Source organism: Phyllostomus hastatus, unplaced genomic scaffold (assembly GCF_019186645.2).
Source record: "Phyllostomus hastatus isolate PE091 unplaced genomic scaffold, TTU_PhHast_1.1 phas_contig_17, whole genome shotgun sequence".
NCBI lineage: Eukaryota > Metazoa > Chordata > Mammalia > Chiroptera > Phyllostomidae > Phyllostomus > Phyllostomus hastatus.
The window spans coordinates 7,506,300-7,575,573 of record NW_025333664.1 but is presented as its reverse complement, the minus strand read 5'-3'; the positions used below and the strand labels follow the sequence as shown (position 1 = coordinate 7,575,573).

At 56.5% G+C, this 69,274-nt stretch overlaps 2 protein-coding genes across 2 annotated transcripts in view; both read left to right on the top strand.

Moving 5' to 3' along the window:
* The window catches only part of PARD6B (par-6 family cell polarity regulator beta), a 15,940-nt gene extending 8,488 nt beyond the window's left edge, over window positions 1-7,452 (top strand). Inside the window, exon 3 of the mRNA XM_045833042.1 lies at window positions 4,409-7,452. Coding sequence (XP_045688998.1) covers window positions 4,409-5,238 — 830 coding nt within the window. The 3' untranslated portion in view covers window positions 5,239-7,452. The remainder of the gene's footprint in view (window positions 1-4,408) is intronic.
* Window positions 7,453-20,734: 13,282 nt separating this feature from the next.
* On the top strand, window positions 20,735-67,882 carry BCAS4 (breast carcinoma amplified sequence 4). Its single transcript, XM_045833223.1, has 5 exons — window positions 20,735-20,978; window positions 34,048-34,119; window positions 41,792-41,893; window positions 45,519-45,659; window positions 67,408-67,882. The coding sequence occupies exons 1-5, from the start codon at window positions 20,799-20,801 to the stop codon at window positions 67,528-67,530; spliced, it is 618 nt and encodes a 205-aa protein (XP_045689179.1). The 5' UTR covers window positions 20,735-20,798; the 3' UTR covers window positions 67,531-67,882.
* Window positions 67,883-69,274: the final 1,392 nt, after the last annotated feature.

Genomic DNA, 69,274 nt, shown 5'->3' with positions numbered 1-69,274 from the left:
AGTTGTGGAGTCACATCTCAGAAGGTGACGCAGGTCCTCAGGATAGAAACCGGGAGCTGCTTTGACACGTCCCTGTTGTTGGGTCACCAGGGCTGCTCGGATCGTTTTCAGGTGTATTTCCCTATCTCTGCTGGCTCTGCTCCAGGCCAGGTCCCACCCTAAATCTCCGCAGCAGCCTCCTGTCTTCCCTCGGTCCCTTCCTTCTCCGCCTTGCAGCCAGAGGGAGCTTTAGAGAAAAAACTGAAACCCTTGGAATTTTTCCTCATTGCTCTCAGGCTGAAGTCCATAATCCCTAGCACTTCCTGGGAGGCCCCACTTTGGGGGGGGGGGGGCCGGGAGCGGGCCTGGCCGCCTCCCACTTGGCTCAGGACTCCTCCCTCCCCCTCCCGCCTGCCCTTTAACCTCTCCACAGTCACAGGCCGCATAATGAGGTTTCTGTCAACAAACCCACCTGCATATATGGTGATCCCTATTAGCATAATGGAGCTGAAAAATTCCTGCCGCCCAGTGAGGTAGCTGCATGAGGTCGCAGTGCATTGCTTCCTCACGTGCTGGTGGTGCTGGTGCTGGTGCTGGTGTGAGCACGCTGGGCCGCCAGCCCTGGAAAGGCCCGGCACGTGCAGCCGTGTGCTTGCGCCCTGATTACGGGGATGGATGACTGTGTTCCCTCCCGGTTTGCGTGTGTGTTGGGCTGCGCTGTACTTTGCATCCTCATTTCATAGATTATTTCCTGTTCATTAAGAAGAAGTTTGCTGTGAACACTATGCCCTGTTAACGCCGGCAGTATCCTCATCCTGTGCCTCTTGATTGCTCTTTCCTCTGGCGCTCGATTTAATCTCGTGAAGTTTCGTGCAGTGGCCTGCTGTACGGGCAGCCGGGGAGCAGTCGGTCAGGCCGAGCAGCCCAGGTGGGCAGCAGGTCACACCACCTAGGCTCGCGCAGGTCACTCTGCGAGGCTCCCCCCACGAGGAAGTCACCTAAGGATGGGTGCGTTTCGTAGAGCGCATCCCTGCTGTTAAACTGTGCATGACTGCTCATTGGACCTTTGTCTACCCCTCCTGTTCTCCTCTTTATTCTCTGTCTTCCGTGCCTGCAGCACTCTTCCCGCCCTTCTACCTGATTCGCTGCCCTTCTGTCCAGTGTCAGCGTGGTGCTCGCTGACCCGGAGAAGCCTTGCCTTACTCCGAGACCCAGGCTAGGTGCCCATTTACACACTTGCACCACGCAGTGGAGGTCACGGCTCTTGGTGCCTTTGCGATGCTTCAGTCATTTGGAGTCGTTAGTTGCCATTTAGACTGTAAGCACCAGGGAAGCAGGCACCTTGTCTGTTTCGTTCATTGGAGCTGCAGCACAGAGCACAGTGCTTGGCCATGTACACGGTGCTTCTTAAACATTTGGTAGTGGATTTCTTCTTAGGAAGCAAACCTTGAATATTGCTTTATTTTTAGTTCTCACCCGAAGACATGTTTTCATTACTTTTAGTGAGAGAGAGAGAGAGAAGCATCAATGTGACAGAGAGACATCAATTGGTTGCCTTCTCATATGCGCCGTAACTAGGGATTGAACCGCAGCCTGGATATGTGCCCTGATGGGGAATCGAACCCACGACCTTTTGGTCTAAGGGATGATGCTCCAACCAGCTGAGCCGCACCAGCCAGGGCTGAATACTGCTTTAAGTGGTGTTTAATCCTTGTGAAATTCCCAGATCTATTTCATTTAGGATTAGAACATTTTGGATTAGAACAAGGGTTGGCAAACCAAGGGTTGGCAAACCAAGGCTTGCTGGCTGTTTTGTAAATAAAGTTTTCTTGGAACACGTCCATGTTCCTTCCTTAATGGACTGCCTGTGGCTGCTTTTGCAACAGAAACTGTGTGGCCTGCGATACCTAAAATATTTACTGTATAAACTCTTCAACCCCTGGATCAGGACAGTTTCAGAAACTGTTTTATTTTACCCTGCCTTCCTACTAAACTTCAGACGGGTCGTCATCTTGAACTTTCTTGATGGCCGTGCCATGAACTGTTCCGGTTTTGTTACTATGTGGGGATGCTGATGGGTTTGCGTAGAGCTTTTTTTACTTTCCCAGGCTTGCTTTTCGTCTGCTGTGGGCTTTTATTTCTTGTATCCATGTCCACCACTCACGGGTGGAGCCTTGCCCCTCACTCTGAACTTGTAACTTCGGCGTTTCTGTGGGCTGAGGAGTGAGAGCACCGGGCTTTCCAGAAGCAACGTTTAAAGAGGAAGGGGCGCACAAGGAGGGCCTGTAAGTCAAGCACAGGAGCTTCTCGTGTGGGAAGAAGTGAGACACCGGCTTTGGCAGGCCAGGGGCCTCGCAGGCGCGCCCTGGTCGGATCCCTCCGCGGAGAGTGTCGGCGGGGCGGCAGGCTCGAGATAAGTGGGGTGTTGCTGCCGCAGCCCGCAGCCTGCACTGTTGCATAAGCCTTGTTCGCGCAAGTGGTAGGTTGCTATGCACCGGGTTGCCAAACTTCCTGTCACGTGTTGAGCTCGGGACTCTGGTAGACATGCTCAGGTAGAAAGTGAACTCCTGTTCCATGTGGACATTCACCTTTACACTTTAAACTAGCACCCTGCACCCTGGCTTCCTGCCCAAATATTTTTTCCCAGTGCCTGGAAACTGATTAGCTAGGTGGGAGAACAAAGGTGTCTTTGTACGGGGGCATATTGCTTTTGAGACTTCAGCAGGGAGCATTCTAACAGAGACTGGGTGCGATGCCAAATTATGCAGATTTGGGTCTTTTTTGGTCAGGTTTCCCATGAATAGGTATGTGGGCAGCCTAATTTTGTTTTCAGTTTGTATGGTCTGGAGTGTTCCTTATATTTATTATGTGGGCTTTTTAGCTTGATTGTTTTATAATGAAAATACATAATTTTGAAAGAGAACATTTAGAAGATAATTGTTGTTAGAGTCTTGGCCAACTTTTGCTAAAAAGATTCTTGTGGCAATGGATTTATTTCCAAAGCCAAATTATAAATAAATTTCTGCCTCTGTAAGAACACAATGTAAATACTTTATCTACACATGAGACAAAATTACCCCCAGGAGGGACAAATGCAAAAAAAAAAAAACCAAACAAACCATCAAGTATCCCTAGTTTTGTACATTTCTCTGAAACTAACTTTTTAAAAAAGATTTCATTTATTTATTTTCAGACAGAGGGGAAGGGAGGGAGAAAGAGAGGGAGAGAAGCATCAGTGTGTGGTTGCCTCTCGTGTGCCCCCCACTGGGGACCTGGCCCACAACCCAGGCATGTGCCCTGACTGACTGGGAATCAAACCGGCGACCCTCCGGTTCACAGGCTGGCACTCGGTCCACGGAGCCACACCAGCCAGGGCTGACACTGACTTCTGAAGAAGCTTCAAGTAGCATGAGGAAAAGAACACCGCAGCTCCCCGTGCTCTGACACAGTCGGCACTGAGCACTCACTCTGCGAATGTGTTTGGTGTCGCGGCCTCGAAAGAAAGCCTGTCCAGCCTTTTCTCTGTCACTGACCCTGTCCCCTCCACGTCTGTGTTTATGAAGACGGTGGCAGTTACCAGGGAGGGGGGTGAGCGGCACGGGGAGAACGCGGGCCGGAGCCCCGGACGGTGGCAATGCTCCTCTCCCCGTGGCAGTGGCTGCACACCCGGACTTTGAACTGGTTCGGGGTCGTGGTGAGGGGGCTTGTCTTTCCTTCATTGTATCCTCTTTCTAGTCGTTTTTGAAATGAGATTTCACCTTTTGTGCCTGCTGTGAATTCCCTTTCCTTTTCCACCTCTCCTTCTCTGGTGAGGCAGATGGTCTCCCCTCAGCGGTGCGGTTTGGGGGTGTCTGGTGTTCGGTGCCCCGTGTTCCCTCAGTTTACGTCAGAGATTATAAACTGTTGGCTTGAAGAGTGAATTCAACCCCCAGAGGTTACTTAGTTCAGATAGGTTTTTTGTTGTTGTTTAACTGGTGTCACCCTTTAAAAAGGGGGAGATTTTTACCTAAAAAACGTGAGTCTGGCAAATTCCTCCAGTACAGGAAGAAAAACTGCCTGGAGTGAAGAGCAGCTGTGTCATTAAATGGGGCAAAATCTATTTTAAGTACCTTGTTGAAGAATGTTACCAGTGCTTCCCAGAATTTCATTTGCCTTACTTAATGTTGTTTAATTGTTATTGAGCTTGATCAAATATAGCTTGCACATCCAGTAATTTTATGACATGTGCTCAAGAGGGCCATCTAGTGGTTTTTTTCTGATACAGCATATCATTTGCACTACATTTTGATCTGCTTCAAATAAGCTAATATTTAACTAGTGTGTTTATGTACCGAATACATTTAAGTCATTCTCTCTGTGCAGATTCAACTGTAAACAAATGGGTGTGTTCACAGCACTTCTATAATTATTTTATTTTATTTTTAAACAGAAGAAGCAGACTACAGTGCCTTTGGTACAGACACATTAACAAAGAAGAAGAATGTTTTAACCAATGTATTGCGTCCCGACAACCACAGAAAAAAGCCGCATATAGTGATTAGCATGCCCCAAGACTTCAGGCCCGTGTCTTCTATCATAGACGTGGATATCCTCCCAGAAACGCATCGCAGGGTCCGCCTTTACAAGTACGGCACGGAGAAGCCGCTCGGGTTCTACATCCGGGACGGCTCCAGCGTCAGGGTCACCCCGCACGGCTTAGAGAAGGTCCCGGGGATCTTCATCTCCAGGCTGGTCCCGGGGGGTCTGGCCCAGAGCACGGGACTGCTGGCTGTCAACGACGAAGTGCTGGAAGTGAACGGCATAGAGGTTTCAGGGAAGAGTCTGGACCAGGTGACAGACATGATGATCGCCAACAGCCGCAACCTCATCATAACGGTGCGGCCGGCGAACCAGAGGAACAATGTGGTCAGGAACAGTCGGACCTCGGGCAGCTCCGGCCAGTCTACGGATAACAGCCTCCCCGGCTACCCACCGCAGGCCGAGCCGAGCTTCGAGCCGGAGGACGAAGACAGCGACGAAGACGACCTCGTCATCGAGGACGACGGGGCGCCGCAGCAGATCCCCAAAGCCGTTCCCAACGCGGAGAGCCTGGAGTCGCTGGCGCAGGTGGAGCTCAGTTTGGAGTCTGCGCAGAACGGCTTTGTGCCTTCGGGCGAAGTGAGCCTGGCGCCCGTGGCCAGCGGCACCAACACCGAGTTTGAGGCGCGCGTTCCAGATCGGAAGCTCTTGGAAGAGGACGGGACCATCATAACGCTATGAAAGCACCGACCGAATGTTTTCTGGTGAGGACGCCGTTGGGGCGTGTAGGTTTGGCTCGTGTGACGCATACATACCTCTGAACCAGTGACCCGGAGCAGGCCTGAGAAACAAGAAGATTGCAAGCTTCGAATGTTATTAAAATAGTAGGTTGATAATTGCTAATATAAACTTGGGAGGGTCAGAGGTGAATTTAAGTCTGAATCAAAGGGGCCTTTGCTGATGCAATTATGTGCTTTTGCTGTTCTGTCTGCGGAGAAGTGGATGTGTGGGCACATTCTCAGCGCGTGTGAGAGGACTCGGTCATTTCTGTGGGGAGTGGTTGCGTATTTAACCTGCTGTGCAGAGCCCGGTTAATTTTTCCTTTATATATATATATATTTTAATTCTAATGTGAAAAAAGGTCTGATTCTATCTTTTGGTACCTTGGGGACCTCAGCTCCTATGTTCTCTATATTGTATTTTGATATTTTAATGTTGTTCCTCTGTTGCGAATTGTAACAAGTAATTTTTTAAGTGCTTTTTTTCCCCCCAATTTCTAATCAAATCAAAACAGTCGATTGTTTTTAGGAGTTGCTTCCTATGTTATAAATCATCGAAACGGTGTTCCTGAATGAAGAAACTGGTAACCGTTGTTCGGGTCCACGCTTGTCCATCCTGTAGTGTAGCGCTCACACTCACAAACTCACTCCAGATGGGTGTAACTCTGAGTCGGGAACGGCGGTTCCATCGGCGCTGGGCGTGTGGGAGACTGTCCCTTGACCCCAGCCTCCTCTTGACCTCTTCTCCGCCGCATTCCCGGTCTCCCTGGAAACCATCCCTTCGGTGGTTTGTGTGTGTGTCGTTCATGTGCTTTCTGTACTCTTCAGTGTATACGAGTAGTGCGGATCGTTTTGAATTAAAAAAAAAAAATGCACCCGGAATGAAGAGATTTTTATACACAGGACAGACTCATGCACTTTTTATATGAACAGTTGGGGTTTTCCTTCATGGGATTTCTGGGGACACTGCCTACACTTTATGAAAATTATATAGTATTCCCCTTTGACAGGTAGAGTTTATCACTGTTAATTTTATGAGGGTATTTATTACTTTCCAATGCATCCACTTAGAACAAGTTAAGAGTAAGGCTGCTAACTTTGGTTCCTTGCCTGGTTCTGCTGTGTGGCGTGCGCAGACACCGCAGTATGCTTGTACATAGAAACTAAGAATAGCGTGGAGCGCGTAAGTCCCCTTGCGTGCTTACAGATAGGACTCTCAGTTATTTATTGATTAATTTTATGGTAGGGCTCGTATGGATACCTTATAACACTTGCGTGCTATTAAAACAATGAAGAATCCAAGGACTCCGTTTTGAAGGTTATTTTCTCTCTCTGGTCAAAATGTATGAAGAAGTAAAGTCACGATTCAATGAAGATCACGAGACTCAGAATACGTAGACGTATTTTGTTCACATTACCACTGAACACATTGTCACTGAACCACTAACTACTATTCAACAATGTGTACCGCAATGTACTTTTTCTTGAATTCACCCACGTTCTTCCACTACGTACCACTGCTGTTTTTGAGTGGCATTCTAGCTTTAGCATTCTGTTTTGTAAGTTCGACTCTTGAATGGCAAAGCAATGATAATAATGTGTAAGGTTAAATTCATGGATAAGCAGTGCCAGGGGGTCAGCATTTTAAGTAAAAACACTTTTCACACACTACCTCTCTCTCTCTCTCTCTCTTTTTTTTTTCCAACAAAGTTGTAACATCAGAACTTCTCTTGTGGGGGAAAACACTTCAGGGCTTAACTTTTTGTACACATTTTAACTGTAAAATACAGACTCATCCTGTGTGCGGTGTTCATGACAGTGGGGGGTCGAAAGCTGCTAGTATGTTTTGTTTTAATCGTCAGTGGTGTTTTCAACTAGATCTCATGTATTGGTACAATAATTGATTCCTAGACGTATTGTAAAACCAATGGATCTTGGTTATACAATAAAATGTCGTTTCATTGGTAGTCTGAACCAATTATTTCCAGTGTATCATCATTAACAAAAATACCAGTGGACTCAGCACAAAATTTTCTAGGACTGAATGTCAAGCTTAACTGTGAATTTTGTTCTGTACCTTTAAGTAAATTTATGATAATGTTCTCATGTGCTCTCAACAAAATGTATGTACTTTTTGTGAACTATGAATTTTCTAATTAAATTTTACATACGACAACATGATTTTTACATGGATGATACTTTGTTTAAACTATCAAATGTCAGTATTTTACTACAATTTTATTATAAAATGTACATTATCATTAACTGAACTTTGATTTTAAAAATCAAATTAGCTTTAGTTGTATATTATTTTTTACAAATAAAGATAGACTTGTATAAAGGCTACTTTCTCGTTTGCAAATATATGAGGAGTCACCCAATGATTGTTTACCGAGCACCCATCATAGAAGTTATAGCAAGGTCCTGACGCCCTTAACTTTCAATTTTTAAATGATAAACACCAAATTGTATGTGCATCCACTATGATTATGTATGCATGTGTAGACTGGAAGACAGCATTGAAAATGCAGTTAATCCTGATAAAGTGAAAAACTGTGCATGCTCATCCATCCAGAGTTATCATTTAGGTTACGATTCTTCTAAACAAGAAAAGAAGTGTTTGTAATGTGACAGTGTGTCTTCCAAAACTCAAATTCACTTAGTTTTACTTTTTGTTGCCACCCTGTATGGATTGAATTCATTTTATACTGAAAAATGCAAAAGGCCTGAGATGAAACAGACCATTTCTAATCCCAAATTGGTCCCCTGTCATTGGCTTAGTCGATCTCTGCACGGACCCCTCCGCTGACTGGTGTGAAGGACAGCAGTCCTGATCCCTTCCCCCAATTAAAAACGGATTGGAAGTCCTCTGAGTAAAAACTCAACCTCCTGTTTACAGACCTCTCCACGTCACGGACTGGTACCTGTTGTGCTGCATCTCACACTCGGTGTTCCTCTGGGTTTCAGGTGGTCCCTGGTGTTGTACTAAAACATTCATTTCTTTTTTTTAATCTTTTTTTTATTTTATTTTAATCATTGTTCAAATACAGTTTTGTCCTTTTTACTCCCAATCCAGCCCCCTCCCACCCTCCCCACTTCCCTCCCATTACCACCCTCCCCTTAGTTTTTGACCTTGTGTCCTTTAAGTTTGTTCCCGTGAACCCTTCCCAATGTCCCTAAAACATCCATTTCACCCTCAAGTGTGACCCTGAGGCTGCATCTTAAATCCCTGCTGCGTTCCAAGCTTCCAATCCGGGCAGAAGTAAAATTTGACTTTGAAGTCACAGAAATTTACGAGGAAAGGAAGGCCAGCCCCTCTGGTTGTGTACCCACCTTAAGGTGCTAGAATGCCTGGTTAGCAACAGGCGACTGTCGGCTCTGCCTTTCCTGTCTTTAGATGGGTGGGGAGGGATGGTTTAATTGTGGGTAGGGAACCTTGGCAGGTGAGTTCTCCTAAACAGGTTTGGGAGGGCCTGCCTTACGAGACGCTGAAAGTTTTGACTTTCGATAGCATGTCCCTTTGGTGGCTGTACTGGGTAAGCCCCAAGTTGTGCCTCCTAGCTGTAGCAAGGTCACGGATACCATGTGGCGTGGAGGTCTGGCTGCTGGGAGGTAAATAGAACGGAAATTAATCTGTTGGGTTTCCTCGTTTAAAATCCTCCTTACGTGGTAGTCTAGCAAGTCCTTCTCCCAAAACAAGACTTGGATAATATTTTTAAAGCTAGTATGTTTATCCCAGTTACTTTGCAACATTTAATGTGTATTTTGTCAATTAATACTAAAATTCGCTGGAGCTCATGTTTTCTTTACAAGCTGTGTTTAGGCGTTTTCTCATTTTAAATAACTCTTTTTGGGAAATGGTATTTATCCCAAAACCATTGCTCTCCACATCATACAAAACCACTGTTTTCTCGTCTATTACAATTACCTTCATTCTAATCCCAAGGGGCGACTAACAGAATTACTTAATACATTTAGTATTTAGTATTAGTAAAGAAAACTCAAAAAATTTTAATCATGCAAATATGTAAATTCATCCTTTTAAAAAAAGGCTAAAGTCCTTTTTTGACCACTAATGCATACTGTACTTTGTCATAAAAAGGAATTAAATTGGCTTGAACTAAGAGTGACTATAATTTAGCATCGAAGTGGGCGCACTTTTGAGAGAGTGGGCGGGGCCGGCCGGCAGGCAAGCGCCACCCCACTAAGCGGCCATGGGGACCGCCCTGCGGAAGAGGCTGCAGTGCAACGGCTTTCAAACGTTGTTTCTGAAACCGACCCTCAGTGAGAAACTCACTGACCCCTGCGACCTCGCACACAGGTACGTGTATGTGTGGGCACACACACACGTAGAACTGAAAGTTTCACAAGGCAAATATTACAGGGAAAATGCTCTGATGTCCTAGTCCATTTTAAAAAAATGTTTAAAAGGAAACATCCAAACCCTGTTCAGATGCACTATTCGAAGAGCACAGTTGAAGCACTTTGCTTTCCACTTCATAGATTTGCCATGGAAAAATACTAGTGTGTTTTTTTTTTCTCCTGAGGTGGGGAAAACTGTTGCTTGCTTGCTTTTTTTTAAATTTTATTTTGAAATAAACCTAGAAAAGAGCTTCATGAAAAGTACCGTTTGCACCCTTCACCCAGGTCATACCCCCGTTTGCTTTATCCAGTTTTCCCCTGAACCCCAACAGGCCAGCATATGCTTGCGTTTCCTAAGGACAAGGACATCCTCTTCATCCATTTTCTTATGGAACCACAGTTCTGCTGTCAAATTTAAAAAATTAATACATATAAACTATACTAGACTCTCACCCCTTGTCCCATGATGTCCTCTAGAGAAACGTTTCCCTTGATCCAGGATCCAGTCCAGAGTCACGTGTCACACTTGGGTGTCACATCTCTTGGGTCTCCTTTAATCTGGAATAATTCTTAATTGTTTCCTTTTTAAAATTTTTTTTAAGATTTTTAAAATTGATTTTAAGGGGCGAAGGGGGAAAGAGAGGGACAGAAACTTAGGTGCGTGAGAGAAACGTCGACTGGTTGCCTCTTGCACACCCCCAACTGGGGACCTGCCTGCAACCCAGGCATGTGCCCCGACTGGGAATTGAACCAGCGACCTTTTGGTTCATAGGTCGATGCTCAACCCACTGAGCCACACCAGCCAGGGCCTCAGTTTTTCTTCGTCTTTCATAATATTAACCTTTTTAAAATTTTTATTTATTTATTTATTTTTAGAGAGGGGAGGGAGGGAGAGAGAGAGAGAGAAACATCAATGTGCAGTTGCTGGGGGTCATGGTCTGCAACCCAGACATGTACCCTGACTGAGAATCGAACCTGCGACACTTTGGTTTGCAGCCCTCGCTCAACCCACTGAGCTATGCCAGCCAGGGCTAATATTGACATTTTTTAAAAGTAAAGACAAATTGTTTTGTAAGCTAAGCTGCCCATGAATTTGGGTTTGTTTCCTCATCATTAGATCCGAGTTATGTTTCAGGCCTGAACGGTATGTATACGATGTTATATCCTCATCATGACTTTATTTCTGTACGGTTGAATAAGGGAAATCATACAGTATTTGTCTTTTTCTTGCTTCACTTACCGTAATGTTCTCTGGGTCTATCCATGGGGTTGCAAATAGTAAGATTTCATTCTTTTTTTATGGCTGAATTATAGTCCGTTGTATATATGTACCGCATCTTTATCCATCATCTATCGATCGACACCTAGGTTGCTTGCAGATCTTGGCTGTCGTAAATAATGCTGCAATGAGCCTCAGGGTGCTTATATCTTTCACATTATTTTTATTTTCTTTGGATATATACCCAGGAGTGGAATTGCTAGGTCATATGGCAGTTCTATTTTTAATTTTTGGAGGAATTGCCATACTGCTTTCCACACTGGCTGCACTAATTTACAATCCCAACAGTGCACGGGGGTCCCCCTTTCTCCACATTCTCCACAACCCCTGTTTGTGACTTTTCGTTTATAGCCATTCTAATAGGTGAAGTGATTTCTCACTCTGGTTTTGATTTGCATCTCCCTGATGATTAGTGATCTTAAACATCTTTTCATATGTCTGTTGGCCGTCTGTGTGTTTTCTTTGGGAGCATGTCTGTTGAGGTCCTCTGTCCATTTTTTTTTAAGATTTTATTTATTTATTTTTAGAGAGGGAAGGGAGGGAGAGAGAGAGAGAGAAACATCAATGTGCGGTTGCTGGGGGCTGTGACCTACAACCCAGGCATGTGCCCTGACTGGGAATCGAACCTGCGATGCTTTGGTTCGCAGCCCGTGCTCAATCCACTGAGCTATGCCAGCCAGGGCTCTTTGTCCATTTTTTAATTGGATTCTTTGTTTTTTTGATGTTGAGTTTTATGAGTTATTTGTATATGTTATATATTAAACCCTGTTGCGTGTGTCATTTACAAATATTTTTCCCCATTCAGTTGCCTTTTTGTCTTGACAGTTTCCTCTGCTGCGCAAAAGCTTTTCAGTTTGATATAATCTCATTTGTTTATTCTTGCTTTTGTTGCCCTTGCCCAAGGAGCTAGAGCCAAAAAAAAAACATTGCTAAGACCAATGTCAAAAAGTGTACTGCCTATGTTTTCTTTCAGGAGTTTTATGATTTCAGGTCTCACACTTATGTCTTTAATTCATTTTGAGTTTCCTTTTGTACATGGTGTAAGCAAGTGGCCCTGTTTCATTTTTTGCGTGTGTCTGTCCAGTTTTTCCAACACCATTTATTGAATGTCTTTTCCTCCTTGTATAGTCTTACCCTAGATTAATTAACCATATAGGCCTGGGTGAACCATCCTGATTTTTAAAGGTTTCATTTATTTATTTTTAAAGATTGCATTCATTTATTTCTAGAGAAAGGAGAAGGGAGGGAGAAAAAAAAGGGAGAGAAACATCAATGTGTGGTTGCCTCTCACATGCCCCCTACTGGGGACCTGGCCACAACCCAGGCATGTGCCCTAACTGGGAATTGAACTGGTGACCCTTTGGTTCACAGTCTGGTGCTCAGTCCACTGAGCCACACCAGCCAGGGCCCATCCTGATTTTAAAAACAACTCATGAGACAGACCAAACAGACCCGCTGGCCGCAGCTGGCCTGCAGGCTGCCAGTTTGCCACCCGAGGTCTCAGAAGCGTGGGGACCACAGACTGTCAGTGGCTTGAATTCCCCCGCTGTGAAACCGGCCCCTCAAAGGTGGCTGTGAAGGTCGCACAGGTAATATGTACAAAGGGGTGGGGACAGAGCCCGAGGGCTAATAAGTGCTCAGTGAATGTGAGCTGTTCTGTCCATTTTCCCGGGAGACGACCAAGACCCAAAGGGACTGCCCAAGGCAGTCTCCTAACCCCGCGTGACTCCGAAGTGTTGTCCCCAGATCGTAGCGCCTGGGTGCCTGTCGGAGATGCAGACGCTCAGGCCCCGCCTCCATCCCACTGCACGGAATCGCGGCTGACGGGGTCCGGCGCGGCGCATTTCAACAAGATTCCACACGCCCGCGGAAGTTTGGGAGGTGTCAAACCCAGCTCGTGGTTCTGTGTCCCTCCTTCACTCTCAGCAGAACTGCTTCAATAAGCATGGCTTATCCTTTCTTCCAGAATTCGTGAAGACGTATAAAGGCCTTCACGTCATCACCTGGCGTATTGTTAGCTCTCTCGGCCACAGTGAGCTTCATTCTGCAGCCCCCTGCGCAGAGGGTCCCACTTCCTAAATCAGTGGACTCTGACGTCACAGCTGCACTTCGGTTGCAATACCAGCCCCCGCCCCCGCCCCCACCCCCACCCCGCCAAATCACTGTAGGTGTGCAGACAGCAAGGCTCTAAAAATTCCAGGCTGGGTTTTTGTGCCAGCTTATCTGCAAAAAAAAAAAAAAAAAAAAGAAAGAGGAGAAAGGCTCGAGTTGGACTAATAGTACAACCCACAGATGGTATCAGGGTAGCATTCCTGCTCCATTCCGTCTCCTAGCAATGCATCAGAGGACAAGGAAGTCGCATTCGCAGCATTGTTTCTGACCAAGACCTGGAGCGGGCTGCGCTCAGATGAAGCCGGCGCTGTGCTGATGGGACGGAGCAGCGCTCTGTTCCCAGGCTTTCTGCGCTGACCGCGCGAGCCAGCCCTGACTCTATGGTAGGTGGCAAGTTGCATAGCAGGTTTTTTCTAACGTTCCCTGACCGCCTCAGCTGCTGTCTCAGGTATGTGCCCAGGTGACTCAGGCAAAACTCTGCAGGCTTAGTGGCTCAGAAACTAAATCATTAACCTGGTAAATTCCTGCGGAGCGTGAGTGAAAGGAAGCCCAAAGGAGAGGGCGTTGGTTGGAATGTGGGCCTCCAATAATGTCAGTGACCGTGACCGCACGAGCACAGCAGTCCTGAGCCGTGTGGCTTCTCAGGTGGACTGGTGACTAACCCCGGAATCGGAGACACTCTCCAAGGAGTCACTCTCAGGAGCAACGACCCACGTGCATTAACTTACAAAGAATGTAGGTTTCATTTCATTGACTCTCTAACTGGCAAAGGAGAAGAATGTGGGAAAGGCTTCTTGACTTAAAAACACACATGCTTTTAAAATATTTTATTTATTTGTTTTTAGAGAGAGGGGAAGGGAGGGAGAAAGAGGGAGTGAAACATCAATGTGTGGCTGCGTCTTGCACACCAGCTGGGACAGCCTGCAACCCAGGCATGTGTCCTGACTGGGAATCGAACCGGTGACCCTTCGCCACACAGGATGATGCTCAACCAACTGAGCCACACCGGTCAAGGCACCTAGACACAACTTTTCACTAATTGATTGTACGTAGTGTATTTGCATTCACACACAGAGACAAATCTGGTCTGCCTGAATGTGAAGTTAATGCCAGACAACATTTGAAAACTGATTCCAAGCAAATCTCCCCGAAAACAAAAACAAACAACAAAAAACGGCCCTTGTGATAATTTTTCATCCCCCGTGGAAGGCACCAGTAAGGCCTTTGCAATGCAACCCTGGCCATCAGCTGTGACACTCGAGGGCTCTTCTACTGAGCTGCCCTTCCCCCACCCCCAGGGCGCCCTGGCAGGGGTTCGCCGGTCCCGTGCCCGCTGGGGCTGGCAGGTGCCTCCACCAGCCCAGCAGACCGGGCCAGGAGAGCGTGAGGAAATAAACGGCGAAGGGAGGAGAGCCAGGAGAGGAGGTGGAGTGGCTGGGAAGGCGGCCAAACGGCGCCAGGCCGAATGGGCCGCGTGGGCTCCCGGCAGCTCCTCCAGTACCCTCACCGCCCCTTCCCCTCGCTGCGCGGATGGACACCAGGGGGGCACGGGAGCCGTTGGCTGGGATGGCACCGAGAATCCTTAGATGTTTGCTTTTAAAACAGTGTGCGAGGTAGAGCGACATGTTCGTGATTTTGAGGGATGACCGATTTGATGCAGCAGGCGAGGTCACCCTGCCGTCCCTCAGCCAAGGTGTGAAGTTGAAGTTCAGCTTCTTGAGTCGACCCTTTATTTTAATGATGGTTGGTTTTTCCTCTTTAGAAGCATTCATATGTGAGTGCTTGTGCCCTTCCAGGGTGACAGAACGATGACAAGACTGAGGATGCCTACACTGTGGGCATGTTCCTTCCTTCCTCTTTTAGCTACATGAAGACAAACACTGGTTAAGGGTGGATGAAATATTTAACAGTGGCCATACATAATTTATTCCTAAGCTGATGCCCACTTCCAGCCCAAGGGTTCGCTAGCAATTAGAGCTTCTCAGAACATCGAACCGCCGTGTCTCCCTGGCAAAGTGACATTGTGCTTATTTTTACTCTCTTCTTCCTAAGGCTAATTGTTTCTACATTTTCCTGTGGAAGCGCTCCTCCCTCGATGTTGTTTTCATCAACAGGCAACAAGAGTAAAAATTGTAGCCCTGGCTGGTGTGGCTCTGTGGGTTGAGTGTTGGCCTGTGAACAAAGAGGTCGCTGGTTCGATTCCCAGTCAGGGCACATGCCTGGGTTAAAGGCTGGTCCCGGGTGGGGGGGTTGCGTGAGAGGCAATCACACATTGATGTTTCTCTCCCTTTTTCTCTCTTCCTTCCCCTCTGTCTAGAAATAAAATCTTTTTTAAGTAAAATTTGTAGGCATGTATATATACATACATAAACACACACACACACATGACCTGGGCCTTCGAGTTTACTCTGAGCTTCAGAGACATCCTTGGGAAGGAGAAAAATATTGGTGTATATAAATGTTGCTTATGAAAAGTAGACTGCTTAAGAAGCTATGTGTCCACTGAGGTATGATTTCAGGAGACACTTTAGAAAAATAGTACGCAAAAGTAAAAAGCCACGCCCTCGCTGGTGTGGCTCAAAGCCACCCCCGCCCTGAACAGCGTGCCTCAGTCGGTTGAGTGTCATCCTGTTAAACGGAAAGGTCGCCGGTTCAATTCCTGGCCAGGGCGCATCCCTGGGTTGCAGGTTGGGTCCCTGGTTGGGGCGCAGGCAAGAGGCAACCGATGCATGTTCCTCTCCCTCCCCCGCTCTACAAATGAAATCTTTAAAAAAAGCCCCCCCCCGCCCCCCAAATCACTATTCAAAGATAACCACCCTTAGGTTTGTGGCCCACGCGCATGTTGATGTATATCACCTAATGTGTATTTGGGTGAAGACAGGATCAAAGCATCCATATAAATTATTCTGAAGTTTGCTTTCTTTGGAGGACAAAGCCTTGCGAATGGCTTCGCTCTGCATCGTGGTGGTTCTGCGGCATCACTGCGCAGGCGTCACTGCGCCCCGGGACCAGCACTTTTGGACACCCATTCCCCACCGGTGGCTCTTGCCGTCTTCTTCTTCCCGATCACACACACGGGGCCGAGGCGGGCGGCTTTGTAAATACATCCTTTTATCCTTTGCCCAATTATTTCCTTCGGATGCATTCCCAGAAGAGGAATCATCAGGTTGCGGCACATCCCTTTTTTTAGAGTCCCATTTCCTTCTGGAAAGGTTCTAATTTACAGCCTTACCAGGGGTGTGTGTGAGTCATTTCCCCTCCAAACCAGCAAACTTTTTACTTTCCGACTCTGCCTGTTTAACAGCGGCGCGGTGGGAGGTGGGGGAGGGGAGGGAAGAAGGCATGTCATTATCCTACTTTGCATCTCTTTATTAGTTTGAAAGTGGTTTTTTATTGTTTATCGTATTTCTTCTTTCATTAGCTTCTCTATTTCAGTCCTTTGCACAACATTTAAGAAATTGAGATATTGGTTTTAATACATAGAAGTGTTGTATATATTAAGGAAATCAACCTATGGCTATCACTTTTCCTAATTATAGTTACTGCTTCTTACTGTGTGTATCATTGGTGTCTCTATTTATTGTGTAGGAATTTATTTTCTTTAGCGAAATCCTTTACTCTTTTCTCTAATTGTTTCCCTTTCAAATTCTATATCTTTTCCCAGATTTTATCTTGAGTACTATACTTTTATGATTTCTTTACACTTAAATATTTAATCCATCTGAAAATTATTTGGCCTTCAAGAACCAAAGCATCACAGGTTCGATTCCCAGTCAGGGCACATGCCTGGGTTGCAGGCCATGACCCCCAGCAACCGCACATTGATGTTTCTCTCTCTCTCTCTTTCTCCCTCCCTTCCCTCTCTAAATAAATAAATAAATAAATGAAATTCTCCATTAATTGTTCTAGCGTGATATGTTGAATAAGACTCTACTTTCTCACTGAATTGAAGTTTCACCTTTGTCATTTACTAACTTCTCAGATGGGCTTGGGTTTGTTTTGGCCCAGTCATTCCGATTTGTTGATCTATTTGCCCACTTTGGAACCATCTCATACTGAAGCTTTAAACTACATGTTAGTGTCTAGAGAGCACATCCTCTCCTTGCCCTCCACTTGTCCTGTGTATTTTACAAAAGTAGTTATTCCAATGGTAAATTCCCGTGGCTCAGGCAGGCCCCGTGGCAGGGCCCCGGGACTCAGGACAGGCAAGCAGGAGCCCAGGGCCCTTAAATGCAGGGAGACCCCCAGTCCCGGGCACCCACCGCGGAGCGAGGGCCCTCGCAGTTGGTACGTCAGTGCCTCTCTCACTGGTCTCCCATTTGCAATTTAGGGTTCAAAGGGGAAAGCAGTGCGAACACATTGGCAAGGTAGGGTCAGGTCTCTGAACTCCACTCCGTGGGCACCGGGGAGCCACTGAAGAACTATGAGCAAGAAGGAAGACGACCAGAATGTGCTTTGGGAGGGCAGGGAAAAGAGTGGGCTGCTTAGGGCTTTTCCAATAGGCCAGGCTGGGGCTAGGGAGGCAGTCGCAGGAACCCAAAGCGGGTTATCTTGGTGTGGGTAGCAGCTAAGGACTTGGGTTCTGGCATCAGCCCATCCGAGTTCAAATCCCGACTTTTCCACTTGCTGGTTATGATCCTGGATCGAGCCTCACCATGTCTGTTTCTTCATCTGTAAAATGGGGGTCACAGCAGGGCCCACCTACCTCACGGGGTGTGTGGAGTCTCAACGGGGCCGTCATAAAGGGGAGCTGAGAACAGTGCCTGGCACACAGTGGGCTCTCGGGACACATTAGCGATGAGGACCGATGCAGAGGCTAAGGGACCGCAGGGTCCTGGCGCCTCCAGAATTATGCAAGCACGGGAACGGTGCGCAGGTTAGAAGCGCCTGCAGGATCTCAAAGCTCCCCAAAGCAAAGCCACACCCCAGACCGAATAAATCAGTCTCCGAAGTGGGGTCTGGCCATCACTGTTTTCTGCAAGTTTCCCAGGAGTTTCCAATATGCAGCTGAGCTCAGGAACCGTTGCTAATCTAGGCCCTTGTGCGCCTGAAGCCTGAGCCGGAACTGACCTTGACAGGACACAGGCAGGCCACCATTTTGCAGCAGGAGGTGAAGCCAGATGGCGTGGAGGTGGGAGGGGGTGTGACCTCGGGGCCCAGCGGGGGATTGCTAGGGCTCCTGGGGGCCTTGGGGGCCTGGCGGTCACTGGCGCCCCCACCCCAGGCTGGGATGGAGGCCGCCGCCCCGCAGTCATCATCACTCTGGGGCGACTCCGGAGCAGGAGGCCGTTGCAGCAGCTCTGAGCTGGGCTTGGGCGCCAGGGGGAGCTCGCGGGGACCGCCACGGCTCCATCCCCGCAGCTGGTTCAAACTGGTTTGGGCAGGGTGCGGCCTAGGCAGGCTGCATTCCGGGCCTCGGGCTTGCATTCTGCCCCACAGTCTCCCCAGGATATGGGCACCCAAGGCAGGGCGCTGGGGCATGGGCCAACATGCTGAGGGACCGGGAGATTAAAAAAAAATTCGCCCCTGTGTTTAAAATCATTCATTTCTCCTCCCACGGGGGGTCCTTGGCTAATGGCGGCAGCAGGAGGGAGCCCCCAGGTGGGGGTCCCTCTTGACCTTGGTGGGCATGGGACTCAGCTACGGACCTTTAAAAACGCGAGTGCCCAGCTCCCCAAAGCTGCTGGTGCAGAAAAGGTTGGGGCAGGGCTCTGGGCATCTGTATTCTTAGCAAACTGTTCCTTAGGCATTTGCGGGGTGAGGGGAGCGGGGAGGAAGACTAGAAAGAAAATGACTGTTCGCTGGCCAACTTGGCCCAGTGAGGGCATCACTGAGATGCTTGGGAAGAGCCCAGATCCGTTGCCCAGACGCCCCTTCTCCGGGGCCAGGGGGTCTGGGCAGTCTGCGCCTTCAGCTCACATCCCAGGCTTTTTGTCTTATTTTTAATGAGTCGTTTTGGGCATTTAAAAAGTTTCAATAGTATAACCAGTATCAGCAGAAGAAATAAAACACTGCAATTACAACTGAGCCCCCCTCTCCTACCCTTCCCCAACCCCCGCTCCCACCACCAGTACCCGCTTTCCTAACTGTGGCGCAGCTTCACGCTCACTCCATATGTCTGTGTCCATAAACAATGTACAGTGTGCTTTCGCATGTTTTTCAAACTTTATGTTAATGGCAGCGCGCCCTACGGAGCCTTCTGTAACTTCGCCTCGTTTTTGAGCTTCATCCATGGGGGGACGTTTGCTGTGCTCAAGGCTGATCTGAGGCCACCGCTGGGCTCTTCCGAGGGAGGGCCCCCGCCAGCCTGCAGGGCTGAGCTCCACCCCCGGGCGTGTGTGATGATGCGTGGAAGGGCTTCGCACCGGGAAGGTCAGGACGGTAATGAACGGCCAAGTGCAGGTTCAGTGAGTTCCTATCAAATCCTTTGCCCGAGCACCTGAGGCCCAAGTCTTTGCCAAGAATTTTCTGGAAAATGACTCTGGCCTGGATCTTCAGGCGGAGAAGTGGAGAAACGAGCAGTGGGCAGCTGTGCAAGTGGGAATTGTGCAGTGAGGGATGACCCAGAAGGCAGACCAAGCTTGGGCTGACGCCCCCTCCCTAGGGTCATGAGATAAAATATAAATTCAGATTTAACTCGAGGGGAATACGCGACGTCCCATATTTAAAAAAAAAAAATTATTTGCAACCGCTAAGCCCAGCCCAATTTTTAAAAACGAATTTAATATTTTAAAAGAAAAGTCATCATAGAAAAAACGAGAACTCTAGACTCCCCACCTTTTTACCTTATTCAGTATGCTTCATTAGCATTGCTTTGGGGGGGTGCACCCCACTCTGCAGCCTCTAAAGGGTTGGGACAAGCCTCCTATGGGAGGTTAAGGGGTCCAATTTAGTGTGCTTAAGAATTCTCTGCGGAGCTTATTTTGAAAGCTGCCCCAGCGAGAGGAGGACCGCCACACCCGCATTCCCGAATTTCCAGGACTCCCCGCCTGGCGCCAACCAGAGGCTGGAGGGAGGAGGGCCTGGGGCGGGGACTTCGGTCCTTAAACGAAAGGATCCTTTAGGAGAGCGGCTCTCTATCCTGAGCACTCGCTGGATCACGCGGGGAGCTTTGAAAACAACCCGTGCCCAAGCCCCACCCCCAGGGGTCCTCGCTGCAGAGGTCTGGGAACCGGCCTGGCCTCCTGGCTTCTAAGAGCTCCCCAGGACGTTGGAGTGTTGCGGGGGCTGGGAACCATTGCTCCGCTGGATTCCAGCAAAAAGGGGCTGTTTACAGGCATCAAATTCAGATGTACAGGGTCTGGCAGAAGTAAGACCTGCTTGAGTGTGGTTGGTAGGGCAATAATATGGGGGTAATAATTTATAGTTTTAGTTCGAACATTTCGCCTAAAACGTCACAGGGCATGCTTGAGTGTGATGTGATGTTCCAGATTGCATGCTTATGATTTTGTAATAAAAAAAAAGAGGCGTTATTTGTGCCAGACCCTGTATGTTGAAATCACCTGGCGAACTTCAAAAATACCTACGCCCAGGTTTCCACCCGAGACTGTGTGTGGCCCGAATTTTTGGAAATTTTATAAGAGCCCCAGGAGGTTGCGATCCGCGGGCGAGTTTGAGGATCTCTTGTTTACCAGGTGGTGCGAGGGCCGGGCGCAGTGAGCAACGCACGCCACTGGGTGGCGCTGCCCACTCGGCCGGCGCTTGGGAAGGCGTGGGCCTCAACGTCCGCAGGCGCACCTGACCTGCCTCCGCCAGGCGGGCCGCGGGGCATGCAGTCGGCCGGGGGCGGGGCTCCGAGGCCGGGGTACGCTAACAGGCTCCCCGACAGCCTCCGCCAGCTTGACCCCACCGCGCTCCTGATGCTGCTTTTGGACGGCGACCGGCCGGAGCCCGTGCGCAGCGGGGCGCACGAGCTCGCGCTCTTCCTGACCCCCGAGCCTGGGGCCGAGGTAGAGGACAGGGGCCGGGAAGGGCGGGAGGCGTGTCTCGGGGTTGAGGGGTTCGGGGCCCGCGCATCCCGGGCGAGAAGTGGATGGGTGCAGCCCCCCAGCGCGCTGGTACCCCGACCCAAACCCTCAGCTTCCCGGTAGCATCCTCTCGCACCCCGCCGGAAGCGCTCCGGGCCGGGAGTAGGGGCGCGAGGGTCCCCCTTTTCGAGGATCAGTGACTCCTTGGCGCTACCCAAATATGCGCGTCAGGTCGCGCCGGCTTCCCCTTCCAGCTGACACCGCCCCCGGGGACCCGGACTGGGCTCCCATCCCCACCCGAGGCCCGCCAGCTTCGTCCCGGAGCTGCTGCCCTTTGCACGGCTGGGCCCTGGGGCAGGCCGACCCCTGCCGGGTGCACCGAGCAACTGGGCTCGGAGCTGTTGGTCGGGCGCCGGCGAGGCGGCGGACCGGCTGTGTCTGTGCGGGGACCCACCCGGCCTCGGTCCCGTCTGTTGCTAGGAGGGAAAATACCTCGTCTCTGCCTGTACTATTTTAAACGCACAGAATAAAAAGTAGATCTAAAACTAGACCCTTCTTCCAGCGGAAGCCAATCTGTTGACAGTGCCGTGAAAAAGTTACCCAAGTCCACAAGGAGTTATTTAGGTAGAACTAGAAATTCAGCTCATTCTCTTTTTAAGTCTCAAAAGCAGTGCAGAAGTATAGAAAATAAAGGATGAGTGCCCACTCCCTTTTGACTCTGGCTTGGACCCTAGTTCCCTGAGATAACCATCAGGAAAAGTTTGCAAACATTTTTTTAAAAAAGTGCATTTACAAACGTAGGCATGCATATTAATAATAGTAAATGGTTATTTTTATAAAACCCCACCTGATACTGTAATACCGCTCTACAACTTGCTTTTCTTTACTCAAAACAGCGTGGACAAATGGAGGGTGACTGCTAATGATAAGGAACAGAAAGCTTCTTTGCAGGGTGATGAAAATATCCTGGAATTAGGGGTGATGGTTACACAACTTTGCAAATGTACCGAAAACCACTGAATTGCACATTCTTAAAAAGGTGAATTTTATGGTATCTGAATGCTATCTCAGTTTTTTAGAATAGCACGTCCAGCCCTGGTTGGCTTAGCTCAGTGGATTGAGTAAGGGCTGCAAACCAAAGTGTCGAAGGTTCGATTCCCAATCAGGGCACATGCCTGGGTTGCAGGCCACGACCCCCAGCAACCGCACATTGATGTTTCTCTCTCTCTCTTTCTCCCTCCCTTCTCTAAAAATAAATAAATAAAATCTTTAAAAAAATCCTTTTAGAATAGCATGTCCAATGGAAGTCTAGTCTGAGCCACAAATATGAACCATCCACGTAATTTTCAATGTTCTAAGAGCCACATAACAAAGGAAAAAGAAACAGGTGCAATTACTTTTAATCATGTAAAATAACAGTATCATGCATCCAGTATATCATTTCAGCATGCCATCGATGTAAAAAACATTGAATGGGATTGTTACATTCATTGTACTAAGTTTTTGAAATCAGGCTTTTAGTATAGAACTTACGACACATCTCAGTTGGGCCCGGCCACATTGTAAGTGGTTCGTAGTCATCTGCGTCTGGTGGCGTCCCCAGGAGCGTGTGCGTCTGCATCATTCTTCGGCTTCCTGGTATCCCGTGGTTAAATAACAGTCACTCCTGTTCCATGGGCACACGCCATGCAGTGCTGTGCCGAACTCTGTTCGTGGCCCGTGCGCTGCATGCTGGGCGGGACCCAGTGGCTAGCAGCTGGTTATGGTGACCACAGAATAAGGGACATCCTGTGGGTGTACTGTGACTGATGATGACCCATGCCCCCAGGGATGGGCATTCAAGGTGCCTACAGATTTTTACTGGTTTAAGTAACCTGAGTGTCTTTTCTGTCCCTTTTCTCCCTTGCTCTCAGCAGCAAGGGGTGCCCAGTGGCCAAACCTGAGCTCCATTTAGTTTCTAGTAGGGACAGCCTTCCAGAGGAACTGTAAGTACTAACTGCATTTTCTCGCGCAGGGCTCTCTCTGATGCCGACGCGGGCTGGCTCGCGCTCACTGGTGAGGGCCGTGACGGAGAGCCCAGCTCCCCGTAGCTCCGTGCGGCAGTAAACCCGCTTGGAGCGCCTGCTGAAGTTTATGTACCCAAGGCAGCAGACACTGTCGGAGGCATCGTGTGCAGCCTCTACTTAAAGCTGAATTCACGGGTAGGGCGCTGAGCTGAGGCCGTGTGCAGATGGGCAAATGGGTGGGGCGAGGAGGGTCTGGTTCGGGAACAGGCCTGGGCAGCGGGTCCTCCCCGCCGCCTCCCCGCCGGCCCTTCTCCCGAGACTGCTCCCGGCTGTGCATGGAGCTGCAGCAGCCTCGGAGCAGCCCGCGCCAGGCCTCGGGGTGTCCTGCGGTCCCTGGCGGTTCCTGGTGAACACCTTGAACCCCTCCCATGTGGCAGGCGCTGGGGGTAGCACAGCAGTGAAACACACGAGGGCCCTGCCCTTGTGGGACAGTGGAAACCTCTACATGTGACGGATGCCGTGGAGCATGTGACATGGGTGATGCGGTAGTGGGTATCCGTGTTTCTGGGAGACGGGGGTGGGGACGGCCTCTCCGAGAAGGCCAGGACCTAGTGGTGACCGTGGAGGAAGGTGCAGGCAAGAGGAAGACCAGGGCTCCAGGACCCAGGAGAGGGAGGAGCAGAGGGACCCCGACGTTGACTGGGTGAGGTCAGGGAGGGCTTCCCTGAGGAAGCGTCATTTTAGGCTGAGCCCTGAAGCATGAATAGGAGTTGGCGGCGAGGGAGAAGCAAAATGTTCCAGGCGGGGGACTAGAACTTGCAGAGGCCCTGGGTGGGACAGAGCAGGTGTCCGCTGGGACAGAAGGGCAGCAGCTGGAAGGGAGCAGAGGGAGGTGTGGCTACGCAGAGGGAGGACGGCAGGAGCCGGGCCTGGGACTCTGTCCTGTCTCACGGGACAGGACGCAGGGGCTCAGGGGGGACGGCGGGCTGAGACTGGTCGGCAGGGGAGCACTTTACTATTTCTGGGGTCCTGGGGCTTTTCTGTCCAACCAGCTCTTTTGTGTTGGACTTTCTCTCTCTTTCTGGTTCGAACTTCCTCTTTTGTGGGGAGTTTTGGGGGGTAGTGTCTTCGGAAAGCTGCTTCAAGGTGGCCGGGAGGGATGTTCACCTCTTGGATGCCCTGTGACTGACAACAACGGATGGGGAGCTCAGGGCCCCCCACCCGCAAATGGCCGAGCATGGACGCCCCACCCACGGGTGCATTTCTGAGCAGGCTCTTGCAGAATTCTGTTTGGCCCTCTGCTGGGACACAGGGCAGGCGTGGCCCCCAGATGCGGTGAACGGCCCAGATGGAAGGCGGCGGAGGAAGCCAGTGCTCCCCCCCATGGGGGGCTTTCCTTGGGTGAGCAGAGGATGAGGGCAGAGAGGCACCTGGGACCTTGAACCACATGGGGATTAGGTCAGGGACTGCGACTGGGGGCCCGGAGGCTGGGGCTCCAGCACCTGCGTGTGATTGGTTCAGCCCAGAGAGGGTGTTTTCAACGGGGAATTTTCATTCAAACTCAGAAGAAAAAATCAGAGTTTCAGGTTTATTTAACATAATGAACACTCTGGTAATCCCAGGTCCATGTGTCCTCGTTGCAGCCCCCTGTGTGTTTGCCACAGTCCCCACTTTTCCCTATTGTCTCCCCCGTGCACCGAAGCTGGTATCACTCACCATTTGTCCCTATGCTTGAACTTTTGAATTTTTCTTTTTGTTGTCATAAGAAGAAAGGGAACTGTTTTACCAAAACATGTGTCTGGACTAAAGTAGGAAGACATAAATTAGCCAAAGATGCCCTTGAGTTTTAAGAAAAGTGTAGAAGAAGCTGCTTCTCTGTGGAAGCAAAGAATATTCTATTGAGTCCAACCTGCAAACGCCCATGGGACCCCCCACACACACACACACACACGTGTCCTGTCCTTGTGACTTGCTGGTCCTCTCCCGGCACTCACGCTTCACATGGTCAGATGAGAAGCCTGCGGGTAGAGCCGGACACAGCCACCTCCGTCTCGAGCTGTGGTTCTGTGCTAACGTGTTCCTCGGACCTTGATGGCAGAGGTGCTGTGTGCCGGGCGCACTCTGGGCACCCGGAGAGGCTGGTGAGACAGGTGCGGCGCCTGCTGGCAAATGGGCGGACTCGTGATGATCGGAGCGACTACATGGTGGTAAATGCCACGGAGGAGACAGGTGAGGGCTGGGATGGAGATGCAGGGGGGACCGGAAGGAACTCCAGGGCAAAGGTCCGGCGGCATGTGCATGACCCTCGGGGGTGGGGGGGAGAAATGAGGAGGTGCTGAGCGGGGCACCTCCGTGCTCCAGGGGGAGAGGGGGCAGGGCCGAGCCAGGGGCCACAGGTGTGGAGACTGGACCCGATTCTGGAGTCAAGGGCAGAGGCCCTGGTCGGGTGGGGCAGGGTGGCAGGAGGACGGGAGGCTGGGTGCAGATCTGGGCCCTGCAGTCAGTGCGTCTGGGGGCCTTGTCCCGTCTGGTGCGGCCGTGGTCGGGCTGGGTGAGAGAATCCACGGGGAACCCTCGGCACACGGTCTGGCCCTCAGTGAGCATCTGGGAGCACGGGCCTCGGCTGTCCATGTGTTCACCCTGCAGATGTGTGTCGAGCAGGTGCTACAGACACGGTGCCAGGTGTGCGTGGGGGGCCCTTTCGTCCTTGGGGCTCTTGGGCGGAGCAGGTGGGAGGGTGCGGGCGCCTGGTGCACGCTGACGGCTCCGTGCGGTGTTTGGCGGCAGGCGATGTCAGCCCCTCCCCGGTGCCCAGTGCCACACATTTGCACCCACGAGCACGCGCCCCGCAGGCCTGGACGTCCAGCGGCGACTTTCTGACCCACGCATCCGGGGCCAACCGCAGATCCCAGTGTTCGGTTCGCAGCTGCCAGACACATGGTCCACGTAGTCTTCAGCGGCCCTGGGGTCTGCAGGTGGGGCAGAGCTTTGGCCTGAGGGCTTCTAAACAAACACATAAATGGGAGTTGTTTTGCTTTTGAAATAAGTTTTGTTTCGCAAAGAAAAAATGTGTGCAGATGCCACAAAATCCCAAGGCCCCAGCAGCCAGAGGGTGATGAGTGAGCCCCCCCAGCCGGGGTCCGCAGCCCCCTGCTGCTCTCTGCAGGGGCCACGCTGGTGTTCGGGTCTGGGTCCCCTTCCACGGGGGCACAGCAGGCTCTCCCCTCCCCACTTCCCTGCCCCCTGCCACCCCACTGCACAGTGCTTTCTCACTCAGTATGTCACGGACACCTTCCCAGGTGAGCACACAGAGAGCGGCTGATCATTTCGGCTGCTACACAGGGTGTCATGATCTGTCCAAATTACGATTTCGGTAACCGTTCCCCTACTAACGGGCATTTAGGTGACGTGGCGTCTTTTGCTGTCACGAAGTCCGTTGCAGTGAATATCTCCACATACGTCTCTTGCATTTCTGCAAGTAAGTCTGTAGGATGCACGCCAACGGGGGGAGTGATGGGTCCCAGGACACGTGCATTTCAAATTTTGGCCACTGTTGCCAAAGTAACCTTCTTAAGAAGTCGGGGTCAGAGCAAGTGTCTGGTAGAGCACTCAGCCCTCAAGGTCAAGGGCTCTTCTGGGGCCAGGGTGGGAACTCTAGGTCGCCCTGCTTTGGGGGCCAGAGAGGAGGGAGTGCCATGTCCCCCGGTGCTAACCCACCGGGGGCCCTGCGGGGAATCCCTTCATTCTGGCTCACCCCAGCCCAGCCCCGCGGGTCTTTCTGCCGCCACTTGAGCCCTTCCATCCCGTGCGCAGAGATGAGGCTGCTCTTCCTGCCGCCCGTCAGGCCGGCGCAGGGCGGGCACTGACCTCTGACGAACGACCTTTACTTTTGCTGTCATCGGAAGGGGCCACCATGTGCGCTTTGGGGGAAGCAGGGGTGACATGCCTAATTACGTGCCCTGGGTGTGAGCAGGTGCCTCGGCCACTGGGCTTGGTTCGTCTTCACCCCCGTCGTGAACTCCTGGCCCGGCCTGGCTGGAGGAAGCCCGGGGTGGCCACAGAGCTCGGTGCCAAGCAAAAGCCAAAACCCCACCTGGAACTCCACGTGGCTGCAAGTGGGAGCCCTTGGGGGCCGGCACAGTGATGTGATTTTAAAAACTCTAAATAGATGCCAATTTCCCAAAAGTGGGAGTTTCATATAAAAATCCAAGTGTCTGGCCTCCCCCAAACTGTTGCAGCAGAAGGTGCGGGACTCTGCTTGCGTGGCGGCCCTGTGCCCGGCCGGGCTGAGTGGACCTGGTGGTTTCCAGGAGGGGCCTCGAGTGTGTGTGTGTGTGTGAGTGTGTGAGTGTTTACAGCATTCCTGTTGTATAATTCACATACCATACAGTCCACACGCTGGAGGTGTACAATTCAGCAGCTTTGCGTGTATTCCAAGAGTTGCACATCCATCAACCACAATCGACCTTAGAACATTGTCATTACCCCCCAGAGAAACCCTCTTTCCCCCCAGCTCTCCCTCCCCCCAGCTCCCAGCAATCCACTCTCTGTCTCTACAGATTCATCTTTTCTGGACGTTTCTTACATGACTGTGTTTTACAGACACCAGTAGACCAGGGGTTGGAAGGCCTCATGTAGCCTGTAGACGGGTTGGTTTGGCCGTCGGTGTTTTCAGACGTTTAGGTTGGTTTTGAACATTGTTGAGGTGGGAGGGTTTGCGTGAACGTCCCGGGCCACCGTTGGTCTCGGACAGAACAGGTTCGGCACCTCCCCCGCTGGAGCAGCAGTCTGCTGGGGCCAAGGAGCGGCCACCCACTTTAGATGCCACCATCCCCACCCCTCCCCAGTGTCCCCCTGCCTGGAGTGTCACCTGCCCCTTGTGTCGCTCGTGCTGCGGGGTTTCGTAGAGAAAAGTGAAACGTCCCTATACAAAGCAGGACACGGGAATCAAGCGGTGTGCTGACAGTGATCCTCCAGCGCAGCTCGCTTCCCTTGCCTTCTCTCCTGCCCGGTTTCCGGGAACCTCTGAGGTGGGGCACCCTCGTCGCGTCCCCGCGCCCGTCATCTCTTCCATGGGGAGAGCGTCGCGCTGAGAGTGACCCGGAGAAAGGTCTCCGTTGACCCTCTTCAGCTTCCATGTCGAGACAATAGAGCCTGAGGGAGGTTTTCCTGCCGTTTCCAGATGGGGAAACTGGGGCACGGAGGCCGTCAGAGATGCTAAGACCAGGTAGCAGTCTCGGCTGCTGTCCTCGGGCGGGGACCCGCCAGCAGAATGTGCTCCTTCCCCTCCCCCCCCCGCCCCCCTTGCTCCTTTTTCCTTCCTCCTCCCTTTCCTCCTGGCAGCGCCTACTCGTGGAGCCCTGTACGGGCGGCCAGTGCCAGGTAGTGGTTCAGAAGAACCACCCGGGCGGTTCTGCTCCCGCGGCGTTGGCTGAGCCTGCTCATGGGGCCGCACCCAGCTGGTGGCTGGGCCACACACCAGGAGGGCCAGCGGGGCCTCACTTCCATGTGAGCACGGGTGGTCTCAGCTGGGACATCCCCGTTCCCACCCTGCCCCCCGCCCCATGTAGCCTCCCCAGCCGAGTGCCTGGGCTTCCTCACAGGCACTTTGTCTTCCAAGAGGGAGACTCAGATGCTGCACAGTCCCCTGAGGCCTAGACCCAGAAGTCACAGAGCATCGCTTCTACCACCTCCCACCAGTCCAAGCAAGCTACGGGCCGGGCCAGCTGCAGGGCTGGGCAGGAGTGGATCCCGCCTCTTCCTGGGCGAAGTCGTCCTGCACGAAGGCACGTAGGGTGGGGGGCAGGTGGGGGGCCAGCTTTAGAAACGCAAGCACCTACTGTGTGCCAGGCGTTGATCTAAGCTCTGGGAATACACAGGGGAGTGAAAGAGACCAGCACCACTGCCCACCAGGACCTTTCACTCCAGGGAGGGGAAATGACGAGAAACCAGTGAAATCTACAGCGCGGTGGTGGTAACACTCACTCGGAGTCGGCTGGGGCAGGACAGGAAGTGGTCGGGAGCGGCAAGGTCAGAGGAGGCCTCACCGAGGGGCGACGTCTGAGCAGAGGAAGCACGGAACGAGCTTTGCCAGTAAAGGGAACAGCAGGTGCAGAGGCCCTGGGGTGAGGACGTGGCCGGTGGGGTGGGCTTGGGGGAAAGGGGGCTGCTATATTTGGCATGACTGAGTGAGGTGGAGAACAGGAGAGAATTTTTAAAAGTCAAAATATAATTCACATAACCTAAAATTGACCCTTGTAAAGTATATAATTCAGTGTTTTTTAGTATTTTCACTATGTTGTACAAACACCACCGTGACCTGATCCCAGAACATTTCCGTCCCCCAGAAAAAAAGCCCCAGAACCACCAGCAGCCCTTCCCTGCACCCCAGTCCTCTCGTTTCCCCGGGGGGCGGCCAGCGCTGCTGTCCTCTCTGTCTCTGTGGGTCTCCCGCTGCTGGGCACTCCCGTCACAGGGGTCACGTGCCACGTGACTTCGGGGTCTGGCTGCTTCCACTCGGCGGGTCTCCAGGGGCCGCCCCCGATGTGGTGTGTGTCGGAACATCACTCCTCTCTGTGGCTGAAGGGTGTTCCCCCTGGGCAGACGGACCACATTCTGTCCATTCCAGCACGGACAGGAGTCACTTCTGTCTCTTGGCCACGATGAACCGTGGACAGGTCTTTGTCACGACGTATGTCTTGGATGTGTGTGCATATCCTTCCGCGCGTGTTGCTGGGTACTCTACGTGTGACCCGTTGGAAGAGCTGCCAGGCCGGTTTCCAAAGCCGCTGCACAGTTTCACGTCCCCACCGGCCGTGGGTGACAGTTTCAGTTGCCCCACATCCTCACCAGCACTGTCACTTTCCATTTTCGTGGGTGTGGCCGTGCTGGTGGCTGCGAAGCAGCACAGGGGGAGATCTGGAGCCGTGGAGGGCGTCGGCTTGAACAGGGTCTCGCGGGGGAGAGGACTGGGAGGGAGCAGAGGAGAAGGCCGGGGGGGAGGGGTGTCGGTGAGCAGGGCCCCGCACTCCTCCCAGCGAGAGAGGACAGTACCAGGTGCCGGGGCGGTGGCGCGGGAGCGGGGAGAAGTGGGCGCATCTGGGGTGCATTTTTCAGGCAGAACCGAGAGGATGTGCGTGCAGGTTGGATGGGACGAGGGGTGAGAAGGGAAGAGGAGTCCGAGATGCCCCAGGTGTCCGGCTGGAGCGACTGGACGGTGGCTCGGCCACGTGTTGGGTTGGAGAAGGCAGTGCGTTGGGGGTCTCTCCATGTTTTCTCATGCTGGTCCCTTGGTGGGCAGGGGCAAACCCCCTTTCTTCCTTCTCTTTCTTCTTCTTCTTTTTTTTTTACCAGCTAGGAAGTTTTGATTGACACTTTGGTAGCGGAGAGGGATGTGGAAGAAGAAAGCAAATGCCATAATTCACACGTGTTAAAAAAAAAGTGTCCCTGGCTGTGCCCTGAGTGTTACTGGAAGCGAGCCATTTGCGCTCATCCCCTCGGAGCGGGGGACAGCTCGTGCCCAGGGAGTTGCAGAGGACAGCGGGGCGTTCCTTCTGGTTACGGGTGGGTTGGAAGGGTGTGTGGTCTGCGGCCTGCAGGGCTCTGGTGTCTGAGGCGACCGAGGGGATTGTCTGGAGAGAAAATTGTCCCATGAATGATTTGTGGGCATGGCGGGGTGGCCACGCCTGAGCCCCTTCTCGTGGGCTGGGGATGTCTTGGGGCTTGTCCCTCCCTCGGATCCCACCCGACGGTGCTCACTCCCGCCACAGGCACGGCCCTGAGACCCCAGCTGAGGGGGAGCAATGGAGGGTCACGCTTTCCCCTGCCCCGGGAGCGCTTGGGTGGTTACAGACTTCAGCTCCGCTGTCAGAGTGCTCAGGGTCAAATCTGGCTGCCGTACGTAGGAGCTGTGTGACCTTGAGCTTTCGGGTCCGTGGTTTCTCAGGTTGTAGGGGCGTTTCCAGCACCTGCTGCAGAGAGTCCTCCTGAGGCTCAGGTGCGGCCATCCGTATGGCCGCTGGCCCTTGTGTTTCTGAGAGCTGCAGAAGGCAGCTGCTGCCTGGCCGCACTCCCGTTAGAGGGTCTAGCCGCCTTTATTCTTGCAGGTGAACCTCCCAACAGCCGTGCCTGGTGGCAGTTCCTGTCCCTGGGGGAGCCACCAAAATGCAGACATTGTGCCCGTGGGGTAGGGTCACATGTCTGGCAACAGAGGAGACAGGATTTGAACCCAGGACCGACTCACTTCCTTTCTGCCCATGCGGGGATAGGTTGCAACGTGCTTCCTGTGAGCAAAGAGCCGCAGGCCGCTAGTCCAGCTGGGGCGGGTCCACACCCTTGCTCCGAGGGGGGGGTCTCCCGCCCGGCCCCCCACCTCATCCCCATCTCGCTTGCCTCCCTCCCCATCAGAAGGAACTGTCAAACCCTCTCCCATCTGCTTTCTCCCTCCATGCCTTAAAGCTTTATTTTTTTTTAACCATGATTTTGGGGGAGAACTTCCTGTGTGTTTCCCCCCTCCGCCGAGGTTGCCTCCCCCTGTCAAGCCTCCTCCCCCGTTCAGGCGCAGAAATAGTCCCAGCTGTGAGATGAAGGTTCCAGAGCTTAAAATTGCAACTGGGGGCTATTTATACTGCAGCCGGAAAGATGCCTCTTCGCACAGCCGTTTTACTTTGTTGTGGTGGCGACAGCCCGCGCTGCAAGCCGCCAGCTCTGGCACTGTGTAAACAGTTCTCGGGGGACAAGTGGGCGGTGAGGGAGCCTTCAGGTATGGGGGGGCGGGGGACAGAGCCATGCCTGGGGTCGCCTCCCGGGGGCAGAATGATGTGACCTGGGAAGCCAGAGAAAGAGGTTCGAGATCTAGGTGAAGGTTCTTTCTAGATGCCTGGTGATTAAAACAACGAACAAAGAAAAAAAACCCAGGTATTTTATAAGTCATGAAGGTTGTACGTACCGAGGGGGGGAAGGTTCAAACCGATCCTTACACAGGTGATGAAAGCAGGGGTTACGAACAAGCAGACCCTTTCCCCACTCGTGTTTGGGTTGGCACACGGAGTGTTAAAAAATTATTTATTTTGAATTTGTGCCACTGTTTAAAAATTGGGACATGTACCATGCAATGAGAATGGCTGGTCTCTTGGAAACTGGGAGGCTCTGGCACCCCTGGGCCTGTTTCCTGATGGCGGCTGGTGACCGGGGGCTCGGGCACCTTGGAGTCACCACGACACCCAGCGGCCGCTCCTCGCTCTCGCGTCCTGATGGCTCGAGTCCGGGACCCTTCAAAAACCATGAAGCCTTCACGTCGCCCTGGCTGACCCTCCAGTCCCCACTCTGCAGGGACAAGGGAACACGATGAACAGGGTTTCCAAAGAAACGACAGGATTCCCAGTGAAACTTGGTTTTCTGATGAACAACAAGTAACACTTTAGTGCACGTGTATCCCCTGACTAGTCGCGGGTCAGTGTGCACGGGTCAGTACGGACCGCAGGCCTCCATCTGCCGGCCGCACGCGAGTCTCGGTGCTCATACAGGGTTGGGCTTGCGTCCTGCGTCTTCTGCAACTCCTGTTTCCTTTCTGGGGTGTATCTTTCTTGCCTTCTTTTTAAAATTTTATTTATTTTTAAAGATTTTATTTATTTATTTATTTTAGAGAGGGGAAGGGAGGGAGAAAGAGAGGGAGAGAAACATCAATGTGTGCTTGCCTCTCCTGCACCTCCCACCAGGGACCTGGCCCACAACCCAGGCATGTGCCCTGACTGGGAATTGAACCGGTGACCCTTTGGTTCACAGGCCCATGCTCAATCCACTGAGCCGCACTAGCCAGGGCTCAAGTTTTACTCATTGATTTGAGAGAGAGAGAGAGAGAGAGAGAGAGGAAGGGAGAGAATGACAGAGACATATCAATTTGTTGTTCCACTTATTTATGCACTCATTGGTTACTTATTTATGCACTCATTGGTTGCTTCTTGTATGCACCCTGACTGGGGACTGAACCCGCAACCTTGGTGAATCAGAATGATGCTCTGATCGAACCAACTGAGCTACCTGGCCAGGGCTCTCCGGGGTGTTTCTCAGAGGACCTTTCTCGGGGTTTGTAAGAGCAGACTTTGAGGCTGTGGACTCAAACATCCGTGGGAATCCCGGCCCCACCACAGGCTAGCTGGGCAACCTCCAGCAGGCTGCCTCGCCTGTCTGAGCCTCAGTCTGCCCATCTGAACAATGGGGATGATAAGGGTAGTGTTGTTATTTCCTGTTGGTGTTTCCTTCCTCCCTCCCTCCCTCCCTTCCTTCCTTCCTCCCTCCCTCCCTTCCTTTTTTTTTCTTTGCCACTATACCCCATCATTAAAGTGTCTATAATGAAAAAGAAGGAAAATACCAAGTGTTGCAAAGTCTCATCATTGCTCACAAGGGTCTAAACTGGCACAGTCTCTTTGGAAAACTGATGGTACTAGTATGATCCAGCAATTCAGTCTCCAGGTATGTACGTCAAAATGCGTGTGCATTCACCAAAAGACATGCTTGAGAATATTTATAGTAATCCTTATTCGTACTGACCCTAAAGAGGAAAAAGATCCAAATGTATCAGAAGTGGAACAGATAAAAAATGTGGGATATTCATGACACGTGTGACTGTATTACAGTGACCATGAATAAGCAACTATGTACAACACGGTGGGCGAATCTCACAAATCCGATTTTGAGCAGAACACATGAGGTGTCACTGTGATCTTACATAACGTGGAGTTCAAAAACAAGCAACAGTGACTTCTGGGATAGAACTGGTGGTCACCTGTTGGTGTTCCTGTCATGTCTTTGGAAAGCCACATAGAGGGCCTGGTTGCGGGCTTGAACCGGTCCCCGGGTGTCAAGGTCGCTGCCCGCTTGTCCCCGTTTCAGAGTGAGGCTACGGGAGGCTTTGGAAAGGGAAGGGAGGTCTGGAGGGAACTGGGCAGATATTCTAAGATTTAGTTGCTTTTTTTATTTTTTTAATTGAAGGGCGTTTGTCTCCCTGGAAACCACTTGCTAATCTCCAGGCTATGGTCTCCTTGCAGGCGAAGGAGGTGGAGGAGTCCATCGAGGGGCTGCTCCTGAGGCTGGAGGAGTTCTGCGCTCTGACTGACATGGTGAGCTTTCCCCCGGAGGCGTGGGTTGAGACCCAGGCCCCACGCCCGCCCTTCCTGGGGCGGGGGGGAGGTGATCCGGGGAACCCTCTCTGGGTGGGGATCTAGCCACCTGAAGGAGAGGGACGGCGGCGGGAGCCGAGCCACCCGCACACTGCGCCTGCCACTGTCTCCCACTCCCAACCCCAAGGCGTCCTCAGGCAGCCATCTTGGCCACAGCCTTCCCCCCAGATGGCTCTCGTTCCAGGGAGGAGCCAGGCGCGGGCCACCAGGTGGCACTCTCGGACGCCGCTGCGGGGAGCCGCGCGGCGGGGATGCTAGGACTATATTTAACTTCCCTCGGCGCTGCGCAGCCGGCCAGGCGAACATGGAGCCGGCCAGGAAATGGCTCCAGGCCTGGGAGGCCTGGGAGGGGCCGGCTGCCCAGGCTGCAGCCTGCGGCGGGGTGGGCATCGTCGGGTTCTTCCCCGAATCCTGTTGCTCTCTCCACTGTAGCCTCCTACCCTGTTCTTGTTTTGGATTTTTGGTTATTTGGGTCTTTCTGGATCCAGTCCCCTTGGCTGGGTGGGGCAGAACACCGACGTGGTAACTCAGGCCCAGAGAAAAGCTCTTCCCTCCACGTGGTATAGAAATCTCCTCTAGATCCTAGTGTCCCCAGGGCTGCTGCCTCCAGCAGGGGGGAGGCCCCAAGCAGCAATGATAGAATCTTCTGGAAGTTCCCAAGCTTATTAAAGGCAAAGCAGCATCCAGAGATGGAGGCTTCTGGCAGGAAGCTCAGAGGCTGGAGTTCTGGGTTCCCCGCCTGTCTCTGGAGCTGGGGCAGCTCGCCGGGCCCGGTTGGGCTGATTTGCGCCCCCGAGAAGCCAGGTCTGCGGGAGCCCAAGGCAGCGACAGTGACAGCAGCCCTGACCTTGACTCGGCATGTACTTTGTGCCTGGCACCCGTGTCATCTCACGTCCCCTAGAGGCAGCCCAGCGTGACGGGCGCCACGCTGTCCCCTTCACTCAACAGGCCCGCCTGGCGCCAGGCCGGGGGCACTGCAGCGAACGGACAGCGGTGTTCCCATAAGGACCTGTGTGTGCTTCTCCTGAGAGCCAATGTCTTAGTTCGGGCGGGGGCTCAGCTGGGGGCTGGGCAGCGAGACGTCTCTGAACGGCTGGAGAGTTCCTTCTTCCTCACCAGACACCGTACACCTTCTCGGCCTGGGTCCCGTGGGAGTCTGAGGATGCAGAGAGTCCAGTCGGGTTGTGTCCCCCGTGAGCCCCCAGGCTATCCGGGGAGCCCAATTTCTGCTGCGGTCACTGCCACTGAGGACAGAAATGCTGTCACAGCGGCGTGCTCAGGGGCGGAGGCAGGCTGCAGAGGTTTTGAAAGGACAAGGAGGGTCTAGGAGGAACTGGGCACGTAATCCTAAGACTTAGTTTGCTTTAAAAAAAAAAAAAAAGAGCAGAGGCGTTAATTCTGCCTGGGAAATTGAATTGGAAAGGCTTCGCAGGGCAGGCAGTGACTAATTTGGGGGCTTGAAGGAGCAACAGAAGGAATTCGGCCACTGGGGACAGTGGGTGTCGGCAGAAGGACTGACCTGTGGGTGGTGTGTGCGTGGGCAGGGAGGGGGCGAATTTGGAAGGTGCTGTGGGTGTGGACTGGTGACCCAGAGACATTTTTGTGGACAAGGCCTAGCCCATCCCCCTCCCGTGAAAGGAGGCCCACCCCACCATTCCGGAGGACAGTCGTGGGTGGGGGTCCGCTTGGACAGGTGGACAGGGACCCAGGCCACGCTTGCCTGGAAAACCACGCAGGCTCCCTGTGCTGGAAGCCTGTGTCTGGGGCGCCCAGCGGCCCAACACCGCAGGCTACCGGGGGGGAGCTCCTCTCCAGACTCAGAGGCCGGAGACGTACGTGCGCAGAGATTCTCAAACAAGGTCACCCAGGTGACCTACAGGCCCCACCCTGCCTGCAGAGCTATCAGAGATACAGAGATATGCCTGGGTGGGGGGAAGGAATTCGCTGCTGACATTTATGGAATGTCATGCAAAAAATCCGGATTTCTGGCTTTTCTTACGAAAACGAAGGTCTGGCTGCCCCTCCCACCTGGCCAGCGCCAGCTAGAGCCGCCGCGTAGTGGCTCTCCCTGACACTGTGACAGCTCACCACTGTCCCCACCACCCGCTGTGGGAGCCTCCCTGACTCCACAGCCCCCTGCTAGGCACGACCATCAGTGGCCGGTGTGTTTCAAGGTCAAGGACGTTTCTCTGCTTGGGCCCTACTGAAAGCGAGCGAATAAAACCTGAGCCAGCGGCCCCATGTTCCAAGAAATGGGAGAGCGTGCACTTCCCGTGGACGTAAAAATGATTTCAGTGTGTTTATGTGCAAACGAGCGTGTCTGCACTGATAGGATGTGCCTAGCGTGCATGTCTATGGCCCCTGGAGGCGTTTGGAGCTCGTACCCCCACGTCGATGCTCTGTGCTGACGCGGTTTAGATCGGGGTCCTCTGGGCCCCAGCAGCTGGTGCCTCGTGTGTCTGCATCCCAGTGTCGTGAACTCTGTGGCCCTGGGAGAGGTGTCCAGCTCTCAGCTCTGGCTCGGACCCCATTTCTCTCTCGATCTAACCTAGAGGTGAGTGGGGACTTCGGGGAGCAGGCGACGTCATCCCGTGGACTGCTGTCTGGATCCCTGCCTTGGCGTTTGGAAACACTGATCGAGTTAGAGGCCTGAGAGACGCCAGGCTCCCGGGTACCTGGTCCACAGAGCAGCCGCGCCACTTCTGATAAAAATCAGGCTATTTGAGGTGAGAGGCCGGCTTCCTGTCTGACACATTGACTCCTCTGCTGGCCTGTCCTCGGTCACTCGCTGAGACTGGACCTTGCCACCCTGTGCCTGTGACCCGTTTTGACCTTAGATATAGTGCCAGTTGCTGCCACTTCAAGCTCTGAGTCTTCCCACGGTAGGGCGTGGGGCACAGTGTGTCACCTCTCCATACCTTTATTTCCTCCTCTGCAGAATGGAGGTAATGGTCCTGACGATCCGTTGCTACGTTGAACTATCCCGGAACTTAGTGGTGTAAAGCAATAACCCATTTAGGGTGCGGGTCTGAGCCCCGTGGCACCTGCTGGGCCGGGGATGCCCAAGGTGGCGCCTTCCCTCGCTGGTCAGACGTCGGGGCCGGGAGGGTGGCGTCGCTGGGGGCTGGGCGGCCCACCTGTTCTCCGTCAGCTCTGCACGTGGCTGGCTTGGACGGCCTCACCCCACGGCGGCCTGGCCCCCAGACCCCCAGAGCGGGCACTCCGACCGACAGGAAGCAGAAGATGCCAGTCTCCGGAGGCTCGTGTGTGGAAATGGACACAGCGTCACTTCTGTTGTATTTCTTTCTTTCTTTCCTTTTTTCTTTGGTCAAAGCAGCCACATACCTCACCCCTATCCAAGGGGAGAAGACGCAGGCCTGCCCAGCCTGTCCCCTTCCTGGAGGGAATGCCAGGAACTCGTGGGCACCTTGAACCCTCTCCGAGTGGCGTCCGTGTCCACAGGGTCACCGCGAGGAACACCCAAGGCGGGACGTGCGCTCTGCGTCCACCCGAGCGGCCGGAGCGAGGAGCACAGACAACAGCGTGTGCGGACGTGGGGGATGCGGCCCAGCGGGAGCTCTGGTTCGTCTGCTGGTGGAGATGCAGATGCGCTCAGCCCCCCTGGGAAATCGTCCAACATACACTCGCCCTGTATCCCAGCAGTCCTCACCCTAGACAGTCACCCAGGAGAAGCGAAGACAGGTGTCCACAAAGACGCGAACACAAGGGTCCCTAGCAGCTCGGTCCGTGGCACCCTTCACCGGGGACAGCCCCCATGCCCCTCGGCGTAGCAGTGGGAGAGGCGGTGGTCACGCGTCCCCACGCGGCCACGGGAAGGAGTGAACGGCGGCGGGATGACTCTCAGACGCGGTGCTGAGCGAAGGAAGCTGCCCGCGGGAACCCCTTCTGCGAGGTTCCTTCAATGTGAAGTTCAAAAACACGCAAGACTGCCTTGGCCGGGTGGCTCGGTTGATTGGAGCGTCATCCCGTACACCAGGAGGTCGCAGGTTCAATCCCCGGTCGGGGCACGTGGGAGAGGCAACTGATGGATGTTCCTCTCTCTCTCTCGTCCTTCCTCTCCCTCTAAAATCAATAACCACGTCCTCGGGTGAGGATTTAAAAAATAAAAGGCAAAGCTCAGTAACAGTGACGGGAGTCAGAGAGTGGTGAGCGCTGGGAGGGTGCCGTGCCTGGGGGGCGGCCCGGCAGAGCCTCCTGGGGTGACGGCGTGGCGTGTGCACCGCCACCGTGGGGGGAGGCCACACAGACGCACACACGCATGTGCAGATCGATGGAGCTGTCCAGTCGGGCCTGGGCACGGTACCGTGACTTGCACTCAGTTAAAAATAATTGCTTAGCAGGCTGCCTGCCGTGTACTAAGGGACCCCGACCCAGCAGCTACCGAGGCTGTCGCCGCCCCTGTCAGAGCCCCAGAGGGCGGTGACACCACCGAGGTTATATACAGACTGGGGTTGGTACGGCCTCCCGGCTCAGCGCCCGCGGGGGTGCGGGCGGCACGGCCAGGTCCCCTGGAACCGCGGTGGCCTCGGGCCCACCTCCTGGCAGGCAGCAGGCTCTTCCTTCGCTCGCATAAATGGAGAAAATTTCCTGTTGGCCTCCGCCCAGCAGTTGCATTTGGCGTTGGTGTGTGTTCCTGGGTCAAGTGCATTTGGCTTTCCTTCCTGGGGGCCCTGAATCATCCTGGACAGCCGTCTCTGCTCTGTGATAACCCCACCTCCGCTGCCCAGACTTCGGGGCTCTGGGGGCCGGCCGTGGGGGAGGAGGAGAACAGGCTGGGGAGGGTGCGGCGAGGGCCTGCCGGGCCCCCAGCCCAATAAACTCGGCTGCGGGGGAGGGGGGCGGGGCTTGTCCTGGCAGGGGCTCCAAAAGCTTTGAGTTCTCACCGACACCTCTTCGCTCTTCTCAGCAACGTGCAAAACACGCAAACGCAGACGCGTGTGACGGCGTGATGAGGTGCAGTGGGCTGGGCGTGTGACCAGAAATGGGTCTCTTTCCCTGGGCTCCCCTGGAAGAAGAAAGGTGCACAGTGTGCCCGTGGACACCATGCCAGGGAGACACTAGGGAGTGGTGGGGACTGCAGTTAACCAAAGGGGGCAGCTGTCACCCAGCTCTAGCTGCTTGTTGCCGTGTGGCACTGGGCCTCCATGTGGCCTGGTGTTCGGCAGCCAGAAGTGTGGGTTTCTAAGGGAAACGTCTTCATTGTACCTCTTGGCACCTAATTTGGTTGTGCTTTCCTTTTTGTTATTTGCTTTTTTGGAGACATGATGCGGGCTGGCTCTGCATGGATACTGCGTGGGTAGAACATGTGGGTGGGTCTCCTGTGTTGGGGGTGGCTGCAGACCAGCCAGGACTGGAGTCTCCTGCCACCCACTTTGTAGCACTGTGGCCCTGGGCCGGCTCCTGGAGCTTCCCCTTTGTCTCAGTTTCATCCCTTATAAGATAACGAAGATCAAATAGTTCCCCTTCCCGAGGTCTGTTTTCCGCTGAAGATCATCCTCTACTTTCCCCTGAGGACGCAGCCTGCCCCCGGGGGCAGGTGTGGATAGTTCCCTAACACCTGCAGTTTCCTGGAGAGGTGCCCTCAGGGAGGGGCCTTGGGCGTGGCCACAGACCCTCTGTCCTCTGGTTCCCCGGCATTCAGTGGTCCCCTCGCCCCTGTAGGTTGCCAAGACCCGTTCCTCCTGATTCTCACATGCGGCCCCGATATGTTTCTTTACGAATAAATGAAAAGAACAGATTGCGTTCTGACCTTGCCTTGAGCTATCTGCTCTGGGCTTCTGTCTGCAGATACGGCCTTGGAGAGAGAAGGGCGTATCTAGGACTTGTCCCCATCACGGCCAGCAGGAGCCAGGCCGCCTGAGGACCTGAGCGCAGGGGATGAGAGGGGTGTCAGGGAGGGGCGGCGACTGTGGCAGCCAGAGCTGATGGCCCACTTGCGGGGAGCAGCCTCCCATGGCTGGGGGGACGCAGGCCCCGTGTGGTTGAAGCTGCTGATTCTCAAGAGAGCTTGTGCATCCAAACTTAACCACTTCAGTAGTTTTTAAGTCGTATGTATGTGCTTTGTTGTGGAATAGTTTTAGATTTACAGAGAAGTTGCAGAGGTAATACATAGAGTCCCCCCCCCACTTTGTTAACAACTCCCATCACCACGTACCTTTGTTGAAACTAAAAAACCAACCCTTGTCCTGCCCTGACCAGCGTGGCTCCGTGGATGGGGCATTGTCCTGCAAAGTGAAAGGTCTCCAGTTCGATTCCTGGTCAGGGCACACGGCTGGGTTGCAGGGTCTGTCTCTGGTCAGGGTGTGCAGGAGAGGCAACCGATGGACATTTCTCCCTCACGTCAGTGTTTCTCTCCCTGTCTCCCCCTCTCTCTAAAAGTAAATAAATCTTAAAAAAAAAAGAAAAGAAAAACCATTTAGTGGTCTGTTGCTACCCACAAAACGCCACACTTGATTTCGATTTCACCAGTTTGCCCTGGTGTCCCACTCCTGTCCCAGGCCCCGCCCCCACCCCCCAGAGACCGCATCCCCTCCTGTTGTCGCGTCTCCCGAGTCCCCGGCTGGCCGTCTCTGAGGAGCGGGGACCTGCGGGGACCGTGTCAGAAGCTGCCTGCACACTCCATGCCAGACACTCTGCTAAACTCCAAGAAGCAAGGGCCGTCACCGCTGCAGGGAAGCAGAGGAGGGCTCAGAGAGGCGCAGTGACTTCCCCAGGGTCACACAGCTCACGCTGGGTGGAGCTGAATTCAAACTCCAATCCGAGTCCCCAGTCCAGCTCCCAGAGTGCCCGCCGGTGTTTCTCCGACTGTCCCCAGACACCCACTCCAGCAGAGCCTTGGAGCCTGGCTGAAAACACAGACGAACCAGACCAGACTCAGAGGGGCCTGGGGACCAGCATTTGACCGGCTTCCCTCCGGGGATTTGGACGTCCTGCAGCACCTGAGAGCCGGGCGCGTCCGGCCCATCTGCGTGCCGAGGACGTGGCGATGCGGACGTGGGGCTTCTCTCTCACACACCGAAGGGCTGGGCTCGGTCCTCGCCTCCTGAGGAAGACTGGGGCCCAAGTGTCCAATGTCAGTGAGCGAGGGAGGGCAGGGGCTTCGTGAGGTTCGCAGTTACTTTTGGGGGTCCTTCTAAGCGAAGGAATCGAACATGAAATGAGGTGCATGGTGCACGGGAAGCAGCACCGGCTCTGCCCGTACAAGGCGCCTGGCCTAAGCTGTGTGTTCCCTCAACGTCATTACTGTTCATGATTAACTTGTTAGCGTTATTAATTCCAGGGCAGTGAGAACTCTGCTCACCTCGACTTCAGTTTAGGGATCTGGTGACAGGTTAGGAAATGAAGGAATTTTGTTTGGGGCTGCTGGTGGTGGTGATGGTGTGGCGGGGGGAAACGATTCATCTGCAGTTCGGTGAATAATCCCCGGCTGGGTCTGGGTCCCGAGAAGTGGCGGGGTTGGTCCCCACCTGGGACCCTGGGCAGGTGCCACTCAGCCTCTCGGCCACCAGCTCGGGCCCAGCTGATCCCAGAGGCTGGCGGGAGGACGCAGTGCCAGGGCAGGGGGCCTGAGGAGCTGTTTTGTCCCTTGCAGATCAGGAGCGACACTTCGCAGATCTTGGAGGAAGACATCCCTCTCCTGAAGGCCAAGGTGACGGAAGTCCGTGGCATCTACACCAGAGTGGACCGGCTGGAGGTGTGTCCAGGAAAATGAGCTGCTCGGTGGGATCCGGGGGCTTGTTCTGGCTCTTCCGTCCTGTCTTCCAAGATACCGGCCTGGCCTCGGGGGCCAGGCATTAGACCCAGTGCAGGGCGTGGGGGCCTGCACTCACCTGGCACTTAAAAAACGTGACACAGCCAATTTAGAGACAGTGTCCTAGTTAAAAAATGTGGGTACTTTATATAAAAGTCTGAACATTAGGCTGTCAACTCCCACGTGATCCAAATTGAGAAATGGAACATTTCCAACGCCTGGGCTGTCTTGTAGAGCCGGTAGCAGCTGCCCCTCAGACGAGGCACGTGTTCGCTAGTTCACCGCAGTCCCCACCATGCCCTGTTGCCTCGCCGCTGCCTCTCTCCCCCGACTGCTGCTGGTGTGGGCTGAGCTGTGCAGCATCTCATTTTCCTCCTCGCTGCCCTGGCAAGTTGGTACCCTCCCCGTCCCATCTCCCGGAGGAGGGGCATAAGCTCTGAGAGGTAAACCACTGACCCCGAGTCACACAGCTAATTCTGTGAAGCTGGCACTCCACTTCTGTCCACTGGGGCTCAAGCTCTTCGTTGAACTGTGGCCCTCAGCTCGGGCTCTTGGCTCTTTGCACAGAGAAGGACCGGGAGGCTGGGAAGGAGCGTGCAGGTGAGTAGTGGCCACCTGGGCAGAGGGGACGTGGGCCCCTCCGAGCTGCAGAGGGAGGGAGCGAGGCAGTCAGCACTGGAGCTGGTGGAGAATTAACATTCTTGTCAGCAGAGAAGGCAAGAATATAATTAAAACTTTGCCCTTGGAATAGCTGATTCATTTGAATTTTATTCCTCACGTTGGAGAAAGGGGGGAAAAAAAGCGAAGATTTGCAGCCCTGGTTCTTGCCTTGCCCGGGTCGGCCCAGCTGTCAAGCCCGATTCTTTCCGGTTCACTGACGTTCCTTGCGGGCCTACTGTGCACCACTTGGAGCGAGAAAGACATACACAGTAGTCCCGGCCATATTCTAGCAGGAGAGACAGGGCCACATGGCGTTACCTTAGCAGTTTCCTGTTGCCACCACCACAAATTGGTGGCTTAAAATGTGGGTTCATTGCCTTACAACTCCAGGAGCCCAGAATGTGTCCCACAGGCTACAGTGGGGTGTCAACAGGCTTCCTTTGGAGGCCCTGGGGGCGAACCCACGTCATTGCCACATTCAGCCTCTAGGAGCCGCCTGCATCTCTTGGCTCACGGCACCCCCCTCGGTGTGTGGAGCCCACCGCCTAGAGTCTCCAGCCTCTGTCCTATTCCCCCCTCCCCCCCACTTCCCTCTCTGTAAGCCCCTGGGGTCACCCCAACCTACCTGGGTCAGCCAGATCATTGCCCCCGTGCGGGAGCCCTCGCCACACCTGCAAAGTCCCTTTTGTCATATAAGGTAGCATGTTTCCAGGCCCAGGAATCAGGCCGTGGACATGTTTTGGGGGCCACGATTCTGCCGACCACAATTACCAAGGGTGACTCAGAGGCACCACCCTGGGCCGCAGCTCTCTCCTCCTCTGTGAATCGGGACTGTGCCATTTGTCCCTCCAGGGTCCTTGTTAGGCCAGCGCCTGGCTCGTCTAGGTGCTCAGTGAGGACAAGCTGTCATGGTGGTCTCACCCACAGGCTGAGAGAGGCCGAATCCGTGAGGGCTGCACACTCGCCACTCTGTCCAGCCGGCCACGGGCCCCCGGGGCTTCCCAGGAGCCCAAGACCACCCAGTTCTCAGATCAGTGTGACCCACTGGGCTGGGGGCGGGGGGAGCTTGGGAAGCATGAGGTGACCTCTCAGGCCAGAACTTGGCCCTTTAACAGTTTTAATCAAAAAACTAATGTTTATTGAGCCCCTGCTCTGAGCCAGGGACTCATTGCGCTTTCTTAGTAAGAACTCGGCAGCCCCGGGAGGAAGGTCCTGTTGTCAGTTCCGCTTTATAGAAAAGCAGCTGCGGCACAGAGAGGGGAAGCGCTTTGGCCAAGGTCACACAGCTAGGGAGTGGTGGAGCTGGTACCACAAAGGTCTGAGCGCCCGACTGCTCCTCGGTGCTGAGTGGTGGCACTTGTTGGGCAGGGACTTGCTCTGAAGCTGGGCCTTTGCCAAAAACACTGGAAGTCACAAGTATACTTTAAAACAATGGGGCTTTCTCTCTCCTCCCTTCCTCCCTCCCTCCTTCCCTTCCTCCCTCCCTCCCTTCTTCCTTTCCTTCCTTCCCTCCCTCCCTCCCTCCCTCCCTCCCTTTTTCCCTTCCTTCCTTCCCTCCCTCCCTCCTTCCCTCCCTCCCTCCCTCCTTCCCTGCCTTCCCTGCCTTCCTCTCTCCCTCTTGATAATAAAAGTTACACATTTTCAATGTATAGAAAAAAACACAGAGAAGTCAGGTCACCCATACTCCATAACCAGCCGCCAAGGTGGCTGTGATCAGCTGTTATGCCTTTCTGTCCCCCAGCCCCCGACCGCGTGGGTGCTTGTGTGTCCCCCTCGGTTGGCTGCAGGCCGGCCGGGGTGGCCCAGGTTCGGCCTCTCCCTGGCAGGCGTTCGGGAGGCGGGTCCGACCTCACGAGCCCACATTCCTCGGCGTGGCCTCCCTCCCCGCCAGCCTGGTATTAGGGCAAGGAGCGTAAAATTGGAATCGGCTGGAGGAAGGGCCCGCGGGACTTTCTTCTGTTTCACAACCAGATGTGCTGTCCAGGCGAGGCCTCCAAGCTCGAGGGCTGGAGCCCTGGTCGGGCAGCTTCCGGCCTGTGGCCCCTTGTCCCTCGCACTGCACGTACACATACATGTGCACGTATGCATGCACACGCACATCCCATGTGGCTTATTCGGCCTCTCAGCGCTGCCCCTGCCAGAACCCCAGGGCGGGCAGCGGCACCATCCTGGGCTCACCCTGTGTCTTTCTGCTGAGGACGCATCGACTCATTCATTCACACATGCGTGCCTCCGTGCCTTTGCTGTCCAGCTGAGCCCCTTCCGGCTGGCCAGGCTCGGCCTTGGCCTGTGCGCAACACTGACTCAGCACCTGCTCTTTCAGGGCTCGCGTTCTGGAGGAAGCTGGTCTGTGAGTGGACAAGGAGTCCAGGGGGCAAGGCGGACTCAGAACACGGGTGGCTCCCCAGTGGCTCGGGGGCTGTGTTACAGCAGGGACGGTCAGGGGTGGCCTCTCTGGGGAGGGGACAGTCAGTCTGGGGCTAGACAGACGAGCAGCATGCATCCCATCCAGAACGGAGGGAAGGGTCCTGAGGCACGGACGGAGCTGGTGCAAAGGCCCTGGGGAGGGAGAGTGAGACCTGGGGACCGCTGTGTGACTCTGGGCAGGTGACCCAACCTCTCTGAGCCTTGGTGTCCCTCCCTGGTAAAACAGAGGCTAAAAATAGGGTTCCTGTGGGGAGAGCATGGGGGGATACACCGAGGGCTTGGCCGTGCTTGGCTAGCAGTGGGAGCTGTCACTGTCCTGGTCTGCGTCCCCAGCGGCGGCCTGCCCGCCACGCAGGCCTGACCTCTCCAGGAGCCTGCCTGCTGGTGACCGTGGTCAAGGGTCCGGCTTCTCCGGGGCCCAGGGAGAGCCGTCAGGAATGCACGGGCAGGTGTGGCATCCCCGCTCTCCCCTCCCCCGCAGGCCTTTGTCAAGATGGTGGGACACCACGTCTCCTTCCTGGAAGACCACGTGCTCCGGGCCGAGCGGGACCACGGGGCCTTCCCCCAGGCCCTGCCGGGGTGGAGGTGGCTGGGCTCCAGGGGGCTCCCCTCCTTCAGGAACGTGAGTATCTCCCCACCGCCCTCCTCCTCCCAGACCCCGGAGTGGGAGAGGGGCTCAGGAAGTGGGAGGTCAGAGGGCATGTCTCATTTCTGCAGACAGGAAACCGTGTCTGGCCGGCCCCGGGGAGGGCCGGCCCAGGTGGCTGGGGGTCTCAGTTGCTCCCTGAGGTCCCTCTTCTTGCTCTGAGCTTGGAGCTTCGTTGCTGTGACCTCTTGCTTATTCATCCACCATTGATTGAGCGTCTGCTGTTTGCTGAGCAGGGCGGTCCCTGTGGGCGGGGTGCTAATGGGTAGAACCCAGGGATGCTATGAAACTCTCGGCTGCGCTCCACACCACGGAGGGTTCTCAAGCTCTCCATGCACGCGTGCGGTGCCGAGAGTGAGAAGCCCCGCCCTTGGCTGGCTCTGATCATTATAACGGCGGATCCTGTCGTGTCTGTTCTGAGTGCTTCACGTGCTGTGCTGCATGGGGTCCAGTTCACACGCCAGTGGAAGGAGGTGCCTTTATCATCACCCCCCCTTTTGGACGAGGAGACTGAAGCTCAGGGACGTGGAGGGACTCCCCTGAGGCCACACGGCCTGGTGTGACAAGGACAAGGTGTCTAGCCAGCCAGCTGCCCCGCCCTGCCCTGGTGGTGGGGTCTCTCACTGTTCTTTGAGGCCCGTGGGGTCTCCCTCTGCATCTCGGTTCTCCCATCCCGCCTGCCTGCCCCTGAGTCTCCGCTCCGTGTTTCCTCGAAGGCTCGAGTGTTGAGTGTTTGCAGTGTCCCGGCCATGGGGTCGGGCACTTCGTGTGCATCACCTCGTTTGCCTTCGCCGGTCCTGGTGCGCGCTGGGCATTACTGATTAACGTTACCCTCCTCTGACAGGTGAGGAAACGCAAGTGTGGAAAGTGTCAGAGGCTGCAGTCTTGCAGCCCAGGGACAGAATTTGGCCCACGTGGACTCCTTCTGTCTGGCCAGGCGACGTTACCTAAACCACATGACTTGGGACGCCTGACGAGGCATTTGCTCTCCAGTCCCTGGCAGGCCCCCACTGCCCCATCTTGTCTGCCACCTGCCCGACACCCGGCCTGCTCACCTGCCACCTCCAGGTGAATGACTTGCTCAAGGCCAGTGACAGCTAGGCATGGCCTCACAGATCTCCCGGTCTAGGAACTCCTATTAATCCTTTAAAACCCAACTTAATGCCACCTCTTCTGAGAAGCCCTTGGGGATTTCCCCCTCTCCAGACAGCCGCAGTCTTTTTCTGCCTTCCAGTGACAATGAACTCATAAGCTGCTCCGTTTTTCCCCTTCTCCTGGAGTTACGGTAACTCCCTGGGTGACCAGGAATGCCCAAACACATAGTGCTTTGCCCCTCAGTGGTTTCAGTCCCTCGACTGCCCATGGCTCGCTGGGCCCTCGGTCTCTGTACTTCACGTTCTGTTTCTGTCATCTGTACAGTTGTCCCTGTGTGGTTGGCACTGGTGTCCCCATTTAGGGGCAGAGGCCAAAGCCTGGAGAAGGAAAGGCATGTGGTCTGTGGTGGGGTTTGAACACAGGCTCCTGTGGCTCTGAAATGTGTGTGTGTGTGCTGGGGGGGGCGGGTTTCCTCGCACGCTCCTGCAGCAGGATCCCACCGGGGTGTGGCTGAGCATGCTGGGACCTGCACCTCCTCGTCTGTGCCAGACACGGGGGCCCCCCAGGCCTACCTGTGGTGACTTGTTCCAGGAAACTTGTCGCAGCCCAGGGGTGGTGAGTCATTCTGCACCCCCAGCATGTTGATCTTGGCCCCAGGAGGGCTGTGTCTGGGGCAGGCCGTGCCAGTGAGCAGCGCGCACACACACGCACACGCACATGCATGTGTGCAGGCCCAAGGGTTTCTAGGGTGCAGGTTGAGGGGCCTTCTAGAATAATGGTCGTCACGACTTGTGTTGGGCGCCCGGACTCTGCAGGGACCTCACATCCCACCTCGGGAGGCGGGTCTGGTCGTCGTCCCTAGTTCACAGATGGGAAAACCGAGGCACGAGGGGTCGGGTGGCTTGCGCACCCAGAAGTGGTGGAGCTGGGAGCCTGCGGGACCTGGACCCAGCGCTCTGCACTGCTCGGCTCTGCCAGGCCTTTCTGGACCCGGTTCCGACCACCAGAACCAGTCAGGGGGGTGGGGTCCTCACAGGGTGCCCCCCCGGATGACCTCCCTTTCTCCCATCGGGGTCTCCCCAGGCCAGGACCCCACGCTGTCCGGAGTCAGGCCCCCCCAGTGCGTGCTCATGGTGCGCACCGCCCTTCCGTGACCGCTGCCGGCCCCCCGGAGCCCACCCGGCCCCTCGCCCTGCGGTAGTGAGAGCTGCTCCTCGCAGCCCGGACTCCACCTCCCGCCCCGTCCGCCCTCCAGGGTCCCGAGGAGCAGAGGCTGGATGGGGCGGGGACTCTTGAGCCTTGTCTGCACTGTGGGCATGCCGGCGAGGGGTCCTGTCCCCGTGGGGCGGTACTCGTCGCTGTTTCCCGTGGGGCCCAGGAGGGAGGGCGCTCAGCCTGGACCCTGGAGCTGGGCAGGGGTCTTTTAGGGGGGACAGGGAGAAAATGGCCCTTGCTTTTTCTAACTTTCCTGGCCCCACCGCCCCTTCTTGCCTCCTTCCTCCCTCTGTCTTCTTCCTCACTCTGCAGAGAGGGTGCGGGGGCAGCTGGGCTGGGCAGCTGGGCTGGGCAGCTGTGTCCCTACCCCTCTGCCCCAGCCCCAGCGGCCCATGTGACTGGGTGCTGGCTGTAACCTGGGCTGGCCTGGCCTCACGTACCTTGACGGGGGAGGCCCAGGAAGGCAGGAATACCACCTCCCAGCAAGCCCCCCTGAAGCCCAGGCCTTGGACCTCGAGTCGAGCTGCCCGAGAGGCTGCAGTCCGTCCACAGGCCCGGGGCCAGCCCGGCGCCCTGGGCCTTCGGCGTCCAGGCACAGAAATACCCGTGTTTTCCTGTTACAGTGTGCGTTCACGGTACAAAAGTCCCGATTTCCATGCACTGTAGAAAGGGACAGTTTTTTATTATACTTTTACGTTGATCCTTAAAACGCTCCAAGGTTTTTTTTGTTGTTGTTGTTTTTTAAGATTTTATTTATTTATTTTTAGAGAGGGAAGGGAGGGAGAAAGAGAGAGAGAGAAACATCAATGTGCGGTTGCTGGGGGCCGTGGCCTGCAACCCAGGCATGTGCCCTGACTGGGAATCGAACCTGCGATGCTCTGGTTCAAAGCCCAAGCTCAGTCTACTGAGCTACGCCAGCCAGGACACTCCAAGGTTTTCACTAAGAATTGTACCTCTCGTTTTCTGTGGCATTTTTTAGCTGTGTGGCTGGGGACCGGGGGCCGGGGGCAGAGCCATTGTCAGCCTCGAGGAGCTAAACTGTCAGTTAGCTGACAGGGACAGCATCCTGTGACGCAGTTTGGATTCTGTGCAAAGTGACGCGGCCTCCAGCAAAGCAGCGGGAATAAGAAGGAAGAGGAGGACCCCAGGAGCCTCCAAGGAGGGCTCTGAGCGCTGGCTGGCGGGGCTGAGAAGCCAGCTCTGCTCGGAAATAAGGTCCCCGTGCCGGGCAGACCCCTTTGTCACTGGGCAGAAGCAGGGGTCATGGCGTGGGGACGCAGAGCCAGCCCTGCAGAGCCAGGCACCATTCATTCTCAGCTTAGCCCCCACCGGGTGGGGGCTGCTACGCTCCCTATTTTCCAGGCGAGGAGAAGGAGGTGCAGGGAGGCTACCCGAGGTCATGCAGCTGGGCCTGAGCTTGTGAACCCCCATTCTTCGCAGCACCCCAGACTTTCCGGGGCGTGAGTTGTGAACTCTGCCCTCAGGGAGCTTGTGTTTAGCAGGTGAATACAGACAAGGACCGAGTCCTAAGCAAACTCAGAAGGTCATTGTTTTTAAAGGGGGCCGTGGTGTGCTGTGGGTGGGGGGTGGTCAGCGGTGGCCTTGGAGGAAGAGCCCTGTCGGCTGAGACCTGCATCATGAGAGAAGTCAGTCTGAGGCCGGACTAGAGGGTGCTCCAAGCCGAGAGGACCCCAGCACAAGGCTCTGAAGTGGGACCCCCCAATGCATGCGGCTTGAGGAGGAGCGGGAAGTCGGGGTGCGTGGTGGAGTGAGCAGGGCCTCGGGCCACACAGAGGAGTTTAGAACTATTCTAAGGGCAATGGGAAGCCACGAAAGGGTTCGTAGGAGGGGGTGACTCGGTCAAATTCTACTCACCTGCAGAAATTTCCAGGCTGCGTTCTCTGCCCTGAGCTCTGGCATTCGGGGTGGCGATGTCTGGCTGAGACTGGAGCGCAGGTCAGAGCAGGGCACGGGGTGCTCTCCAGGTTCCAGAGTTCAGCTCCTCAGCCAGGAAATGCACCCTGCACCCTGAGCTCTCGGGACCCTTGTCCGAGAGGAAGAGAGGAATGAGGCTCCAGGTGAGGGCCCCAGGTCTCTTGGACTTGGGGGGGGGGTGGTGCTGGGTCCCGAGACCCTGCATGCAGAGGAGGCGCCTGCCCACAGAGGTCCCGGGGCGTCTGGAGGTCGTTTGCAGACGTGAAAGCATGAGACGGAGCTACAGTCACGGGAGCCCGGACCTCGGAAGGGCAGGGAGACCACGTCCGGCGTCACTGTGTCCCGTCCCCCGAGCCCAGGCCCAGTCCTGGCCCGTGGCCGCCACAGGTGTGCTGCTAACTGCGCCTGGCCTTCCCCTGGCCGCGTGTGCCCCCGGGGGCTCGGCGCAGCCTCCGTAATGTGTTGTAAAGCACTGTTTGTTTTCTGCTGAGCCAAAACATCTTGTTCACAAGAGGTGTCATTTTGATTAATTTTCCGACGGATGAGAGCGTGGTGCTTTCCAAGGAAGGCTCTTTGGGTAACAGCAAACCGCTCAGGGCCAGATCCCGACACCCTTGCCGGGCCAGGCTGCCTGGGGGCTGGTGGCCCGGCCCGGACTTGGGCCTGCCCAGGGCCCCCCGATCCCCGCACAGGGAAACCCGATAACGAAAATGAGTGTGTCTGCCAGGTGTAACACGGTCAGGAGTGGTGGGGACTGGGGCGAATTGCAGAGCCCAGGCTTCCTCTAAAGGGCCGGGCGTGGCCCCCAGCAGCCTTAGAGAAATGGGGGAAGAGCCACATTTTCCTCTTTGGGTGAAGAAGCTGTGCATCTGTTTTGTTTTCCCTACATGTTGAACACAGGGAGACATCTGTTGCACCTGTGCGTCACTCCCAGCGCCCTCCCCAGCTCTGGATTTTAGGCTGACAGTCCGCATCGCCCCCCCCCCCGCCCCGCCACCGTCCCTCACCCCCTTCAGGGGCATCTGGGGCCAGGCGAGGGTGGAGAGACAGCCCCTTCCTCTCTCTGCGCAGCATGACTGGCAGCCCGCAGTTTTATTGAGCATCTGCTATTGTGTGCGCCTGTGTCAGCTTCCAGTGGCAACCCCAGAGAGAGGTGTGGTTCTTCCAGGCCCGGAGGAAGTGACCTGAGGCTCAGAGCGGGCTGGTCACTGGCCCAGGGTCGTACAGCGTAAGTGGCGGATCCAGGCTTTGCCCCGGCTGTGGCTTTGTTCGGAGTGTCTCCTCCCTCCCTCTGCTATCTTCTCAGAGGCAGGAGCGGGTCACCGACAAGATCCTTGGGCCCAGTCTGCCCCATTAACATGTATTCGTGGGCCAGCTTGGAATATGTGTGCATTTAATTGGAATTCATTTCTAGCAGTTAAAAGAAGTGTTTTGTAAGAATCCGTACATCTGGCATCTCTCGAAGAAGCAGAGGTCTGGGGCCCCAAGCAGCACCCCTTCCCAGCCGCCTGCCATCTGGACTGAGTCACCCGCTCTCGGTTCCTCCCTGTGGGCATTTGTTTCCTGCCCAGGGTGAGCACATAGTAGGTGTGCAATAAATCAGAATCAGTGGACGCTCTTATAGCTTCCCGGGCCCTGGATGGCCTCCCCAGATTTCTCCCCAGGCCACTTCCGGCCGGTGGAGGGCTGGGATGCAGTGTCCACGCCTCCCTCTCTCCCTGCGGCTTGGGGCTGCCTCTTGGGCTTAGAGGTAATGGAGGCTGTGGGCGGAGCTGCCATGCCCCGGGTGGCCTGCAGGAGTCCTCAGCGCCAGGGTTGGCGTCTCCTCCCCTCCCCCTCAGTGCCTCCCCCCAGCTCGCTCCCCACCGGGAGGGGAGGGAAGGAGGCAGGCTCAGCCCCGCTGGGCCGCCGCCCCCCTCCCTCTGCCCAGTCCCCCTGTGGGGAGAGTCCCGGGAGGAGCCCGGCTTGGCCGGGGCTTTATCTGGTGGTGGAGGCCAGCGAGGCACCAACGCGAAGAAGGCCGCGGAGGTTCACGGCGCCTTCTCCCGGCCCCGAACCGGCCTCTCCTTCTCCTTCTGCCCCCGTCATCCCTTGCGGCAAAAATGCAACATAAGCAGATGGCAAATATTAAGGCGACAGCGGAGGGCCGAGAGTGGCGCTGGTGCCCAGCCCCTCCTCAGCAGCTCCCCACCCCCCAGCTGGCTCCCAGGGAGTTACTCCGCACTCACACTTGAACGGTGCTGCTGTCTGGCTGGGCGTTCCATGTTCCCCGTGCAGGGAGGGACCGAGGGCTCCCCGGCCGGCCGGTTTGGGAACCAGATTTCTCTTTTCAAACATTGCATTCTTGTTGAGGGTTGGAGGGTGTGTGCAGAGGAAGTTCCTTTCGACAAGGGAGCATTTTTATTTGGGGGTGCTGTTTGTTGAGGCCCGCGTGCAAGCTTGCCAGCCTCTCCCAGGTTGGTGGGACACGGTCAATGGACCCTTTTCAAACACTGTCGCCATTGGGGGCGTCACTGTGACACCAGCGTCCTGGGTCCACACTCTGCCTTCCTGGGGGCTGGTGGACACTGTCTGTGGCCTTTGCATAGGCGGGTCCCCTGCCTAGAATACCCTTCCTGCTCCCTTCCTGGTAGACTTTATTCATTGTCCAAGGCCAAGGCATGTTACCACCTCCAGGAAGACACCTGGATTTGCCAGGCACCCATCCCTCTGGCCTCCCAATGCCCGTTCATTTCCCCTGTTGACACAGCACCCCTGGGAGCCACTTGTTTTCACCCATGTTTCCCCCAGAGGAGACTTTCTCAGGAGTAGGTACAGGGTTCTCTCATCTTTGACTCGGTGGTTATGACGACACAGGCAGCCCAGTTTTCTGGCACTTTCCCTGCCCTAGGTTGGTTTGTCTTCATGCCCACCAGTTACACAGGTGCTCGCTGTCACCCTCCCCCTCTACAGATGGGAAACTGAGGCACACAGAAGTCAGACGCTTTAACTGAGCCGGCCGGGCATTGCCATGCCTGGTCCCACAGCCCCACACGCGTCATGTCCCCGGGGTCAAAATCTAAGTGCTCACCATGGGTGCACAGGGCCCCGAGAGAGGCAGGGGGGCTGGGTGGGGACTGCGGCCAACGTAAGTGGCAGGTGCCCTCAACTCCAGCCAGGAATAAAGGTTCAGAAAGGCCTATGCTTGCCCTTCTTTATAAGAAAGAGGTTGCAGGTATAGATTTCTATGTGAGCTCAGTAGATTTTGAATACAAATCTGGGAGGCTCCTGGAGATCTCAGGGGGCCTCTTGGCTCACAGCGTCCGTCTCTGTCTCGGCGAAGATCTGGGGTGAGTCAGTGCCTAGCGGGGTACCTGGCCTGGGCGTGGGTCCAGCACCTATTTGCTGAGGGTGGGGGAGGAGGAGGGGAGGGAGGGAGCAGATTGCATAGTGGTGGGGACCAGCCTGTACGACTTGAGTGGGGGCCATGCTGGGCAGGCAGAGCTGGACTCCGAACTGTGGACCTGGGCCGCCCAGGCCTGCTCATGGCTGTGTGCCTGGGTACCCGCACAGGCTGCACCCCCCGGCCCCCTGCATCCCCGCAGCTGCTCTGGGCACACTGGGGGAGTTGGGAAGTAGGGCCTCTGACCCCAAGTGGCTCAGTGAGCTCACTCTGGCCAGATGGGTCGCAGTGCAGGTGGGTCCCCGTGCAGGCCTGGTGGGCACGGGTGTGACCCTGTCCTCATTGACTCAGCAGTGGGGTTCTACCATCCCTGGCCCCATCCATACAAGGGCAACCTGAGGCAGACAGAGGGGGAGTCACTTGCCCGCAGTCGGGGGAGGGGGAAGAGGAGCAGCCCGATGCCCCGGCAGGTGCTCAGCGAGTGTCGGCCGGCGTCGCTCCGTAGAAAGCTCCCTTTGGAGAAGCTGGTGGTCCACCCCTGCCCCCGTGGGCTTGTGTGGCATCGCCGCCCATCCCGCCAGTGGGAGCCAGATGGGGCAGGCAGCCTGTTCCTCCCTGAGCCTGCGCCGCCACTCACGCAGGACCAAGGCCAGCCTGGTGGAGGGGGTCGCTCATGGGGGGCCCCTCAGCAGAGGCCCTGCCCGAGGACACATCCCGGGTGATGCTGGGTCTTCAGGGGCAGGTCCCGGGGGCGCCGAGGTCCCTCTCCAAGTGTCCCTCTTCCATGTCCTCCCCATCATGAGGACCATGTGTCATCTGACACACTGGGGGCCACTCAGGGCTGTGGCAGACCCTTCCCGTCTCTGCCTCTGCCTCTCTGTCATGGTGTGTCTGGGTCCCCGTTCCTGAGTCCCTCGTCTGCCTGTCTCTGTTTCCGTCCCTGTGTCTCTGGGTCTCTCTCTGTGCCTCTCTGTGCCTCCCTGTGTCTCTCCTTGGGTCACACACCGTCACAAAGCCTCATGGTCCCCCCTGCCCCGCACTCCCTCCCATCCTTCCCCCTGCATCTCTTCTGTCCCCCTCAGGGGTCTCACCAGGCCCCTTCCCTCCTCAGGGGGGAAGAGAACACCTGTGGGCCCGAGTGGGCCACCCACCTGTGTGACACGGCGGGATGATCCGGTCTGAGTCCGCTCTGTGTCCACTGGCCGGGGGCTCTGTGGGCCCCCCACCCCCGCCGTCCTTCTCAGTGCCCTTGACGGACACAGCGCGTCCGGAGGGGGGTCCCGCAGTGACACGCCTAGTGCGCAGTGAGTGTTGACATGTGGGAGCCGCGAACTCGCACCAAAGGATGAAGAAACGATGACGCCAGGCCCCTGCCTGTGGCTCGCAGGAGGTAACTCAGCAGGCAGGTGCGGTTGGCAGGTGTGCGCTGCCGACTCCTGCACGTGCCAGAACAGGAGAGAGGCCGGGGAAGTGGCCGACACAGGCGAGGAGAGGGCTGTGGGAGGGCGCAGCGCGGCCCGATGTGCGGCACCCGCTGCACACGGGGTCACGCGGCGGAGGACGGGCAGTCTCCATCCGCCACGCAGGCTCCGCGGCGATGCGATGCGATGCGCGGAGGCGGGCCCTTCGTTACTGCAGACACCTGCGCCAGGCCTGCAGCTGCGCTGGGCGCGCCCTGAGCCGGTGGGATCCTCCTGATGCCCACGGAGCCCGCGGAGCCCTTGGTGCCATCCACGGTCAGCCTTCTGCGGGGAAAATAAACCACGTCTCATTAAGCAGTAAATTCGTCCAGGTGCCTTGTCACGTCGCCAGACCTGAAGTCAGGGCCAAAGTTCCCGTTACTCGGAGAGCCTAATAATTAACCCGGGAAGGCGGCCGCAGCGGGGCGCTGCGGGGGCTCCTCCTCGGGGCAGTGAGGGGCTGGGGCGGGGCCGGGCCGCCTCAGGGCTGGACACCGCTGAGCGCCGGTCCACAGGCGCCCACGGTGGCCCGGGTGGGGGTGCCTCAGCACTGTGGCCCTGGGCCCTGCCCGTCCTTTCCCGAGTCCGGCAGCTCTTCCTTGGTCTGGGCCTGGCTTCAGAGGCCTCGGGCAGTGGCCCACCTGTGTGTGTGTGTGAGGGGGGTGTCCCTGAGGGGCCCAGGTGACAGCGGTCATCACGGGGAGGGAACGGGGAGACCACAGGCTGCTCGAGGGGCAGGCTGCCCAGGCCAGCAGGCGCTTACTGAGCACCTACTGTGAGCCACGCACCCTCATTGGTAGAGGAGCCCCCCCCCCCCGCCCCGATTGGTGGCTGGAAAACGTCCTGGCACTTAATTTTTGAGGCTCCTTGTAATTAAAAATTAGAGCAGTGCTTAGAATTGGCTCCCACAATTGGGATTTGGTTTAAACGTTCCTGGTTTGGAACCGAATGCATTTAATACTAAATACGCAGTGTCATGAAATTGTACACTTGGGCTGTTTGCAAGCTAATGATGGCGTTTAAAAAGAATATGAATTCAGGGGGCTGTAATAATCCTGAAGTCAGCCAGCACCCGCTCGGCACTGACTGTCCCCTAAGCACGCTGCCGCTCGCTCCGTGGACTTCACGACACCCAGGCCTGCTCCCACACGACGCCGGAGCCGAGGCCCCGAGGGGTGAAGCTGGCCAGGGTCAAACGGCCAGAGCGGGGTTCTGCTGCCATCTGAGGGATTTGGAGATTGGACACAATTTACTGTGCGGGGTGAAGGGACCCTGCTCTCTGTGCCGGTAGCTCCATGTGGGCCCTTGGGGGGAGGAACGTCACAGGTTCAAATCTGAGGGCCTCTGCCGCTCCCACTGCGACTCCTACCCCCATTTCCTGAAGCTGCGTGAGTCCCACGTAGAGGTGTGTGGATGGGCAGATGCGAGGAAGCCCCTAAGGCTTGGGCCCCCCCGCCCGGGGGAGACCCCAGGAGGTGAGCTCAGGCTCCATCCCACCCAGCCTCCGGTTCTTTTGGGAGCACGATGCCAGGGGCAGGGGCTGCTGGGAGGCATGGCTTGGCCTGTAGGGCACCATCCTGGCTTTCTGCTTTCCCTTCGTGCCCTGGGGTTTTGTTCCTGGAAACCTCAGGGTCTTGAGTCTGGAGACAGCCCTGCCCATCCCCCTCCGTGCACACTGCCTCCCCCATCTCCTCTTTCCCCCTGCCCTCCACGCACACTCTCCTTCACGTTCTCCTTGGCTGTTCCAGGAGCTGCCACTTGTGTGACCCCGGCCCTTTACCTCTTCCTCCCCCCGCCTCTGGGCTGGTTTAACTCCTGTGATGCCACAGAGCCATCCACCTCGCTTTTCCCCTTCATTCCTGCAAACCTCCCTTCATTCGGCACATAGCCACTCCTGTGTGTGAGCCGGGAGCTGCTTATCTGGAAACCCAGGAAGGAAGGAGACCGTCCCTGCCCTCTGGCAGCAGACACGGCGGGTGGAACTCGCAGTGCGCCCCGGGGAGGGAGACAAGTAAAGCAGGGCGGGGCGGGGCGGGCGGGGAGAGCGGTGTAGGGAAGGCTGGAAGCTCCAGCACGTGGTGGCTGGCACCAGGGAGGGAGGAAGGTATGCAGGTGCCTGGGGCCCTGAGCAGGTGGTGGGAGGGAGGAAGGTATGCAGGTGCCTGGGGCCCTGAGCAGGTGGTGTGCTGGGGCCTGAGGTCCGGGCGGGGGGAGTGAAGGGAGCAGGTGTGGGCCCAGTGCCCGGATTTGGCCTCGGCGGCGGCGGGTGTGAAGAGAGGGGGGAGGTGCTGCGAGTGTGAGGGTGGAGGTTGGGAGGTTCAAACTGCTGGGATGGCCCGGGCCAGGGTGGCCAGGGCGGCCAGGGTGGCCAGGGCGGAGGTGGGGACGCATGGTCTGTTCTGTGTGTGTGTTCGCTCCAAATTGTTTACTGAGATCATTGTGGTCGCACATGCAGTCATAAGAAATAACACAAAGAGGTTCCTCGTGTGCTTCGCCCAGTCGCTCCGGTGGTAACACCCTGCAAAGCTGTAGGACCATCTCATGGCCAGGGTGTGGACAGGGGTGCCATCATCCGTTGTCCTCAGTCCGGGTCTCCCCACTTTCGCTGGCTCTCATTGGCGTGGGGCTTAAGTTCTGGTCAGTGGTATCGGTTCTCTACAATTCATTGTATTTAGGTGGCGTCTCCTCTTTGGCCCAACCCCTGGCAACCGCTCGTCCGCCCTCCATCTCCCAAAAGCGGGCTGCCTCACAAACGCTCTGTACATGGAATCACTCAACAGTGTGGAACCTTTCAGGGCCGGCATTCCTCACGCAGCCTGATTCCCCGGAGATTCTCCCCGCCTGCTGTGTGGACGGAGAGAGTCCATGCGGGCGCGTTTGCGGGTGGAGCCCCGGTGGGAGGTTTCAGGGTGGGGTTTGGGGTGGGTGGGGGGCGTCGGGAGCGGAGCCAGTGGCTGTGGCCCTGAGGCTGAATGAGATCACCCCCCTGGGGGGCCGGGGGCTCCAGGTCCATGACCTGGCGTGTGTTGATGAAACAGCCACCGCATGGCAGCTGCTGTCCCAGGCCTAGGGGGCACAGGTGTGTGTGTGTGACGTGGACAGGGCCTGCTGGTGGGGTGGGGCTGCCGCGGGGCCGGAGGCCGGAGAAAGCGCCCATCTTCCTCCTCTTTTCTCCCTTTGCAGCCAGACGGGTCTCTGAGGCAGCAGCTAGGCCCTGAGGGGAGGGCTAGGCTGGGAGTTTCCAGGAGGCCCGAGTCACTGAGGACGGAGCGAAGGGCTGCCCCTAAGGCCAGACGGAGGCCATTCCACAAAGACTGACCTGGCTTCTCGGATGGCCTTTGTCCCTGGGGAGTAGCACTTCTTGACAAAGGGATGTGGTTGGCGTATGGTGTTTTTCTTGTGTCCTTGCCAGGCCCAGTGACTTGGCTGGGGTTCGGACAGGCCTCGAACCCGTGGGCCGACGTGCCCCAGGCCCCCCAGTCCCCTCACCTCTGTGTCCTCGTCCCCAGCCGGCGCCGCACCGCCACCCCCCACCGCTCCCCGACACCCCAGCTCGGCCCCCTCCGCTCTTCCCTTGGGGCCTTCGGCCCTCCCCTCGCCTCTCCCCACTCGCTTCCCTGCTTCTTCTCCTGCCTTATCCCTCCGTGTCCACGTTCCCTCTCTCCTCCCCACCCCCTCCTGGGTTCCCTGGGTTCCCTCTCTTTCTAAACCCGCCCTTCTCTGCGTCTCTCTCTTCCTCTCGCACCTTTCTCTCCTGATCCTGCTTTCTCTCCCACCGCCCCCGGTCTTCTCTCTCCTCTCCCATCTCCCCCTCTCTCCACAGCTCCGCCTGTCCCCACCGCGCTCCGTGCCCTCTCCCTCTCCTCCTTTCCCTCCCTCTCGACCGGCCTTGCTACTTCCTCGACCTTGAGAGCCACCCCTGCTCCCCCCAGGCCGGAGGATAAACTGTCCCACTCACACCGGGCAGCACCGGAGCCTCGTGGGCCAGGGCCTCCGGCGAAGGACGAGGCCTCGGGGGTGGAATCATTGCAGTGAGGCTCACGGGCCGGCCGGCCGGTCACGTGGTGAAGCACAGACCTGGCAGGTCTGTGGGCCTGGACAGGAGCCCTGTGCTCACCTGGGTGAGGGAAGGGCCACTTGAGAAGAGGCCCCCAAGGCTGCCCAGACCCCCGGGGTGGGGCAGAAGGGGCTCAGGACACAGCCGGGCCTTGCCTCTGGAGTGGGTTCCTCCAGCTGCCCAGAGGCAGCTGCTTGGCCCTGGGGAAGACCCCCCCCCCCACCAGAGGCTGGGTAGGGACTGGGGCTGGGCCTGTGGGCAGCTCCTTCTGACCTGTGGGCAGCTCCTGTGGGCTCTGGTGTGGGCCCCCATTTTTGCCCCAATGGCTTCTGTATTTAGTGAATAACAGCCTCGCAGGTTAGGGACCCTGACAACACGGCTGATGGCTAACTGGTGCTGGTTCCGGCCTCCCGCTGTGGAGCCGGCCACGGCTCCAAGGGGTCCAGGGGGAACCAGCTTTGGAGCGAGGGACACGCAGCTCTGTGCCCACCGCTGGTGCGGGCCGCGCTCTCGTCTGGAGGTGCACGCCAGCAGCCAGGGAGCTGGAGAACGTCGGTCTGACCGGGAGGTCTCTGAACGGAGCAGGCCGCTGGGCGGGGGTGGCTGGTGTGCTGCCTGTGCTGGGACGGGGTCGTCCCCTCCCTGCTCTGCGCCCAGAGTGTCTGCTACAGCCACACCCACCCGCCGATGTCCCCCCCCAAACTCCACCCCTGCCCCACCAGGAGTGCTCACTCTGTGCTGTCCACGGAGTTTCCACCAGCGCCCTTTCGGAGGCACCGCATGGGGCACCCGCCCCAGGACCCAACAGGGCCCCTGTGGAGATGCAGCTCGGTCACCAGACTGGCCACCAGACTGGCAGGGCCACGTGCAACATGAAAACGTGAGGCCCCCCCAAAGCTCCTACAGAATTTCCAGACAGTGACGGCAGAGTTAGACCACGCATGGGGCCCGCGTGCCACGCAGGTCGCTCGCCCAGGGGCCAGCCCTGTCTGTCGCTCGCGAGGGTCGTGCTTTGCGTGAGTTCCCGCGCCTTTGTGCCCGCATCTGTGAAACGGGGCTCACAGTCCTCTCTTCCGCCCGGGGTTGTCGTGAGTGCGATGGGCAGCACGTGAGGGGTCTCCGCTGTTGCTGTCAGTGGGGACACCAGCGTTGTTACTCAGTAGCTGCCTGGCCCCCTCGGTGCTTTGCATATGCTGTGTGCGTACGTTGTATTCATCTTCAAACCATCTCTTCGTTTGGGATCATTTCAGATTTGCAGGGCATTTGTGAGGACAGGACAGAGTCCCCCTGTGCCCCTCACTCAGTGTCCCCCGGGGCTGTCCTCTTGCGTCACATGCTCAGTCATCGAAGCCCAGACGCCCGCATCGATCCGGCGGAGGCACCCGCCCCAGACGCTGTTTGGACTTGACTTCAGCAGGGTTCTCTTTCACGCCCGTGTGCTGTCCCAGGCTCCCGGCCAGGGCAGAGCGCTGCTGGGAGTGAGGGCTTTACTCTCCATGTGACCTCGTGTCTCCGGGAGCGGGTCACAGGCCTGGCCAGGGCAGGGGCGCCAGAACGGGGCCCCCGCAGGTGTCTGCGTCTGGAGACACGACTATTTCCGCTTGTCCTGGATCCTGAGCCTCGCTTGGTCTGAGGCCAGCACCCAGGCCCCTCCTGTCTGCCTCGGGGGTTGACAGAGTCCAGTCCATGGACTCTTGTGACCCGAGTGTGTCCTGTGTGTCAGGCTCAGGCTCCTGCTGTGGCCGCAGCCCGGCCCTGAAGACTGACGTGGCCCCCATCCCAACCCCGTGGGGCTCAGCCTGGCGGGGAGACGGTTAGGCAGCGAGGAGAAAGGTTAACAGGATACACTCCACAGGGCTGCAGTGAAGGAGGGAAGGTGCCCTGTGATTGGGGGACCCTTGGGAGGGTCTCAGGGAAGGTAGGAGCCCTCACCAGAAGGCCTGGCAGAAGTACCTTGAGTGGGGCAGCAGGTGCAGGGGCCCGAGTCAGGACAGACCCCGTGAGGTCCAGGCCCCCCCCGCTGGAGGGCTGTGAGCGACCGGAGGTGAGGGGCTGAGCGTCAGGTCGGATCACGTGCATCTGGGGGCAAAAACCCCCAACTCTGAGGGGCGGGCGGGGGGCAGAAATGAGTCACACGGCTAGGGGACCACGCAGGCGAGAGCACACGTCCCCCGCGTAGGGACGCCCCCTTCTCAGCGGCAGCCTGCCATCTCCACCGACACGCCAGGGCTCCCGACTCTGTCTTTACTGTCATTCAGGGACAGCTGTCTTCCTTTTCCCCGCCGCAGGGTTTTAAAGAGAAGCTTGAAATCTCTTTTTCATTAAAAAAGTGACATTTCATTAACGAAATGTGAGAACAGAAACAACCAAAAAAACAAAGGCAACAAAACTAGCAGAGAAATTCAGGCCAGCGGAAGCCACGCGGGACATGCCTGTGTTCTTTCTGGCTCCGCCTGCCCGTTGGTGGCTGCGGGGACAGGGCCTGACAGGCAGGACCGGGGTCTGCGACTCGTGGCAGTGACGCACTCAGCAGGGCATTAGTTTGGTTTTCAGGACTGTCCCCGTGGAGCTGATCTGCGAGTGACCTCAGAGGCTGGGAGGGAGGCGGACAGGAGGGGCGACAGTGGCTGTGGGGGGAGGGGTTGGGGAGGGATTCCCACAGGGGACTGAGGATGGGGTGGGGGCTGCAGTGGGGAGCCTGAGTTGGACTGCCCGGGTGGGCGGAGCCTCAAGTTTCCTCCTGTGTAAAGGCACTTGCGACCCCTGGAATATAGTAGGGGGTCCCTGGAATATAGTAGGTGCTTGATAAAAATATTATATATGTACGTTTATGTCTTGTCTGTAGTCAGACAGCTGCAACCATGGGCTGTGCACTGAGATGCAAAGCCAAGGCCTCGGTGGTCAAACAGGGGGCTCCGGTGCCAACTCTGGCTGGAGGCCGGGAGTCAGATCCCCTCCAGGAGGCGGGGCCGGGAGGGCAGCCGCTGGAGGCTGTGGGCCAGGGGCTGGGGCCCCAGGGAGACCTAGCTGGGGGGCGGGGACTGGACCCCTCCCCACCTGGCAGCCCTGTGTCTCCCGCCTTGATGGCATGTCCGTTGGGATGTGGTAGCCAGTGTCCTGGCAGCACTTCTGAGGGCTCCTCCCCTGCGAGTGCCATGTTAACGCTGCACTTCTGGCTGAGAACGGAATCCGTGAGGCCCCAGGAACCTTCCAGAGCTGCTCCCAGGGGCAGCATCGCCTATAACGAGATTGCACCTATTTGACCCTGCTGCTGGGGTCCTCTGGTCTGGGCAGCCCACTCCGGGCAGCCCACTCCGGGCAGTCCCGCTCCCCGGTCCCCAGCTGCTGTGGTCGCCAGGCCGGTGGAGGCTGGGCTGGGGGGCCAGGCTGGGCAGGAGGGCTCCAGGCAAAGGGGATTCATCTGTGTGACTCGTGCAGGCGCCAGGAGGCTGGCCAGCCGGTCCTGCAGTCCTGCAGGCCTGGGGGCAGGACAGGACCTGCAGGGGCTGCTTCCAGAAATGGGAGGGGCTCTGCCCGCAGCTGTCAGAGCATTCTGGAAGACTGGCCCCACCCCCATCCTGGGCAGGAGCCAGCAGGACAGGCCCGCATGGCCTGAGGGGCCGAAAGCTCAGAGGCAGGACTGAGAAGGGAGCTGGGGACACAGCGGGAAGGTCATGCGGGCGAGGCTCAGAATAGCTGATTGGACTCCCAGCCCTGACTTTTACCAGCCCGTGCGGCCCTGGGCACAACCCACCCTGGCCTCACTGAGCCTGCTTTTTCCTCCACAAAACGGGCACTGACAGGGGACATGCCCCTCAGGCTCTTGTGAGCGCCAGAGGGGACCGTCTGTGGGTAAAAGGCAGCAACCACTGGTCTTGGCAGTGACCCCAGTGCCTACCCCGTGAGGCCCAGGGCACGGGACGGGGAGCAAGGCCTCCTCTGTCCGGCTCCTCAGCAGCCCACGGAGACGTGTCTGAGCCATGTGACGTGAGCCTGGAGCCGCTGCCAGCTCAGATGCCTGTGGGTCGTGTGGACGAGTGAGTCAGGCCGGGCAGGATGGTGGCAAACTGGACAGCACGTGCCCTGTCTGGAGGGGCCAGCACCCTGCACACCGCAGGAATGTGGGCCCATTGTGGCCAGACAGTGCCGGTGTTCGGGAGAAATAGGAACTCGATATGTATTTGAAACATCCCGGCTCTTCCATGCTGGCAACTAACTCATTTTTAAATTTTCATGAGCCAAAGCCCCGGGTCTGTGGGCCAGAGGCTAACCAGAGGCCACCCGCCGGTCTGTGATCTCTGAGGGCGCTGGAAGCAGGGACTCCTGAGGGTCCTCGGTTGGAAAGCAGATGCTGAAGGGACATCCCAGGTCCTGCACAAGAGCTCAGCCCTGGGGGCCGCCTTGTCCCAGCTCAGTGCTGAGGCAGAGCCTGGAGCTGGGTGGGCCTGGGTTCGAATTCAGCTCTGCCAGTTACCAGCTGGGCGATCTTGGGCAAGTGCCTCTCTCAGCCTCACCTTCTCTTCTGCAAAATGGGCTCGTGGCCACCTGCATCTCTCCGTGGCTGTGAGGATGGGTCCATCACGGGCTGGGCGCTCAGGAGGGGCTCGCTACTCACTGTCCTGGGGGTCGAACTGAGAGAGGCCTGGGGCTCGGACTGTGCAGACAGCCGGAGCTGCTGCTTCTGTTTGCTCCCCTGCCCGCCAAGCAAACGGTTTTATTTTAGAGCTAGAGACAGGTTGTTGTGACAATGCAGAGGGTTCCCACACACCCCTCACCCCGCTTCTCTGTCAGCACCTCCTTACACCGTGCGTTGTGAACACTATACCCAGTTATCAGCGACCTCCACGGTTTACTCGCACTTCGCCAGCTCTGCCCTACTACCCTTTCCTGTTTCGGGATCACATCCGGGATACCAACCATACTGTGTATTTGGCCATCGGGTCTCCTAGCACCTCTGGTCTGTGGCAGCTTCTCCGCCCCGCCCCCCCGTCCTTGATGCTCTAGACAGCTTTGAGGGGTGCCAGTCAGCCATTTCGTGTGGTAGCCCTCGGTGAGGGCTGGTCTGATGTTTTTCTCCTGGTTAGCCCAGGGCTGTCAGTTTTTGGGGGGAACGCCGCCGAGGTGGAGTGCCCCTCTCACTACACCACGTGCAGGGGACGTGTGTCACCAGGACAGTGCATGGGGGGAGCCCTGACCACCTGGCGGAGGGGGTGCCAGCCAGGGACTCCCCTGACCACCCTGCTGTTCTCTGTGCTCCCAGGAAGATAGGGAGCGTGGGGAGACCCGGGAGCATGCCACGCCCAGTGCCCGGGAGGTCTCTCGAGGAGGATGGCAGCTGGGCTCTGAGCAGATGGGGAGGCGGCTAAGAGGAACTGGGAGGCAGGGGGCGAGGCAGAGCCCTGGACCCGGGGGATGTCGGGATGCCAGGTTTCCGGGCTCCCCTCCGGTCCTGGGCTGGCGGGACGCTCCTGTCTGCAGGCTCGGGCGCGCGCCGAGTCGGACACGAAGGCTTGCATGCTGGCCATCCCTAGAGGGGACTCTCAGGAGCAGCTGTGGGGGGTGGGGGGAGGGGAGGCAGAGGTCTCCGAAGTCCCCTGAGTGATTCCCAAGGGTTTGGGTTTGCTGCTCTGTCCTCAAGAAGTCGAGGCGGTGGCAGGAGCCCTCTGGGGTCATGAGTGGGGCCCGGGCTTGGAGCCGGGCAGGCCTGGCGGGCCCCTGGTTCCTGTGACCTCTGGGATGGGGACGGCCCCTTTCATCACAGGTAGCCCCGAGAAGCCGAGAGAAAGTGGGTGTGGCGGGGCTGGTTTCCACAGCACCTGGGGCGCCTGCGCTGGGGCCAGGCCTCAGGGGAGGGGGTGCTTCCATTCCCCCGACAGCATCTGGGGTGCCAGGCTATTTCCAGCCGCCGCACAGATGGGCTCTCACCTGCTGATTCGAGAACTGGTTTCCAAGGGCTCACTGGCACCACCGCGGGTTTGGTGTTGGTTTAAAGCAGGACTCTCGGGCGCGTGAGACAGCCACCCAGGTCAGCTCAGCTTAAGCAGGGAGAGCCCCTCCGCTCCAGAGCAGGAAAATGCCGGGGGAACACCAGCATCAGGCACAACTGGGCCCAGGGGCTCCAAGGAAATGGTCAGGTCCCTGTCCCGCTCTGCCTCCCAACTCTGCTTCCCTGTGTTGGTGTCCTTCTCAGGCAGGCCCCCTGCTGTGGGGGCAGAAGTGGATCTCAGGCTTGTGACCCATCCTCACAGGAACCTGGGTGGGAGTGGGGACATCCCTGTCCCAATAGCAAAAGTCCCAAGGCTGCTTCTCATTGGCCCAGCTTGGGTCACCTGCTCACCCCTGGACCAATCATTAGAGGGAGGGTCAGGCCTCCTCTTACCCCTCCTTCCAATGTAGGGGGGGTTTGGGGGGGTTGGCACAAATGATCCTGCTGGAAGATCAAGATGCCCCTCCCAGAGTGGGAAGTGGAGGCTGGGTAGGCCATGGTGGCACACACCCACCTGCTCTCTAGCGCGGTGCTGGGGGCCGAAGAGGTCACACTCCGAGCCCCCTGGCTCATCCCAGGCCACCTGTTCCTGGTGGACCACAGTCCAGTCCTCCCGCCAGCTGTGGTCACTTTCCCGAGTTTCTCCACCACCCCAAGGTGTGGTCAGGGGCTCGCTCTGGGGCCGAGATGGGAAAGCCTCCGCCAGCTTTCTCCCCGCCATCCAGGCTGGGGGCCTTGGGAAGAGGGTGGGGGTGAGCCTATTTGCAATGGCTTGTTCTCAAAGCCCCTGTGAATTCTTTGTGAGAATTTCCTTTTCTGAGCGCCCCCAGGGCTAACAGCTCCCAGCTTCTCGCCGGGTCCACCTCCCTGTGTCTCCTTCTCCTTTCTGAATGCAGGAGTGATACTTCTGCCCAGCACAAGCAAAGAGGTCACCATTTCTTGCATCCGATCTCACTGGATCTGAAGACTCCATTACACCTAAAGCTGCTATAAGTCCCTTCTGACCCCTTCTTCCCGGTTCCTTCATCATTAGATTGATTCCTTTTCTGGAAGTCTGTCCCCTTGGGGGAGGAGGCCGAAGCCCCGTCTGTGTGGCCTGGCCTGGTCCCTAGCCTTTGGGGACCCTCATGGGCCCCTCCCCTTGAAGCCTGTCTTTTCACAAAATGCTCCTCGGCCCCCAAGCCATGGGTTGGGAGGAGGGAGCTTGTCTTTGAACTGCCATTGTCCACTTGACTGTTGTGTTTCTAGCTGACACTGGCCCACAGGCCAGGTCTCAGGAGGTCAGGGTCACCCCCAATTGCATCCCTAGCGGCCAGATTACCTCCCGGCTATTTCCCAGTTGCCTTCTGGCTGCAGGGCTCTCGGAAGACTGGCATCCAGTCTGCGGGGGTGGGATGCAGCCCAGGAAGGTGCTGGGAGACAGGGGGCAGGCGGCCAAGGCCTGTGTCCCAGGTATCCTGCAAGTGGGCTGGGCCAAGGCGGGCTGACCCGGACTCAGTGGATGGAACGTTCTTTGTCCTTGTGTGAGGCTGGCCCTTGGCCAAGGTGAATAGCTGGTCCTGGCTTTCCTGATGTGGGCAACCACATGTGCTCCCTAGACACCTGACCGTGTCCTGCCTTATTTGAAGTCCTCTGATGCTTGTCTTCTGCAATTGAGAGGTCTCGGTGTGGGCAGAGTTCAGGGCCCTGGGGCTCAGACAGTAATTAGAATCTGCCTGCTACCACCCTAAGCCCTGTCCACCCTGCTGCCAGTCTCCCTAGTGGGAAGGGCATCTATCTCCACAGCCTGGCAGACCCTCTGTCCTTGCAGCTGTCCCAGCCGCTGGGATCAGCCCTGGCTCTTTATGGGAACCCCCTGGGAGCTTTGATGGTGCCCGGATGCCCAGGCTGCACCGCTGGCCAGAGACATCAGACTCAGGGTGGGGCCTGAGCGTAGTTGTTCGGAAGTCTCCCAGGGGACCCCCGTGTGGAGTCAGGTTTGAGGTGGTCTTCTGTAAAACCGGCTTTTCCTGGAGGTGCATGTGTAGCCTAGAGGGCCCACCCACTAGATGGGGTGCCCCATGGAGGATTCCCCCCTTCCTGGGCTCCCTGCAACAAAATCCACACCAGAAGTAAGTAAGCACTTCTTGAAATGGTTCTACTCAAAAACAAAAACAAAAACAGAACTAACACACGCGTATGGCGCACACGGCAGGCAGCAGAGATGGCTCCTTCGGGAAAGAACAGTCAGCCTGTCCCCTGGTCCCCCAGCGGCAGGCAGGCCCTGTGCCCAGGCTCCTGGGGACCCTGCCCAGCCATCTGAGCCCTCGAGTGCCGCCAGCTTCCTCAGCCAGGCCCTGCGAGAGCCGAGAGCAGGCCCTGCCTGTTCCTGCTGAGCCCCACCGCGCCTGGCGGAGGACAGGGACCCACGCGACAGCCCAGCTGCCCTCCGTGGGCGGGCTTCGCTCCGACAGGCACAGCTACCAAAGCGTCGCAGAGTCTCCGGGCACATGTACGACTCCCTGTGGGACGAGTCCCCCTCCAACTGGCACTCTCGAGTCACACGCAGGTGGGGTCACGTGGCTGATTGGGCACCCCGTTTTCTGTCATTCCAGAAGCTGCCTACGCAGGCGCCCCCAACCTTCGAGCTGCCCACGTTGTACAGGACCGAGGACTACTTTCCGGTGGACGCCCGGGAGGCGGCGCCCCCGACCGCCAGCTGCCGTCACCGTCTGTGAGCGCCGCGGCCCTGCCCCGGGGGGACGCTGGGAAGCGAGCCCCCTGGGCGGGCAGCTGGCGTTTCCTCTTCTGTTGTCATCGTTATTCATTTCTTTGCTGAGGTTCCTCCCTTGCTTCGGGGGAGGCCGCGGGGTCTGGAGAAATGTTGGAACCGGAGTGTGGCAGCCCCTCGTTGTCCACCAGCGTTGGGTGGGCGCATCTGAGGAGCCACCGTGCCCGAGGGACAGTGGGGATTTTCTATTGGAAGGGCTTTGTGCGGGAGCCACGGTGGCACCAGGTCCCTCACTGGCGGTTGCCTTTGTCACAAGCCCCAGCGGCCGCTGGCATGTGAATCACATCAATAAAGGCATCAAGAGCTCACCTGTGGTCTGGGTGTGGGGACAGGGTTGGGGGGGGGGGTGACCCGTCCCTTTTTACTCTGCATCAGTGTTTCCTCTGAGGCTGCTCCCGCCACCTGGGCACACCCGCCCCGAAATCCCTGATCCAGCTCCCCGCCCGCACCTGCCAGGGGGTGCACCTGCCACCTTTCAGGTCCCAGCAGGCGCGTGGAGGGCGGTCGGGACTTGCCCGGCTTCAAAGCTGCGCTGGCTTTCATGTCTTCTTATGCAGATGACTTTCCTGCTATTACTCCAAGAGTCCAGACTCCACACGTTAGCAATGGATACTTCTAGTTTTTCTGGAATTCCTCATAGAGCCAAGAGAACACACATACACATACGCACACACAACTGCAGACCTGTACTAGAATTTCAAGGGAAACTAACTTAATGAATCCGGTCAGATAACAGGAAAGGAAAACCAGGTCTTGCCAAATTTTAGGGTCGTTTTTGGAATTAAAAGATAACTGTGGACCCCGTGTTTCAAGAAAAGTCGATAATTTTCTAGGGCGATGACCTTTGTCAACTTTTATAATTTTTATTCAAGTTTTGTATAAATTATGTTCTAAATCATGGAAGCCTAGTTTCATGTACAGAAAGGAGCGCCTCGGCGTACGGTCCAATGAACGGTCCGATGGGTTTTCATAAACCGATCACCCCTGTTGACCCCGCCCTCAGGCCGAGAAACAAATGAACCAATAAGGTCAGCGCCCGGAAGCCCCGCCCCGCTCCGCGGCCCAATCTCACTCCGACACCTAACAGTGCGGACCCCCTGGCGGCCCCGGCACTCGCACTCGATAGGCTGGAGGGTGGCGGAAAGACGCCCACACAGTACGCGGTGGTCTCTGCGTCTGGCTTCCCGACTGACGCCACGCTGCTGTGATCGGTAACGCTCACGGCCGTGTCGTATCGATCGGGACTGTCTTCGATGATGGCGCTTAGATACTCGCTGTGCCCCGATCTGCTCGGCGGGAGCACGGATTCGATGGCGAGTTAATTTTTCAGAGAAGTGGTGAGGACAGCAGTTTCCAGAAGGCCGAGGCCTCCGTCATTCCAGAACCTGAACCAGGTGCCGGGCGGGCCGGCGTGGGGGTGGGGGTGGGGGCGCGGGGGGAGTGTTGGGGGGGAGACAATGTCATGTGATCTAGCTGCAGCAACCTAAATGTCCTTAAATGGAGATCCACTGGATAGAGGCTGTGAGCTTAAAGGCTCTGAGGCCGGTCAGCCCGTCTTGGGGGCTTCATCTCCTGTATGCCTCCGCTGTGTGACCCTGGACTACTTGCTTGCCCTCTCTGAGCCCAGCCTCCTCCTCTGTAAAAATGCGGAGAATAATGGCACCTGGCCTGTTGGGTGTTGTGAGGATGAA

Bases quoted from the DNA above. Each gene is read 5' to 3' on its own strand.
- BCAS4 (XM_045833223.1), top strand. From the start codon at position 20,799: ATGCAGTCGGCCGGGGGCGGGGCTCCGAGGCCGGGGTACGCTAACAGG. The intron at 20,979-34,047 runs GTAGAGGACAGG...GTCTCCTTGCAG, and splicing joins CCCCCGAGCCTGGGGCCGAG to GCGAAGGAGGTGGAGGAGTC. The intron at 34,120-41,791 runs GTGAGCTTTCCC...TGTCCCTTGCAG, and splicing joins TCTGCGCTCTGACTGACATG to ATCAGGAGCGACACTTCGCA.